The sequence below is a fragment of the Papaver somniferum genome, chromosome 9, assembly GCF_003573695.1.
Source record: "Papaver somniferum cultivar HN1 chromosome 9, ASM357369v1, whole genome shotgun sequence".
Classification (NCBI taxonomy): domain Eukaryota; kingdom Viridiplantae; phylum Streptophyta; class Magnoliopsida; order Ranunculales; family Papaveraceae; genus Papaver; species Papaver somniferum.
The window spans coordinates 188,343,381-188,415,469 of NC_039366.1; the positions used below are offsets into that span (position 1 = coordinate 188,343,381).

A 72,089-nucleotide genomic window follows, 5' to 3' on the forward strand; every position below is an offset into this window, starting at 1 on the left:
ACAACTCTTTTTATTTGCCTTTTTAAATTTAAATCTAAAAACTGTTTTCTTCACAAGTCTGATACGAATCCGTTTTACCACTTCAACTACAATCACTATTTGAAATCCATCATTGCGTCGCCAAGCTTGTTTTTTCCTTGAAAATTTATGCTTTTATCATTGTGTTGACGTTGTTTGGTTTTAGGATTTCTATCTTGTTGTTTGTGTTTCGTATCTGCATTTTATGTCATACTTATTAGTATTAATGTCTTTTCTGTCGAACACGCTCAACAAGGAGGGTCATCGGTCCCGATGCCATGTCCCAGCCGAGGTATCTCATCACTATCTTTTAGATTCAGTGGAAGGGTTTTAGTCGTCCTAGTTCTAGGCCCGGTAATCCCGAGTGGTTATCGACCAACCAACTCGGGCAAGTGGTCACGGCCACCTGCGATGGGGGTAATCCCGAGTGGTTATCGACCAACCAACTCGGGCAAGTGGTCACAACCTTTGGCAACTGGCTTCCAACCACCAGTACCCTTAGGCTACCTCGGCACTTGCACACTGCCACTGCCCCGAGTATCGAGTACAGTCTACTGTAAGTCACCTCGGCACTTCCACACTGGCTTTGCCCCGAGTACGAATGACCATTCGAGTATAAGTCACCTCGGCACTTCCTCAATGGCTTTGCCCCGAGTACGAATGACCATTCGAGTGTAAGTCACCTCGGCACTTCCTCATTGGCTTTTCCCCGAGTAAGAATGACCATTGGTCGCTCATGTCATATTTCCTACCCCTCGCGGTTTTAAAGAAATGAATGAAAAGTATGTTTACCTGTTTCCCTCGAACCCCTTATGGGTAATAGAGTTTCAGATGTTGAGAGTTCCACGGTTTTAACTTGGGTTTTCCGTCTGGCTTGAGTAATCGATAAGCTCCCTCGCCTGTTTTAGACACGATTGTTATGGTCCTCCCCACTTTGCCGCTAATTTACCTCCCTTTTTGTCACGTTACCAAACGGCTAGATATTTCAACACTAACTGCCTCGGTTGAAAGTCTCTTGGTCGAACTCGTTTGTTGTATTCTCGTTGTAGTCTCCTTTGGTAATTCTCCATTTTTTGCAATGCCATCTCCCTTGTTTCCTCCAAGTCATCGAGCTTGGCCAATATTAGATCTGCCGATATGTTTCGTCTCCGGGCTTCAGTTCTTGTGGTGGGTATCATCGCTTCAGTTGGTAGTATCGCTTCAGTTCCATAGGTCAGCATGAAAGGTGATAGCCCAGTTGCTTCCCTTCGAGTAGTTCGATGGGCCCATAAAACATTGTAGAGTTCTTCGCACCAATCACCATATTCTCCATCTAATTTTTTCTTCATATTTATCGGCGATAGTTTTGTTTGTGATCTCGGCATGCCCATTACTTTGAGGATATATGGGGGTAGCCTTGGTTTTTCTGATGTTGTAGGTGTTAAATAGTAGGTCGATGTTCTCTCCCTGGAGTTGTTTTCCATTATCCGAGACGATGGTCGCCGTTACTCCGAAACGACATATAATGTGCTCCCAAATTAACCTGAAGACGTCCTTGTCACGGATATGCCTCAATAGTGTCGTCTCCACCCATTTAGTGAAGTAATCCGTTGCCACTATCAAGTATTTTCTCTACCCCGATCCCACATGTAGTGGTCCCACTATATCGATCCCCCACTTGGCGAAGGGCCAAGGGCTTACCACTAAGTTTAGAGTCACTGATGGCGCATGTATCTTCTTACCAAACCGCTGGCATTCTTCGCAAGCTTGCGCCATTTGTTTTGCATCACCATTCATGTATGGCCAGAAATATCCCATTGTTTTAGCTCTTGCTGACAGACTTCATCCTGAGCTGTGATTTCCGGCTGCTCCATAGTGTAATTCATTCAAGATTGTCTGGCCTTATTCCTTGCTTAAGCATCTTAAGAGTGGTCCCAGGTACGATTTTCTGTATAGGATTCCATCTCTCAGTTCATAAGCGGCCGATTTGCTTTGGTTTTGTTGATCTCGGGTCGTCCCTTGGGTAACTCGCCTGTCTCCAAGTACGAATGAATCGACTTTCTCCAATCTCCGTCTGGATATCTATCGGTCGTGTGGATAGCCACGTCAACGTGCACCTCGGGAGTCTCTGGTATGGATGGGGGATGAGTCTCATGGCACGAATACCCTCAACACTTGGGTCTATGAGCTGGGATGCAATGTACGCCAATGCGTCCGAGTGTCTATTGTCTTTTATGCATATGTGGCGAAATTTGATGATGGGGATCTAGTCGATGTATAATTGGGTGAGCTCCCAGTACTTCTGCAAAATCGGACCGTGGATGGCGTATTTGCCCGTGATTTGTCGGATCACCAACTGCGAGTCACTAGTTAATCTTACATCTTATAGGCCCATCTCAACGATTAACCTCAGGGCGTGAATCGCTGCTTCATACTCGGTGACGTTGTTTGTTGCCTTAAATTCCAATCTAAACGAATGGACTATTTTTCGCCCCTTTGGCGTGGTAAAGACTATCCCAAGTCCCGATCCATCTTTGTTCGACGCTCCATCGACGAATACTTCCCAACGTGTTGGGCTACTTGCTTCGAGTAAGTCTTCCGGATCTTCTCGATCTTCCTCCATTCCGGGTATGTCCTCGACCTCATCTTCGTCGCTTAATGGAAAATCCGCCAAGAAATCTGCCATTACTTGTGCCTTCACTGATGTCCTCATTTCGTAAAAAACGTTGAACTATTTGATTTCCCCCCCCACACTTGGAGATCCTTCCAGATCGGCCTGCATTGTCTAATACCGCCTCAATAGGTGATTTTGTGAGAACGCGGATCCGGTAGGATTGGAAATATGTTCTTAGCTTCAGAGTGGCGAAAGCTAGTGCTAAAATCATCTTTTCCATCCTTGTATAATTTTTCTCGGCCGGACTTAATGTTTTGCTAATGAAGTAAACCGGCTTTTCCTCGCTCCCTTCATTTCGGACTAAGACTGCACTGATAGCATATGAAGTTGCGCCGAGGTATAACGTGAGGACCTCCGATGGCTCGGGTCTTTTTAATACTGGTAGACTTGCGAGATGTAGCTTAATATTCTGGAACGCCTCCTCACAGGCGTCCGTCCATTTGAATTTTTCTCCCTTTTTAAGAGTGTTAAACAAGTTCTTGCATTTGTCCGACGACCGGGATATAAATCGCCCCAATGCTGCTATACTTCCGTTCAGCTTTTGTACGTCTTTTATTGTGGTCGGTGACGGCATCTCGAGTATGGCTCTGACTTTTTCGGGATCTGCCTCTATCCCCTTTGGAGTGATGATGTATCCCAAAAATTTGCCCGATGTGACCCAAAAATCGCATTTGGTCGGGTTAACTTTCATTTTATATTCTCTCATCGTCCGGAAAACTTCATGCAGGTCTCGAATGTGATTCTTGGATAGGTGACTTTTTACTAGCATATCGTCTACATAGACTTCGATGGTGTTATGGATCTGGTCTTCAAACATGTCGCCCATCAACCTTTGATATGTGGCGCCTGCATTCTTCAGACCAAACGACATCTTGGTGTAGAAGTATAGGCCCCTCGACGTGAAGAAGGAGGTGTGTTCTTGATCCTCATGGGAAAATGGGATCTGGTTATACCCCACGTATCCGTCCATCAATGTTAGTGCTTCGTACAACACTATAGATTCCACCAGTTGATCGATGCTCGGGAGAGGGAAACTGTCCTTTGGACAGGCTTTTTTCAGGTCGTTGAAATCAATGAAGATTCTAACTCCTCCATTTTTCTTTGGTACCACGACCATGTTAGATATCCACTGTGGTTAGTGCGATTTCCTGATTATTCTCGATTCCTGTAACTTCTTTAACTCCTTCTCGACGGCCGTCTGTAATTCCGGCGCGACTCGCCTCATCTTTTGCCGGACTGGTTTGAAGCTTGGGTCGATCTTTAAATGGTGACAGAATACCTCTGGGTCTATGCCCTCCATATTGTGCACGTTTCTCGCGAACGCGTTCATGTTTTCCTTCAGTACCTCCGCGAGCTGGTTTACTTGCTCGTCTGATAGTAACGACCCGATCCTCACTATCCTTGGTTCTTCTACAGTTCCCAAATTAATCTCCCGAGTAGGTTCTAAGGCCTAGAAGTTTGGTTTTGGTTCCTTCATCGGTGTCGTCTCCTTTAATTGCTATGAAGGTTCGCTTCCTTGTGTTTCGTATGCCATGATGGTAGGACTAGAAATGATCCTAAAAATTCTAACTGCAAGTGCACAGTGTCGGCAAGCAACACAGGGCAAGCACAGGTCAGTTCCACAGGGACAAGGGGGTGCAAGTGCTATTTTTCTGGTTTCTTGCTTCCTTTGCTAACTTGTTCCTAGGGGCAGTGAACAGTGAGGTGGAAATGGTGAAATAAGAAGATTGTGGCAGTGTGTGAAATAAGTAAAGATTGTGATGTTAAGACACCACAGTGAGCAGTGAAGGTAAAACAAGTGAGCAGTGAAGGTAAAACAAGTGAAAGAAAACAAGAAAACAAAACTAAACAGTTGAAGATGGAAGTGTGGATGACAGGGAAGGTTGATGGCAAACTAGGGTTTAGATTCCACCTCTTAACCTAGACTAAGTCGGATATTCCAATTGCAACTAAATTATCCTCCCAAAGTACTAGCTATCTGATTAGAGCATAACTAGTCTAAGGTTTGGACCATAATCAATTAACATGGGCTGCTGCACTTTCAATCACAGGGGTATCCTAACTACAATGTATGCCTGACATACAATGTGAGAGCAAAGTGATGAGAGGCCAGAATTGTAGTCTCCTACACAGTGGAATTAAGGTTTCATCTTCACCCTAGTGGTGAATTAGAACATGAACAGAAATTGAAATTGAACTTGAAATTGCTTTGAAATGGAAATTGAAATGAAATTAACCCCATTAGGGGGTATCTCGGATGACCCAAGAACCCCTTTTACATCTCATACACATCCCCTTTTATAGTTTTACAAATCCCTAAAATTTCTACAAACCCTAATTTTGAAAACCCTAAATTGATTTTGGGGAAAATCAAATTTGACATACCAATTGGATGATTTCGACCCAACCCATGCTTTGTACTGGCTTTACGCTGCTCGAAATCCCCTCTTCTTCGTCTTCTTTGCACTGCAAACCCTATCTTGGAGCGAAACCCTAAGCCTGCCTCTCTTAATCTTAGCACCTATGTGAGAAGAAGCTATGAGGGAGAGAGATAGACTAGGGGGTTCGATAGGTCTCTTGGTCGGCTGGTTGTGGAGGTGGTGATGGAAGTGACAGCGGCAGAGAGGGGAGGTGGTGGAGTTGCAGAGCTCTGCAACTGTCGGGTGAAGGAGATGAAGTTTTGGGGCGATGGGTTGTTTGGGTGGATAATAGGATTCGGTGCTAGGGTGTGAAGCGGGAGCATCTGGTTCGATGTTTGGCGAGCTGAGCCGCTGGATATGGAGATGGTAGGTAGATCGGACGGCTAAGAGAGAAGCAGTTTGTAGCGACCGTTGGATGTGGAACACAACGAAGTCAACGGTGCTAGATTAGGTTAGGTGCTGTAGTGTTGGGCGGAATCATCGGGATTTGATGCACAGTGATGAGGTGACCGTTGGATGACAAGATGGATCCAATCTGACGGCTCTCATGGAAATGGGTATGGATAAAGGAAATGGATTTGGGTAAGGGTTTTGGGCCTTGGGTATGCCAAGCCCATATCTTCTTTAAGAACAATTCTTCCTTCTTGAGCCCATTCCTAGCTTTTTGGTCTTGTGCGCAACATTCTTCGCGGCTTCCTTGCGTAATTCCTCCCGGCTTTTCACTACTTTTCTGCTCTTTTTGCTCCGCACTTCATCCAGATTTTATTTGTTACCTAAAAATGCAAAATTAAGTAAGAAAAATATTTATTCTTGAAAACAATGAAAATACAGAATATGGGATAAAATGTAGAATTAATGCACAAAAGATGAGTTAAATGCCAACAAAAATATAATAAATATGCACTATTTAGCACTCATCAAATACCCCCAAACCTGAATTTTACTTGTCCTCAAGTAAAACAAAACTAAGGAAATCCTAACTATACCACTGTCGCTGGTCTCTCGAATGCATTTAGCGTATGCACTAAGCCTTTTAAACCACTAAGTGTCCCTAGTGGACGAGTTGAAGTCTCGTGAAGGTTTAGAGGACCTACAAAACTAGGTCAAAATATAAGCTCAGATTCCATCAAATGTGACATGTGCAAACAGTAGAGCTCACAGCAAAATGGAGATGTCAATCTAGCTATCAAGGCACAATCCTAGCACTGATAACAAAAAAAGACATGTGATAAGAGTGTAAAGTGTATCTACACATGTGTAAAGAAAGATCTGAAGTTATGACTACTAATCACCAAGAGATAGTTTCTCAGGCTAAGAACTGAGGTCGAAATCTAGCTAGCTGTCCGGACTTTACGAGAATTGTGAATGAGTTGGAGGTATTTCACAATTACTCGCGTTGTACATCAATGGCATACACCCTCCTTGCTTATTACAATGAAACAACAAAAGATGACTATTTACATGACTCTTATTTACATTGACTATTCTCTTTTTATTTTTGGAACAAGAGATGATGGAATTGATAAATACTTGATTTTTTGTATTTTTCTGATATTTTTTCTGAATAATACATCGTTTTTTTTTTTTTTTTTTTTTTTTTTTTTTGATTGATTTTTACATAGGAAACACTTTTGATACATAACAAAAGAAACAAAAAATTACATGACACTTTGCAAGAGGTAGCCCTTTTTGATGCACCCAGTTAAATTCGATGGTTGTTTTTCTTAATGTAACCTCCACCTTCTATCCCAACCAACCAAAGAACAAGCTAGTCAAGTTTCGTTCAGTATTCTAAAGTGATTGGCAATCGTAACTTCCTATCAACACCTTGAAGATCGAGGCCATACATGTATTGGTAGATCGTGCTGCGTGCAAATTTCTTATCACTATGTGAATTGTGCTAGAATCAGGGTGCCTAAATATCTAGACTAAGACTCCTAATAAAAAAATATTTGCACAAGAGTCAACATTTCAAGGTAAATGAGCTCCATTTTTATGATTTTTTTCATTTTTTTTATTTTTTTTTTTTTTTTTTGAATTTTGATTTTTTAATTTTTTTGGAATTTTTCAATTTTTCAAAAAGAAGAAGGAGTTCGTTTTCAATTATGGCAAATTATCGTGGTATCTACTCTATACCCCCAAACCTAAACTAAACATTGTCCTCAATGTTTCAAAATATGGAAAGATTAAAATGCAACATATGGAAAGGGACATGCTGAGTAGAGTAAAAGGAGAGAGAATACCCGATTTCGGCGAAAGCAGAATTAAAACTCCGTTATTCAAGGCAAAAATCCAACATATTTCAGCCGAGATCATATTGGATTAGCAAAATATATACAAAAGGAACAAAAGGGTTTTTTTAAGAAATTTTATCTACTGGATTATATACAAAAAAATTCACCATACACTAACAATCTAAAGAGTTGAGGATCAACCCAAAAGACAAAGTGTAGAGGTTTCAACAGCTTCAAATAATAATAGGAAAGAAACGCAAGTGAAACTGTGAAACAAAATGAGCTACCCCCAAACCTGGATTTTACAGAAGATATAATTTTGAAAACAAAATCGCGCAGTTTCGGGGGTTCATCATGCGAAAGGTCTAGCTCGAAATGAACTGTGCTAGGGACGGGCAAACATGCTAATTCCAACTGTGGTTCCTCAAATGTATTATATTTGGATGAAAAATAGTCCAAGAGGACTTGGGAAGCACACAGTTCCAAACCTAGATTAGGAATTTTCAGAAAAATTGGTTTTACAATATTGGTACAAACCAAATCTAGGTTGGGTGGAAGGCCAACAGATTGTGACTCATGTAGGAGAATAGGTGCGTCATTATTAATCAAATCAAAATCTCTAAGTCATCCACATGTCACATCATGCTCACAATCATCAATCAGTTTAGCAAGTTCACACTCAGAATCATCAACATCATCAACAAATTCTTTCTCATGCATTGGCAAATCAGGAGAAATATCACAATGTGACCTAGGTAGAGAATCAGACACATCAAATATATTTTCATGCATATTAGTGTCTACAGAAGATTCAACTATTCCTATGTCATGTTCATCTTCACAGAATAATTGTACGAATCCCATGTCAATATCAAAATCATATGAATTACAATGAGTATTAGAAAGAACAACATTCATGCAGGTCGAGGGCGAGAAGCCATATGTTATTGAACCAACAGGTTCCACAATATTTTCATGTTCTTCTAACATATCATCATAATCATCATCATGGTAGCATGCATATTGGTCCTCATTAAAAGTGGTGGTGTCATTAGTCGATTCATGTTCTCTAAATTAGGTTCATATTCAACATCATTTACATGAATGGGACTAGACACTTCATTAGGGACAACATACATTTCCTCATGAATTTCCTCCTTTTGTAGGTGAAGCAAAATCTGATCTAAATATGCCTGAATTCGTGATGTAGATCTATCGAAGTTTTGCTCACTGAGTCTGAAAGCTTCTGTGGTGGAGTCTAAATTCATGGGAGTACAAAATTCTTCATGTTCAAATTGTGGTGATTGGTACATGTGTGCATGGTCATTAGGGTTTATAAAAGATTGATCGCAACCCTCAAAGGATTGATTATGGTCCCAATGACTACCATTCTCACAATTTATGGGCATTTCATACCTTGGATTTTCTCTAGATTGCCTAAAATTATGCAAAATATGACAATTCTCAACAGGGTGGTCTAAACTACCACATGCGGGACATGCATAGGTTTCAGGTTGCCTAAGAAAATTAGATGTGACAGATTCCTCATGTGATTGCATTTCTAAAGCTGCGATTCGAGCTTCTATTTGATCCATAAGAGATGATTGTGTGAGTGAGGCATTAGCAAAATGTTCATTTTCACGTTGTGGCGAATGATGCATGTGTGAATAGTCATTAGGGTTCATGTATTGAGGCTCGGGACTTTGAAAATGTCCATAATAATTCCTATGACTATTGACATCATGGTCCGTGGAAGGTTCATAACGTGGCATATGCCCATAAGCAAGTTCTCTAAGAGTTTTATTTCCATCCCCAGGAGCAGACCAAAATCCAGACATGATTGGCTCAAAAGCTAAGTAACTATGTTACAAAGCTCAGAATTTGGTTTTTAAAGGGTTTGGATTTTTGGGAAAAATTTGGTTTTGGTGGGAGACATTTTTTTTTGGCAAGTTTGGTTTTAATGGGATATTTTAGAAAAAATTTGGTTGTCAAAATGGGAGCAAGTAAAATTTGGTTTTTGAATGGGAGAAAAGTTTTGGTTTTTGAAATTAGGAGCAATTTTTTTTTTTTTTTTTTTTTTTTTTTTTTTAACTTAGCCTAGCATAAATTATCACACCCCACAAAAGAAAATAAAAACAACAATAAATAATTACAAGCCCATAAAAGAAATAAAAAGAAGAAAAAGAAAAATTATTACAAGCCCAAATAAAAAATAAAGAAAAACAAAAATTATTACAAGCCCACAAATTAAAAATGGAAGCCCACAGGTTGGGTTCTCTTAATAAGCACAGCCCAGCTGCTCAGTTAGGTTGCAAAAGCCCAGTTGGGCTTTGGATCATCCTAAGCTTTGGCTTTTCTGAGGCCCAGTTGGGCTTTGGTTCACCTTCTGCAGCTTACAGCCCAGTTAGGCTTTGGTTCAGCAAAGCTGCAAGTGCACAGGGTCAGTTGGCCTGGCACCAGGTGCAGCAGCTTTGGTTCAGCAACAGGTGCAACAGCTCACAGGGTTCTTGGCCTGGCACCAGCAGCAGCTCCACACCAGCAGCAGCAGCAGCAGCAGCAACAACAGCAGCACCAGTAGCAACTGCAGCTTCACAGCAACTTCAGCAACACAGCAGATTTCAGGCAGCAGTAGCAGTTCAGTGGCAGACTTAGCAACAACTCAACAGGAGTTACAGCAAGCAAAATCAGCAAGCAAGCATAGGAGTTACAGCAAACAGAGTTCAGTAACAACCCAAAAGAAAGAAAGAGCAATTGCGCCGCAACCGAGTCCCCGGCAGCGGCGCCAAAAACTTGGTAGGACTAGAAATGATCCTAAAAATTCTAACTGCAAGTGCACAGTGTCGGCAAGCAACACAGGGAAAGCACAGGTCAGTTCCACAGGGACAAGGGGGTGCAAGTGCTATTTTTCTGGTTTCTTGCTTCCTTTGCTAACTTGTTCCTAGGGGCAGTGAACAGTGAGGTGGAAATGGTGAAATAAGAAGATTGTGGCAGTGTGTGAAACAAGTAAAGATTGTGATGTTAAGACACCACAGTGAGCAGTGAAGGTAAAACAAGTGAGCAGTGAAGGTAAAACAAGTGAAAGAAAACAAGAAAACAAAACTAAACAGTTGAAGATGGAAGTGTGGATGACAGGGAAGGTTGATGGCAAACTAGGGTTTAGATTCCACCTCTTAACCTAGACTAAGTCGGATATTCCAATTGCAACTAAATTATCCTCCCAAAGTACTAGCTATCTGATTAGAGCATAACTAGTCTAAGGTTTGGACCATAATCAATTAACATGGGCTGCTGCACTTTCAATCACAGGGGTATCCTAACTACAATGTATGCCTGACATACAATGTGAGAGCAAAGTGATGAGAGGCCAGAATTGTAGTCTCCTACACAGTGGAATTAAGGTTTCATCTTCACCCTAGTGGTGAATTAGAACATGAACAGAAATTGAAATTGAACTTGAAATTGCTTTGAAATGGAAATTGAAATGAAATTAACCCCATTAGGGGGTATCTCGGATGACCCAAGAACCCCTTTTACATCTCATACACATCCCCTTTTATAGTTTTACAAATCCCTAAAATTTCTACAAACCCTAATTTTGAAAACCCTAAATTGATTTTGGGGAAAATCAAATTTGACATACCAATTGGATGATTTTGACCCAACCCATGCTTTGTACTGGCTTTACGCTGCTCGAAATCCCCTCTTCTTCGTCTTCTTTGCACTGCAAACCCTATCTTGGAGCGAAACCCTAAGCCTGCCTCTCTTAATCTTAGCACCTATGTGAGAAGAAGCTATGAGGGAGAGAGATAGACTAGGGGGTTCGATAGGTCTCTTGGTCGGCTGGTTGTGGAGGTGGTGATGGAAGTGACAGCGGCAGAGAGGGGAGGTGGTGGAGTTGCAGAGCTCTGCAACTGTCGGGTGAAGGAGATGAAGTTTTGGGGCGATGGGTTGTTTGGGTGGATAATAGGATTCGGTGCTAGGGTGTGAAGCGGGAGCATCTGGTTCGATGTTTGGCGAGCTGAGCCGCTGGATATGGAGATGGTAGGTAGATCGGACGGCTAAGAGAGAAGCAGTTTGTAGCGACCGTTGGATGTGGAACACAACGAAGTCAACGGTGCTAGATTAGGTTAGGTGCTGTAGTGTTGGGCGGAATCATCGGGATTTGATGCACAGTGATGAGGTGACCGTTGGATGACAAGATGGATCCAATCTGACGGCTCTCATGGAAATGGGTATGGATAAAGGAAACGGATTTGGGTAAGGGTTTTGGGCCTTGGGTATGCCAAGCCCATATCTTCTTTAAGAACAATTCTTCCTTCTTGAGCCCATTCCCAGCTTTTTGGTCTTGTGCGCAACATTCTTCGCGGCTTCCTTGCGTAATTCCTCCCGGCTTTTCACTACTTTTCTGCTCTTTTTGCTCCGCACTTCATCCAGATTTTATTTGTTACCTAAAAATGCAAAATTAAGTAAGAAAAATATTTATTCTTGAAAACAATGAAAATACAGAATATGGGATAAAATGTAGAATTAATGCACAAAAGATGAGTTAAATGCCAACAAAAATATATATAAATATGCACTATTTAGCACTCATCACATGATCGCCTGCGAAATAACTCTTTCCAGGTCTTCTGCATCTTTGGCTTCTTTAGCCTTGTCCTTCTCTCTCCGAAATAGGACAATCTCTGGTGGGTTCCCCGGTTCCTAGGGTTAAGGTATTCCCTATGATGAGCCTACTCAGATCAGAACTAGTTGATTATCTTTCGCCGGCCAACCTTCGCCTGTTGAGATCCCAAGTCTCTAAGTGGGCCCTCTTGGCCACCCATGACCTAACCCACCAGCAGATCCAAGGTCACCAACTGAGTAGCAAAATAAAGAGTTTCAAGATTCATATAAGGTCCAGCATTTCCCGGCTAAGCTAACTAGGATCCTCTACTTTCAAAGCCAGTTCCCAAAGGCCTGAATTCGATCTACTAGCTGGACGATCTGACGGAACTGATGGGCCAGACAGACCGGATGCACCTGATCTAAGATCACTAACTAAGTTAGCAAAACCAAGAGTTTCAACATACTAATAAGGTCTAGCATTCCCAGGAATAGTACACAATAAAACAACTTTTCCACGAGGACCTGCCATTCTGTCCTTTAAGGACTCGCTTTATAGATGATCCCTCTAGAAGTGGGTAATTCTAACAAATACTTCTAGTTATTTCTACCCGCATGCACTGCCGCAGGTCCTCATTTATTTTGGTATCGACCTGCATGCACTGTCGGGGTGCCTGTGAATCTCCTACGACCTCGGATATTCCCTTGTACATTAGGAATCGTAGCCTTTGATGATAAGCCGATGCCACTCCTTTGATTCTCACGATCCACGATCTATCGATAATAGCTTCATAGGGCGAGGCGACATCGACCACACAGAATGTAGTTAACGTGTCTAGGTAACAACCTCCGTCCGATACCCTTAGGTTTAGTTCGCCCTTTGGGATGGTTACGGTCCCATTAAAGCCGTAGATACGATATGTCGATGGGACGAGTATATCGTCTGATAACTCCATCCTCTTGAACGTGTCGTAGAAGAGTACTTCGATTGAGCTCCCACTGTCTACTAATATCCTTCTCACCCCCCATCCCTCAATCATCAGGGTGATGACCAAGGGATCACTGTGAGCTTGGCCGTTCATCGGGACGTCCTGAGCCGAGAAAAAGATAGGTTGCACCATCCAAGGTTCCATCGGCAAAGCTTTTGCTATACTGAAAATTTCCTTCCCGTTATGATCCCTCTTGTGGATTCTAGATATGATCCCAGGGTTCAGATTGTACTCTTGAGGGGATGAATATGAAATCGTGTTGACAAACTGAGTGGATCTGTCGATTCGGACCTGGTGGACAGGTGCATTGGGCGTGGCGACTGCCTGGGATGGGTGTCGGACGAATTGTCTCAGGTAACCATCTCGAATAAGGTGTTGCACGATGTCTTTTACTTCTCGACAGTTATTTGTAGAGTGGCATCGATACTGATGATAATGGCAAAACCCCGGGTGATCCTTGGTCTCCTCGAACTGTATCCCTCTTGAAGCTGGATATATGATGTCATTCCTTTTTTCGGCTTCTTTGAAGATTTCTTCCAGTGGAGCGTTCAAAGGGGTGTACGTTCTCTCCTCGTGCCTCGGCCTCTTTCCTTTAACTACCCATTCATTCTTCCCATTTACTCGTGTAGGTGGGCTCGGTCTCTTCTCAGGCCTCCTTTGAACACCGTCCGATGTCGAATCGGGTGCTGCGCTGGCCTCTTGTACTCCCATATCCATTGATTCTTTCTGAATTTCTTCTAGGGCGATGAAATTCTCTTGCATTTTTCTCATTTCTTTCAATGTCTGTGGTTTTTTAGTAAACATATCTATCCAGATGGGGTCCGACCTCCCTAGTGCGTTTTCGAACCCGAATATCTGCTGGTCGACTGGTACTTTCCCAATTTATGTGCACAAGTTTCTCCATCGGTCGGTCAATGATCTGAGGGGTTCTCTAAACCGTTGGGACAAGGTGAATAACCGGTTGACCCTGGGCCGAGGTCTGCTGTTATGCATGTACGTTTCGAGAAAGGCCTCGACTAGAGTCTCATAACTTTCGATTTTTCCTGGTGAGAGATTGTAGAACCACTTCCTTGCCTCGCCCTCCAGGCTTGCCGGGAAGAATTTTCACATTACCACCTCATGGTTCTTCTATTGGATTGGGACATAGTGTACATCTTCAAATGCTCGACTGCGTCTCCCGTACCGTCGAATCTAGATGGAAATGTGGGGAGCGTGCACTTAGGCGAGAAGGCCCTTAATTCTAGATCTTGGGGTGAAAGGGGTCCTCTCGGCCTCGTTTATGACCTCAGCTAGCTTATCTTCTTCGCCGCTTCCTGACAACTTCCTTATCTTTTCCTCCAACTCTCTTAGCTTGGCTTCGGTTGCATTGTCAGCCCTTGTGTCTCTCTCTGCGGATGATTCCTCTCGCATCCTTCGTCTTCTGTTGATGAATCCTCGGGTGGACCGCACCCTCGGATAGGTGGTGTCGGGGGTGGTCCTGATCGGCCAGAATTTCTCGGTCCTACCGCTGGCGGTGCTCGCCCAACTCGGCCTTGGTGACCCGATGTCCCTCGGCTGGAAGACCCTCTCGACCTCAAATTCCGTAGTTGATAGTTCTCAAACTCTAAAGCTAGGTTCCTCTGTTGAAGATCCCTCAAAGCCGTCTCTTGCATTCTTTGACTTTCTAGAATTGCGAGTAATGTTGGGTCCGTACTCTCATGGCTAGAGTGACCATTTGGATGGCCTAAATGAGCAGGTGGTGGCGTCGTCATCATTGGTGGTGGAGGTGGTGTTGTAGGGGGTATCTGAGTCGATGCGGCAGGATCGACTCGGATAGTTGTTTCTCATCCCAATTGTACTCGCCTAAGTCGTTCTTGCTCTCGTCCGAGGGATTATTCATACTCAGCTTGTCGTCTGGTGTTTCGTCTTTGTGCATGCAGGATCAGCACCTCTTCATCGTCTTCTGTGTCTGACGCGGTAAGTCCATCTATTTGATCATCCGTCCTCGGAGGTGAGTCGATTCGCTCCAGAGGCGAGGGATCATCGTCTCGTCCCAGGTCGATCTCTTCGTTCACAGTTGGCATACCCCTTGCAGCTGCTCGTGATTCCTCAGGTGGTGGGTGCCCATCACTTCCCCGCCTCGGCCCAGTTACTCCTCCGTGCATGGTACTTCCGATGATCGTTCGGTTCCTCAGAGTTCTCCCCATCCCTGACGTGCTAGCCATCGGACATAGTGTGTTGTATGTCCGAGAGTCGTCCCTACCTACGTCAGCAGAAACAGACAACGCCTTACTTCGACCTATTTTTGAAAAGTTTCTCTAGTACGTACGGTTTTACAGGAGAAAGGTGACTGACACCAAAACTGAGTTTCAAAAGTACGATTCCCTCTACTCTATCATGCTGACCTCGCCTGTTTTGACTCTAAGTGCTTCTTTTAGACGGGTATCATGCTACGTCGCTTTCAAGGTTGCACGATGTCGCTTTCAGTACCACGACTCTGCATTAACTACAATTTGTCCTACATTCCCTAGACTCCAAATCATTAACTCCTAGTTCTTTGCGAGTAAAAGATCCAAATTCGTACTTTTTATGAGGTCAGCACATCATGCCAAAATTCGGACCAAAACTTATGAACTTCCTTGGAACTACACAGGGATGTCTTCCCTGAATTCCTTGGGTTCTTTTTCCGGCGACTGATAATCTCTCCATGCTATTGTTTTGGCACTTTATCGAGCCAACTTGGAACCTCGAGCAACTTCAACCATACATCGAAGATGTTATTTGGGAGTTTTAGAAGTATTCCGTTGTTGAACTCGTATGACGAAAACTAAGATTGAAATACGAAGAAGAATGCGAAAATTAATACGAAAACGAATATTGAAACATGAAAATAGACTCTCCTATAAGCATGGCTAGTCGATCTGTTATCACGATCCTTCCCTGGTCTCGGCCAAACGCTAACAACGTTATTTGGGAGCACTTGAAGGATATCCTAACAACTTGACTGCTCGGAATCGACCCAACTGAAAATACTTTCCATCGACACGACTTCGACAATGAAAACTCGACCAACAAAGTTCAAAACTAAACAAGCATAAGCAGATCTCGCCCAGCAGAGTTCATCCCATAGCATCAACTAACACACAAAGAGTTTTTAGGAGATTTTGTATCGTCTCTGTTGGCACACGCAGCCAAGGTATCCAGAGAACTTAGACGTTCCCCTTAGTAGGCGCCATAATGTAGTGGCATAAAACCACGCACTACATCCCATGGTGTAGAAGATGAATTAACACTAAGTAAAGATGCACAAACAAACATAGACACAAAGATGTACGTGGTTCGGTATGATTACCTACGTCCACGGGGTGAAAGGATGAATGTTATTACTTCTTTTCCTTGGTTACAAGGTGTTCTCTCCTTCCCAAATGATGTAACTCTCAAACTCAAATGGTATAACTCTCAAACTCTCCAAAATGTCTCCCCTTCTCTCCCTCGACCAGCCTTTGTATTTTTAGGCCAAGATCAAAATACAACAAAATTACAGTGTTTGTCACATTACATCAGTTTAGTTGTTCCCTATCGGACCTATGTTAGCACTCGCCCATCTTTCTGGTATGGCCGATAGAGTCTTGGTCTTTGATAGTTCTTCACCCGAGATCGAGTCCTGATCGTCTGGTCGACACGATGTCGCCCTTCTTTCTTCTCGTTCCTTTGTTTGACCATCTTCTTTTGTCTGACCGAGTCCTTTCTGATCTTCCGCCCGACCTGTCAGAGGATAAGGGTCACGTCATATCCGACAACTGTTGGGCCGTCATGTCTGACCCACGTGATACCTCGCTCTTTGCGCTGTTCGGTTCTATCTTGTGCTTCGCTCTTTCTTCTTCGGTATCATATCTTAGGATCTTGCCACCTAACCCTGTGGATTATTTACACCTACAGCGGATATCTAACTTTCATCAATATTGTGGAATTATTTCCTGAGTTGAAGATTTTTTTACTATTTACAGATCATGTCTAATTGGAATTTTTTTCTTAGATGCCCTCTATAAAAAGCGCGGCAGCAGGGGTAGGATCTTATTGTTTTCCTGTTTTTTTTTTTATACAGTTAGGATTTATTATTTTGATAGTAAGATTTAGCTCTTTATACCTAATAATCTGTTATTAACGGTGGTTTTTGGTTCACATGTGCTAACGGTGCTTCTAGGATTCTAATCGCAGCAAATTAACATCCGGTGAAATCAGAAATATGGTAGGTGATATATTTGAAATCTCTATTTTGCACGGGTTTGTTTCTCTTAATCACGAAAAATTGGCATATTTGTGTATTATGTGTGGTTTTGCAGCATTAGCGTTAGAAATTACCGCAACTCCTGCTTTTTTTTATCGCCAAAATTCCTTATTATCTTATTGAAGTTCTTGCACGTTTTCCTTTCTAATTGAGTGTGTTTATGGTGTTCATAGCTATATGGAAATTCTCTCATGCTTTATTTGATCTGACATAGAGTAGGATAAACTAGGGCTGTCAATGGGTACCCATTACCCGGATCCGGAACCGGACCCGGTATATTAGGGTCCGGTACCGGATCCTAAAGTTGGACCCATTAGCTACTTAGGACCCGGCGGGTAATTACCCGATTAGACCCGAATTTAAACGGGTCCAAACGGGTAATACCCATTGGGTACCTGCGGGTATCGGGTACCCGTTTATTCATTCTTTTATTCATGTTTTTAGCAAAATCATAAGTATTTTTTCTAGTTTTAGCTTTGATATTTTACTCATTTAAATTTTTTCTCTTACATATAATCTTTATTTAGTACATTCATAAGAAATAATAATAATTTTTTATAAAAATTACTTAAATCCAAGCTAAAAAGAGAAATATATTAAGTTTTTGAGATTTTTTAAATAGTTTTCTTTAGATCCAATGGGTACCTGGAACCGACGGGTACCCGGGTATTTAAACGGGTCCGGTTTTGGGTCCACAAGTTTAGGAACCGGACCCGATCTTTATAAGTAGGGTCCGGGTCTAGTGATACCCGGGAGGACCCGGACCCGTTGACACCCCTAGGATAAACTTATTTCTTTGATCTGGCGTATCATATCTTTTGATATCAGTTATTTTGTTCCTTGATCTGACGGGTCTTAACTAGGGCTGTCAATGGGTACTCATTACCCGGATCCGGAACCGGACCCGGTATATTAGGGTCCGGTACCGGGTCCTAAAGTTGGACCCATTAGCTACTTAGGACCCGGCGGGTAATTACCCGATTAGACCCGAATTTAAACGGGTCCAAACGGGTAATACCCATTGGGTACCCGCGGGTATCGGGTGCCCGTTTATTCATTCTTTTATTCATGTTTTTAGCAAAATTATAAGTATTTTTTCTAGTTTTAGCTTTGATATTTTACTCATTTAAATTTTTCTCTTACATAATCTTTATTTAGTACATTCATAAGAAATAATAATAATTTTTTATAAAAATTACTTAAATCCAAGCTAAAAAGAGAAATATATTAAGTTTTTGAGATTTTTTAAATAGTTTTCTTTAGACCCAATGGGTACCCGGAACCGACGGGTACCCGGGTATTTAAACGGGTCCGGTTCTGGGTCCACAAGTTTAGGAACCGGACCCGACCTTTATAAGTAGGGTCCGGGTCCGGGTCTAGTGATACCCGGGAGGACCCGGACCCGTTGACACCCCTAGGATAAACTTCTTTCTTTGATCTGGCGTATCATATCTTAACTGCTTTCTTTGATATCAGTTATTTTGTTCCTTGATCTGTCGAGTCTTAACTAGGGCTGTCAATGGGTACTCATTACCCGGATCCGGAACCGGACCCGGTATATTAGGGTCCGGTACCGGGTCCTAAAGTTGGACCCATTAGCTACTTAGGACCCGGCGGGTAATTACCCGATTAGACCCGAATTTAAACGGGTCCAAACGGGTAATACCCATTGGGTACCCGCGGGTATCGGGTACCCGTTTATTCATTCTTTTATTCATGTTTTTAGAAAAATTATAAGTATTTTTTCTAGTTTTAGCTTTGATATTTTACTCATTTAAATTTTTTCTCTTACATATAATCTTTATTTAGTACATTCATAAGAAATAATAATAATTTTTTATAAAAATTACTTAAATCCAAGCTAAAAAGAGAAATATATTAAGTTTTTGAGATTTTTTAAATAGTTTTCTTTAGACCCAATGGGTACCCGGAACCGACGGGTACCCGGGTATTTAAACGGGTCCGGTTCTGGGTCCACAAGTTTAGGAACCGGACCCGACCTTTATAAGTAGGTTCCGGGTCCGGGTCTAGTGATACCCGGGAGGACCCGGACCCGTTGACACCCCTAGGATAAACTTCTTTCTTTGATCTGGCGTATCATATCTTAACTGCTTTCTTTGATATCAGTTATTTTGTTCCTTGATCTGTCGAGTCTTAACTAGGGCTGTCAATGGGTACTCATTACCCGGATCCGGAACCGGACCCGGTATATTAGGGTCCGGTACCGGGTCCTAAAGTTGGACCCATTAGCTACTTAGGACCCGGCGGGTAATTACCCGATTAGACCCGAATTTAAACGGGTCCAAACGGGTAATACCCATTGGGTACCCGCGGGTATCGGGTACCCGTTTATTCATTCTTTTATTCATGTTTTTAGCAAAATTATAAGTATTTTTTCTAGTTTTAGCTTTGATATTTTACTCATTTAAATTTTTTCTCTTACATATAATCTTTATTTAGTACATTCATAAGAAATAATAATAATTTTTTATAAAAATTACTTAAATCCAAGCTAAAAAGAGAAATATATTAAGTTTTTGAGATTTTTTAAATAGTTTTCTTTAGACCCAATGGGTACCCGGAACCGACGGGTACCCGGGTATTTAAACGGGTCCGGTTCTGGGTCCACAAGTTTAGGAACCGGACCCGACCTTTATAAGTAGGGTCCGGGTCTAGTGATACCCGGAAGGACCCGGACCTGTTGACACCCCTAGTCTTAACCTTATCTCTTTCTTTGATCAGACAGGTTTAGGGCTGCACAACGGGTAGGGTGGGTAGGATATGGCCTATACCCGCCACCCTACCCGTTTACTGGCGGTTAAGAAAATCTTTACCCGCCAACCTACCCGCCAAATAATGGATAGGGTAGGATACGGTCAAAAAACTGGCGGGTAGGGTAGGATTGGCGGGTATGAGTAGGGTATGTGCACCCCTAGGTAGGGTGGGTAGGATATGGCCTACACCCGCCACCCTACCCGTTTACTGGCAGTTAAGAAAATCTTTACCCGCCACCCTACCCGCCAAATAGTGGATAGGTAGGATACGGTTAAAAAACTGGCGGGTAGGGTAAGATTGGTGGGTATGGGTAGGATATGTGCACCCCTAGACAGGTTACATCTTTACTGCTTTTTTCAAGCCGATGTTTATTGTCCTTACTGCTGTCCTAGATCTGATGGGTAATACCCTTACTGGATTTTAGATCAATCTCTATACAGGAAAGTTAGGAACAGACAGAACAACGATATGATCTTACTGTTAATCGTCTTTGGTACTTCAGAATTTAAAAGTGCAGTAAAAAACATTGAATGCCGATTAAAACAACATGAATGTTATGAGCCCTGGCAGTAGTATTCTAAATTGTTTTGGTGGCTCGTTAGGTTTCAAAAGATTTATTTTTCTATATTATTCATTCTGAAAAAAGAAAAAAAAAATTTCCTTGAATATTACTCGAGATTTACGTCTATTATTGTTGTGCAGTTTTGGTAAAAAGTGCACTCGAGTATTACTCCTATAAGGTATCACGGTTAGTTGTTATTGAGGAATTTAAATAAACAGATAAAATCTCTACTAATTAGTACTGATTTAGATCCTTTTCTATTGGTTTTGGTATGTTAACAAATCCAGCAGTCTCTTGGATACGGATACACTTTGGCACTTGGGTCCTATAAGGTGTCACGGTTAGTGTTCATGTTCTAAAAAGAATTAATGAATTTTTTTTTCAAGGCTAATGGAATTTATTTACGTCTGTATCAGTCGAGTATTGGATATGCAGTAGTCTCACTGGTTTCGTCTTTTTACATGTAACATTACTATATTTCGTAAATTATTTATTTGTCAATACTGATGCTTTCATATGCCTTTCAAATACCATTATGTATTTGAACCTTCAGGCCCATATCGGTTCAAATTTAATCAAACAGTAAGTTGCAGAATGTCAATGCGCTTGGGATAATATAATGATATAGAAAAGTATAATTATTTCTACCTTGAAGACACGCGCATTAACACCAAAAAGAAAAACATGCAGAGAAAAGAAGAAACATGATTAATTTTCGACTTAGGAAAGTTTATAAAAAGCAACCTTGAATCGGTTGAAAGCAACCTTGCTTTTTATCAATCCTTATTACATCCTCATACTTTCCACCGTATTCGGGTTTGTTACTAGGCGAATTGACAGTCCATACTTCATAAAAAAGATATCCAAATCTTAACTGGACTGAAAAGGCCTCATAAGATAAATGTGAGAAATACTTAGAACCCTCCTATTATATGGGTTCAACATATACAAGCCCCACAAAGTGGATCCTCCACTATCAACTCCATATTTTCCATTTTTGATATTGCTAGGCCTATAACTTTTATTTTTGGGGCCTGATTTTGAATCATCACGGATTGCTGACGTTAGCACTTTCTTTAATAAAAGTGAAAATACCCAAAATAACCTCCAGTATTTATAGTCGTTTTATAACAGAAACAGAAATCCAATTCATGTTTCAGCTCTCTCTTTTCTTCTCTCGATTATTTTTCTTCAGTAGCAGAATTAGGTTGATTTCTTCTACACGATTCGTTCCATTGAAGAACAAGGATTTGTTAGTTTGCTGTTGTGTTGAAGACGAGAGGAAGAACAAGGATTTGTGTTTGTTTTTCTCAATTTGTTGATGTTATTAACTGGATTTTAGATCTGACGAGTTTGAGACAATCCATTGATGAACAACAATTAGGTTTGTATCAATTTATCTTTTCTGTTTGTATCAAATACGTTTGATTCATTAGTTTTTCTGATTGATTATTTGATTTCTATCTTCTACTGATTTGGATTTTTGTTCTGTTTCGAATTTGTTGACCACTGAGAAGAGGAAGAAGACAGTTGGGAATACAGAAATCAACGTAGGTATGAATTGTGATTTCGATCTAGTTTTCAATTCAATTGTTTTTTATTGTTACTATTGCGATCTAGTTTTTTCACTTTTTTTATTTGCTTTTGATTCTGATTATGTTTTTGTTGAATGCTTACACAGGTTTGTTTGATACTGAAAAGAGGAACAGAAGAAACATTGTTTGAGAAGAAAGAAAAACAAATCTAGGTAAGAATTTTATTTTGTTTTGATTTCAGATCTGTTTTCAAAAAAGAATTTAATTATTTGTTGTTCTTGCATGTCCGGTCTGTTAATTTGTTGTTTTACTTTTTGTTGATACTGGGAGGAGTATGAAGAAACAATTTTGTTTCAGTAGAACAACTTCAAATTGATTTCTTAGACATGTTGTTTTTTTGTTACAATATGTGTAACTTTAGGTTACACATATATATCCTGTTGAATTTTTAAGCATGTGTAATTTTAGTTTACACATATATATCATGTTTGTATTTTAAGCATGAGTGAGGAAGATGCAGATGTTTTTTAGTTGTAGCATGTGTAATTTTAGTTTACACATATATATCATGTTGTATTTTAAGCATGTGTAAGTTGAAGTTACATATATATGTCCTGTAACGTGTTTATTTGTAAATAGTTGTATCGTCTGTATCTTTTACTCATATTTAGCTTGCCGCATAGAATATACTTCTCACGAGGGGGAAACGCCCCCGAGTGAATTGCGTTCGTTTTAAAATTTTGATATTGTTATTGTGTGTTTGATATTTTTCAGGTTGTCATGGCTGTTGTTAGTTGCATTGTTGTTGTTCGCTACTTTTCAGATTTCATTACCATGCGTGTTAATACTAATATCAAACTTGATGACTTTAAGGAACAAGTTTGCAGGGAATGGAAGCATTTTACTCCACTTGGTATTTCTTTCTTCTTCCGAGAAGGTGGGAAAGATTTTCCCCTTGACTGTGATTATTCGCTTCAGGCTCTTATATCAATCACAAACTGTAAAAAGAAGACTAGTGCTGATATTTTCTTGCAAAATGTTACTCATGTGGCCTCTTCCTCTAGGGCAGATTCTTCTATTTCTAATGGTTCTAGTACGTCTTCATCAAGAAACAATCGTACTGTTGCAATGTATTTGGAAGATAAAAGCAAGCCTGCTAAACCTTTGTTTATCGGATGGTTGGCCCAAGGTTCTTGGTGAGATTGGTCATGTGTTTGTTGAAGGAGTTAAGCAAGTCAGGGTTGCTTTCACCAAGTATCGTCTTCGCACTGGTTTCCAAATGATTGTAACTGACAATGAGCGATTTAGGTTCACGGCTAAGTGTGCAGATGAAAAATGCGGCTGGTTCCATGCAGCTTCTATCGATGAAAGGAACGAAATGTTTCAGGTAGGTTTTCCGTGTTCTGTCATCTAATGCTTAACATATGTTATGTTTTGTTACAGTATGTGTAACTTTGGTTAACACATGATGTTTTTTGCACCATATTGTTTTTTGGTTGAATTGTTTATATTTTGTATGAACCTCTTCAGGTCAGGTCTTATAACCCTGAGCACATTTGTGGTGCTGGTGGGCGCAACTTGAACCAAACTTACTCCACCAGCTTCTCGTCTAGTTTTATTGAGGAAGAAGTTCGGAAAAATCCTCACAAGAAGCCCAATCAAATTGCTGCTGATTTCCAGACCAACTATGGGATTAACATGGAGTGCTATCAGGCCTATAATGCTAGGGAAAAGGTTTATGAGACGATTTATGGCGACGATGTGAAGTCCTACTCGCACTTGGTGTGGTATATTAATGTTATAAGTGAAACCAACCCTGATAGTGTGATAAATTTTGAACGTGAAAATAAACAGTTCCAACGGATCTTCATCGCATTTGCTGCATGCATCAAAGGATACCGGTTTTGTCGTCCAATGGTATACTTGGATACTACTTTCCTTACTGGTACATTCAAAGGTTGCTTGATGGCAGCTACTGGGATCAATGGTGGTAAAGGTATGCTTTTTTTATGTTTTTTTTTGAACAACTTCAGTTGACAAATAACTGAGAGTTACACATGTATAACTCTCAGTTACACATTACTTTACTCAGTGTGTAACTAAGAAAATAACATCTGTAACCTTAATTTACATATTTTATTTTAGCATGTGTAACTTATATTTACACATTGTTTTCTGTTTGTGTGAAACTTATTATTATTTCGATTCTGCACAATTTTTTTTGTAGGATTTTCCCCCCTTGCTTTTGCACTAGTCGAGAATGTCGACAACTGGGAGTGGTTTCTAAGGAATTTGACTGAAGTTGTTGGTGATGGGAGGCCAATCACCTTCCTTTCAGATCGCCATGAAGGACTCTTGTAGGGTGTTCCACTTGTCTATCCAGATGGGTTCCACAGCTTCTGCTACTATCATTTGACGAAAAATACACCCATCACTGCAACAGATCCTAGGTACACGCTTGTGATGGACCATTTCCGAGAGGCGACATATGCACTCTCACCTGAAAAACATGTGAAAGCCATACAGAAGATTAGAGACTTGAAATGCGATTGGGTGGCTGATTACATCGAGACCATCCCACCTAAAGCATATGTGAATGCCTATTTCAAAGGTTGTCGGTATAGACGAACATCTATTACTCTAGCAGAATCAGTCAATAGCTGGGTTCTGGTTCACAAGAAGATGCCTGCATCTGCTCTTCTTGATCAGGTTAATTGAGTGTGTGTGTTTTTTATTGTTTGTTGTCTTTTATTTCATGTTTTGTCACTTTATGTATTCATGAATTTTTTCTTCCTTTTCAGATTAGGAGGAAAATAATTTGTTTGATGGCAGAGCGTCGTGAAATTGGTGCTAATATGATGACTCCATTAACCCCTGAGTATGAATAAAAGCTTGCGACTCTTCAGGATGAAGGCTTGGCTTGGGAAGTATTGGTTGCTAGTCCTACCGTGTTTGAAGTTGTTAGCGAAAGGTATCACATGGTGGATCTCGAACACGAGACTTGCACCTGTCAAAGGTTTGGTTTCTTATGTTTTTTCTTCTCTCTGTATGTTCTTTTTTTTTAGAATGTGTATATCCACTTTTACATTAGATATAGGCATGTGTAAATACTAGTTTCACATCTATTTTGCAAGTGTAAATTAAAGATACACATCATGTATATGCACCTGTAGCTAGCTGAGTGTTTTATGATTTTGTATGTGCAACTAACTGATTTTTTATTGTTTTTGTTTTCTTCAAGGTAGCGCGTATATGGTTTTCCTTGTGCTCATGCTCTTGCAGCCATACAAAAGATTAAACGTGAGGCTATTGACTTCATTTAACCGTATTTTACAAGTAACTATTTTAGGAATACTTATATGCATGCCATCCAGCCGATTCCCAGCTACAACAGGCCTGCTGAATATCATCCAGACGACACCGTCAACCCGCCTACCGTGAAGAAGAAACCAGGTAGACCACCAGGGAAAAGAATTATAAGCAAACGTGAGAAGAAGGTAAAGAGGAAAGTTCATTGCAGCAATTGCAAGGAAACAGGTCACAACAAGGCAGGTTGCAGGAATCCTCGGAAGTTCACACCCCACTAGCTTGAGCCTACCAAAGTTCATTTCTGCAAGTAATGATTTTATGTGTGGATCCTTATTTGTCTTTGATTATTTTTTTTTAATTTACTTCATGTTGGTTTTCATGGACCAAACGTTTTTATTTTTCTGCAACGTTGATTATGTGCAAGTATCTTTTATTCAGATTTTATAATATTAAGTTTTTATATTTTTGTGAGTTCACAGGTTAAGTAACTATTAGGTTAAGTAACCCTGAACACAGAAGGAAATGCATGTGTAACTGTGGTTTACACTTATAAAATATGGATGTGTAACTATTGCTTACACATTGTTATTTTTACATTTTTTTGATTCAACTTGTTTTAATTGCATGTGTAACTATGAGTTACTTAACCTATGTTTCAGCATTTGACCTTGTTATACATTCCATTATATTTTGTCTTTACCTGTACGTTTGATCAATGGATTGTGTAACTTCTGCTTACACACAAAAAATGGATGTGTAACCAGAAGTTACACTGCTATGAATGCATGTGGAACATTAGGTTACACATGATAAATGCATATTTAAACTCTTCTTACACCTTCTGCATCAAGTTAAATAAGTGTAACTTTAAATTACTTAACATGTTGCATGTTTTATGAAAGCTGTACACACAACAGTAAAAGTTCTAACAAGATAAAAGTTTTTAATTCAATGAATTTAAACCTGTTGCAAAATCAAGAACATATCTTAAAGTTAAAATCTACTAACTAAAGAAATTTAAAAGTTTTAACAACATATTTTGCAAGTCTAACAACGACTTGTAGTTAACAACAAATTTGCAAGTAGTAGAATCTTTTCCTAATCCTAATGACTGCTTTACACATCTGCGGATGGATCCGACAGAACATTATAAAGCATGCTTCCTCTCATCTTGTTCACCTTGTCAGTCCACCATAACACCATAGTTGATGAGTATTTTTTATCCATCTGTTTACTCTTCATCCTCATCTTCATGTAATTGCATACAAATAGAAGACAGTCAGGAATTGAACCTTGTGGGGGCGAAGGGAGGTAATTGACTTTTTCATTCATTCCAAGAGAAAGATGACAACGGAGTGACAGTTCTCTAGTTATTGCAAATGCATATTTCCTGGCTTCCATTAAGTGTTGACCCCTGAGTTCCTTAACACTTGATGAGTTCATGTAGGACCAAGCACTAACGCTCCTCAAGTCATACTCAAGTAGTGTGTAGTGTGAGTTGTTGTTGCACATTGGGGCGAAAAGTCTGACTGCACCTCCCTTCTACTTTTGAAACTCCTTAGAAAGCTTTGGAATCCAAAAATTCTTGAATTCATCGTTACTCTCCGAGTAAGTTTTCTGCAAAAACCAATTTGAATGTCAAACTCATATTTTAAATCAAAATTTACAAATGCACAAGTGATTATGTAAGTAGAATTTAAATATAAGGTCTTGGATTTTACAATAGAAAAACAAGAATGTGTAACTTCAGGTTACACATTATAACTGCATCTGTAATTTCAGATTACAAATTATAACTGCATTTGTAACCTCAGATTACACATGAAAAAACACTGAGCGTGTTATCATAATCTTACAACACCCACTAGACATTATTAATGCAATAAAATTTTAAATATTTCGAAGTACTTACGTGTGCTTTTGCCGAGAGGAATATCTCTTTCTCATATTGTTGTTTGAGTTCATCTTTCTTCTCAACCTGCTTACATAGAAATTAATGAATTCTGCCTCCAAGTATGTTTCTTTGTTGGAAAGTTGGAGCATTAATTCTCCACTTATACCACAAAACGGGCGGCCATCGTCGTTGTACTCTTTCCAAGCAATGTGTCTACATTAGAAAGAAGGAAACAATTAAACAACATAACAGAATCAAGTAGTAAGATACAACGTTCTATATTAGAATCTACATTTAAACACCATAACAAAATCTTTGGTTATAGGTATTTACGATTGGGGATGAGTGTTGAAATATTCAAGCACTTTGTTCTTTTTCTCGCCTTACAGCCTTTTGATAACTTCTGAACCTTTCACATACTTTCTCATTGTTCCGTCATCTTCTTCAGCAACCTCAGCCATTCTTTCTTCTTCTACTTCTGGAACTGCGTCCACTCTTTCTTTTTCTACTTCTGGAACTGCGGCCATTCTTTCTTCATTAACAATCTTCTTAATCTTCTTTGGCTTCTTTTCATACTGCTTCAGATCTTGTGTTGGAATTTTTCTATTCCTCAGCACACGTTGTTGTATGAATGCTTGTTGGTTTTCTCTTACTGTATTCCCAACTTCCTTCAGTAAGTCTCCTACAGGTTTTGGAGTTTTATCTAATCCAAAGCTAAAAAAGTTTTCCTGTGTTGTAGCTGCGCAAAAAAATATAGGCAGAATCTAAAAAATTAGCACATGTATGTAACTTAAATTTACACAAGCCAAAATATAGTGTATTGTATGTAACCTCAAGCTACACATGCCTTTTACAATGTGTAACTTGAAGTTACACTTCCATCACAAACAAAACATAAAGGAAAAATAAAACGGAATAACGGCTACAGAAGGAAGAGTGGTTACCACTTGAGCTAGGTTCTGCTTTCTCCATCACTGCAGGTCCATGTTCACTTTTGTTAATGTCGCCGATAATCTCATCTAGCATTTCACTCACTGCAACATCCATCATATCAGTAGTGTTAGCTTCTAGTTGCACCAAGCTGAGTATTTTCAGGCTGTGTTTGCTGTGTTGTAGCAGTTATCACCATGGAGTCCTCAAACTGTGTTGAAGCAAAACTGTCCTCAAAAGTTACAAGTGTTGGCTGAGTTGGAGCAGTCGGAACCAAACCTTCACCAATAGTTGCAGGTGTCTCTTCAATGACATTTGCATCATCAACTGCGGCTTTCTCATGCGGCTCAACCACACCACCACCTTCTGCATCTTTCTTTTGCGCCTCATCAGCAGCATGTGTCTCTTCATCAGCTTTCTTCTGTGCCTCATCAACAACATCTGCAATAGTGCGCTTTTTCTTACGAGTGGGCTTCTTCTTTGGAGGAGCCTTGCGCCCCTATGCAACAGTTTGAGCTTGCAGAATTGTTGGCGTATTTCCAGCTTCAAGGCTCATACATGGAATGACACAAGGATTGAAATGAGAATTAGGATGATGATGATGATGTTAAATTTTTTTAATAAAATTTCAAGAAGAATATATCATGTGTAATCGACTGGCTTGGATAACTAGCATGTGTAACTTCATGTTACACATGAATATGGCATGGATACCTAGTGTAACATGGAGTTACACATGCATCTAACTAGTGTAAACAGAAGTTACACATGCATATAGCATGTGCAACTAGGGGTTACACATCCATATGATTAGTTTACTCAACAATTATTAAGTCTAATCAAGTTATACAAGCATATTAAAAATGAACAACTAAAATATAAAACTAAAAAGGTTCAAAGACCTTAGTGTCAACTAATTGGGTACCTCTATCAAGTTAAAGAATCATATTAAAAATGAACAACTACTTACATTCTTCATGGAAGGATTTTTCCGTGTCATCTTTATCTTTCTCTTGCTCAGTCTCTTTCTCGGACTCTTCTTCTTCATGCTCACTAGCTATATGCTCAGTACCTCCATCTCCTTGTTGCTCAGCACCTCCATGCAGTAACTCTTCTTCTTCATGCTCAGTATCCCCATGCTCAGTACCTCCATGTCCACCATCTTCAGGTTGCATAAACTCTTCCTGGGTCACTTTGTAAGGATCAATACCCATTGCTTCCATAATTTTGCAACTAAAATTGTGAATCTTGAATTCTGCTGTTCTTGAAAGGTCCCCTTCTGATATCCCTTAATCTGGCAATTGCATACATTGCTTCAAACATTGCTTGCAGTTGCACTTTCAGATGTCCATTCTCAATGGTTTGCGCTTTCAGCCAACTTTGCAGGTCGTCCTTGTTGGGTTCCACGGTTGATAACCCTAGCTGCTTCTCAAGCTGTGAAAACTCAGCCACAATGCTAGGAGTTGGATGCAATTAACATATGAAGAGGTTAAAAAGAGATAGCAAAAACAGTTGAACATTCTAAATATACAAATTTGTAACTTAAAGTTATGCAACCTGAATATGGTGTAACTTAAAGTTACATAAGCACATTTTATATGTGTAACTTAAAGTTACATACACACATGTAACTTAAAATGCATTCACTTGTGTTATCTTTGCATGTGTAACTATAAGTTACACAAGCACATTTAAATGTGTAACTTATAGCTACACATGACAATTTTAATTACATCCAAGTTTTATCTAAATTATATTACCATAAATTTACAAAACCTAAACCAACTAACATATAACACTTACCGAAAACTATGTCATGTCTGTTCTATAAATGTAATCAGAAGTCTGGTATATATCCTACCTCCGAACCCTCGGGATATCTTCTTCATGGTTCTCAACTTTCGGGATTAATCCTTGTGGTGCGTGTTCAGCAAACAATAACTGCAACATATAAATTATTTAATTAGTCGATTGAACCAAAATATCCACAACGTAACACTAAAACTGCTGGAATAGAAATTACACACAAGCTTTTACCAGTAGGTATTGCACACAAGCCTTCATATTTGACAAAAAACCAAGATTATTATGAATCTCTTCAAAAAAAGTGCTCGTGTATTAAATCAGGCCAAGACACCTTGAGCACCGTATCATAAGTTTCAACGATACTAAGATATTTCGCGTTCACTCCATTGGCATTTTTGTCGCCAAAAAACAATACACAGCAAATATAAAGACCTATCAAACAAACTAGATCCTTCTCATAAATTTTCTTTCTCTTCCCACTTTTGGTCCTTTTGGTCATAACTTGTTTAATCTTCTCTAAAATGTTTGTCTTAGTCACTGTCGTCTGATGCTTTGTAGATTTGATATCAGTGAAGAACTTGTTGTATAAAACATTGTCAATCAAATCACTAGGACAATAGTACTTTAACAGCTTCTGACCCTTTCTGCTTCCAATCCTCTGCATGCAAAATATACCAGCCAGCTTTGCCGGTGTAGACTCTATAAACTTATCATCACCAAACTTGAACGAACACGGTGTCTCACAATCCATGTCAAAGCAGTTCAAAAGCTTCAAGACGCCGTGTTTGTTGGTACTTATTTGTCTTGTTGTACTTCGTACAGCTGTATCATAGTCATCGTAATACATCATTACGAGTTCACCGTAAGCAGCTTTCCTTAGATATCTCTGATCCCTATCAGTCAGTCCTATAGGTTTTATCACCTTTACCAAATCCTTTATTGCATTCAAAGACTGTCTTAGGTTTCATGTACACATCACACACAAAAATAGCATGAGTCAGTATGTTGTGTACTTATCAAATACAGTCATTTTTAACTGCAAAATGAAAATCATGTTACACACTATGTGTATTTTCCAAGTACACAAACTGAATCATTCTATTCTGTGTTGTGTAACCTTAACTTAAACATGCATATGAAGGTTTACAGACGTCATTTTTTGATGTGTAACTATTGTTTACAAACACAATACAGTCGTATGTTATATTTTGCATGTGTAACTTTTAGTTACGTAGGCAATTGGAAAATCAGTGATGTTATTATGCATGTGTAACTTCTAGTTACACAGTCAATTGGAAAGTTAGTGGTTAGATTTTCAATGTGTAACTTATAGTTACACATGCACATGCATTACAAACATGAGATTCTAAATGTGTAACTTATAGTTACACAGCCAATTTGCAAGTCATTAGTGACATCTTGAATGTGTAACTTATAGTTAAAAAGGCTCATTTGTATGTGTAACTACAAGTTACACACTCAGTATACAAACCACAACACAGTTGGTGGTGAGATTTTGAATGTGTAACTTATAGTTATACATTCAAAACTATTTACATTAGATCATCACAACCAACATCGCATGTATAGTTTTTACTAGCATTATATCATAACAACACATATCATCAAATAATTTCAACTCTTAATACATGTTATTCCAGTATCTGTTTCAGCAGTATTGCTTCTTCCTCGCACCATTTTACTTCACAAAATGTAAATTGAATCTGAATCTGCAGTTTAAAAAGTAAGAAAACATCAATCCAGTAGTACTAAAATCATAAACGTAAGATTGAGATGATACTTGAACATAAATCATCAAGTAAACCTAACCCCTAAAATCAGAGAGGAAAGGAGAAGATCGAAAACATATGCAAACCTCAGTTCGTCTTCTTCTTCTTTCATCGTCTTCTTCTTTGATCAAAAAAGGACTGAATCAAACAACGAATGAAGCAAAAAACAGATCAAATACAGATCGAAAAACAGATCAAATTTACTGAGATTAAATAGATCGAAAAATAAATCGAAAACAGTTCCAAAAACAGATCGAAAAACATGTTAAACACGAAGAAGAAGAAAAGATTAAACATGAAGAAGAAGATTTGATCGAAATCTACCTGTTTTAGTTTTTCGTTTCTTCGATCTGCAAAAAAAATTCTCTGAAGGTTTTCGACCGGCAGTTTTCTCAGGTGAGATTCAGTCTCTCTCTCTTGAAATGAAAATGAATGTGTCAGTTTGATAGAAAACCTAGGTTAGATACTTATATAGTGAAGGTTATTCTGGTCATTTCAACCGAATTAAAATTTATTTTTAATTCAAGGCCTAGAAATAAAACTTTTTTAACTAATGGCCTCATATTATGGGTTATCCATGGGTTGGGTCTTAGCCTAATTTCCCCAAGATAAATATCAAAACCCTTTTTGCACGCCTGATATTTTGCGTGAAATGATATCTTCTTAACGATATTTTCCTTCCTTATAACAGGTCTTGAATTTTAACCAGAATATCTACAGAATCCAACCAAAATTAAAAAAGAAAATATAGAAAGAAAAATATGGAATTAATACGTATGATTTTGTGCATGATTTTTAACCAGAATATCTTCAGGATCTAGCCAAAATTAAAAAAGAAATATAAAAATAAAAATATGGAATAATATGTATTATTTAGTGCATGATTTTTAACCAGAATATCTTCAGTATCTAACCAAAATTAAAAAATATATATATATATAACGAATAATATGGAATAATACGTGTGATTTTGTGCATGGACATGAAAACCTAAAACAAATATAAGAAAAGAAGAAATTTGGGACCCAAAAAAATCCACATGATGAAACTGGAAGAACTATGTAGCAGATACAGATACGAGTATCACTACCTGCACACGAGAACCAAAGCTAACAACAAGAAATGAAAAAAACAAACAGATCCACAAAATGAAAAACAGAGTATGCTTAAAGATCAATATGAGAGGGAAACGTATACTTATATCTACCTTGAAGAACTGCGCATCAACAAAAAAATAGAGGACATACAAAAAAATAAGAAGGAAATCCTAGAAGACACAGGTGTTAATATGGTTCTATTTAACCAACCAAAAGATATATTTAGTTTTCTTTCTAGTGAAAATACTTTGCTTTCTCTAGACTTGGGATGTTGTTTTCCGTACTGATGCATGGAAGAAATCATGTTGAACGCAACATACATTTTTGCTCTAATGCAGGTATATTTGGTGTGCACGTTTTCATTGAACTGGCCGATATCTTTCCGTGCTTTGATTTTTTTAGAGATCACTGGGATTTTTTTTTTACAATATAGTAATTGATGCAACAGGAAAATCACAAGTACATTGACTGCAAATGTTAAGCCAATAGAGCCAGTTACTCTGGAAGAAGCAAGAGTAATCGTTTGCGACGTATAAGTGTGATGTTGGAGAAGAGAAACAAAGCCAAAACGAGGCGTGCATCTCAGCTCGGATGCAGGTGAATATATATGTGTATTTACAGCACGCATGGAATACAAATTTTTGGCTCAGATTTTATTGCAAATGCATTTATGTTGAATCTTGGTTCATGCAACAGGAAATTATTCAAGCAATACGACTAAACATGGTAAAACAGTAGAGTTAGTAAATTCGGAAGAAGCAAAAGAAAATCGTTTGCGGCACATGGGTGTGATATGCTGGGGAAAATGACAACAATTGAAAAAATACTGTGAAGAATACTTAGCTCGAACCAACGGCAGTAGCAAATTGTTGCTGAATAATAGAGGCACGTATGAATACGTTGTCCTAAAGACAATATTCGCCGGCTACTTCTCCTATAGAGAGATGCTATAGCCCTATTGACGAGATGTCTCCAGGATACAACTATCGTTAGCGTTCCTCATTGTAGCATACAAGAGAACACCCTTAGAACTTGGCAACAGTGATTAACAAACTTAAAAACAGAGAAAAACTGGATAGCAAAATTGTTTACAGAAAACAGAGGAGCAGAAGAAGAGCAGAAGAAGAGAAGAACAGAAGAAGAGATGTTTCTCTGTTGTGTCAAATGAGCTGAAAACTCCTCTCTTATATAGTGTTTTGGACGTTATAAATAATGCAAAGATTCTCATGCATATCACAAAAGACAGAAAAACTGTCACTAAGAAAAATGTGTAAAGAAAAGGCTGCAAAGCTGACAAGTTAGGGGACAGTGAAAGGTAAAGTCTTTTTTTTGTCCCAGAGAAGAATGTGTAATTTGTCTGTCCCAGAGAAGCATGCGAAAACAGTGTGTCAGTCAACAAAGAATCACGCGTGCCAGATATATAAAACAAGGAGAAAGATTCTGCGCGCGTGCGACAAACATGTGCAGACAAAACGTTAAGAGATTCTTCTACATGTGTGGAAAGCACGTATGAAAATTTTCATCAAAAAGATAGGATCTTATTGAACCCACACCCGCACCCGAACCCGACCGGACAGACGGTGGCGTGCGTGCGTGCTTCGGTGCGAAGCATCGCGCGTACGGGAAAGGCAAACTTGCCCTAATATAGGTCTTCTCCCTCACACAAAAGTGTGTTGACCCAAAGGGCCATGCCCTTTAGCCAATTCTATGGTATTTATGTCTAAAACTCTTTAGATTTTAGTCTATGTGGGACTATTGTTTTATCTATTCACATGAAAAAAAAACAATTAGTGGGCAATAGGTCTAGGGATCAAATCATAGTCCATGCATATTTGGTTTTTTAAAAAACAAAAAAAACACGTTTTTTTTCCAACAATCCCCCACATGAATGATAAAACATGTCGACAAAAATACGAGAAAACAGAATACATCAGAAATAGGCTAAGGTGTCCCAGAGATTCAACCTTAACTTAGTGAGAGGTTACCGGAACTGCTTGTTGAAACGGTAAACACAATGTCTTGAACCGCCAACAGTGAATGCAATTCAGAAATAACAACCACGTCTGATGTCTCAAATAAAAGTTGCCAAGCTCTTGTCGTTGTGCCCGTTTTGTCCGTGGGCTAAATCCCGGACTTAATGAATGTCTCTAGAGAATCAGCTCAAATTCTCATAGGAAGCGGCCCCACTTCCAACATCCAAATGGTGAGTCCATTAAGAGTGTCCTGCTACACCCCGCTTTAAGCAAATCCATGGTACTCATTAAGATCTCAACGGATCATCCGAAATCATGCAGGTAGCACTATCACACAGTTACACCATAGGGAGGGACTAAGATAGTGTTGTCCCGACATCACCAAAAATTAGTTGTCTCATTGAACCTTGATCTTGGAGCTCCATTCATAAGGTTGAGTATCCTTCATGGCGATTTATTCTATGAGCTTAAGTCCCATCCCCCTCTATGTGGATCTAACTACCTCTCTAGATAATCCTTTCGTCAAAGGATCTGCAATATTCTCTTTAGACCTCACAAAGTCTATAGAGATGATACCAGTAGAGAGTAGTTGTTTCACTGTCTTGTGTCTTCTTTGTAGATGTATAGACTTTCCGTTGTATACACTATTCTTTCCGCAACCAATAGCAGCTTGACTGTCACAGTGGATTGCGATCGAAGACACAGGCTTGGGCCAGAGTGGAATTCCTCCCAGGAAACCTCTTATCCATTCAGCTTCCTCTCCAGCTTTCTCCAGGCTATAAACTCAGACTCCATGGTGGATCTAGCTATACATGTCTGTTTGGAAGACTTCCATGACACAGACGCACCTCCAAGTGTGAAGATGTACCCACTAGTGGTTTTGCACTCATCTGAGTCTGATATCCAGTTAGCATCATAATACCCTTCTAGCACGTCAGGATACTTCCCAAAACTTAAGCAGTATTTTGAAGTTCCTCTCAGGCACCGTAGAAATCTGTAGAGAGTATTCCAATGATCCTGCCCAGGGTTGCAAGTGTACCTGCTCAATATACTCACACTGTAGGCAATATCAGGTCTTGTACAGTTCATCAAATACATAAGACTGCCAATAACTAGAGAATACTCAAGTTGTGAAATTCCCTCACCCTTGTTCTTTTTCAAGTTACAAGTGGGATCATAAGGAGTAGATGCAGGTTTGGCATTTTCATGATTAAATCTCTTAAGTACAGTTTCATCATAATGAGATTGACTAAGACTATATCCTTCATATGTCTTTCTGATTTTCATCCCTAAGATTACATCAGCAGGGCCTAAGTCTTTCATGTCAAAGTTTTCATTAAGCATGCTTTTAGTGGTATTAATGATATCAAGGTTACTGCCTAATATGAGCATATCATCAACATACAGGCACACAATAACATGAAAATCATCCACAGATTTAATGTAAACACATTTATCAGATTCATTAACCTTGAAGCCATTAGATATCATTACATGATCAAATTTTTCATGCCACTGTTTAGGTGCTTGTTTTAAACCATACAGAGATTTTTTCAATTTGCATACTTTGTCCTCACAACCTTTCACAACAAAACCTTCAGGTTGGTCCATATAAATTTTTTCATTCAATTCACCATATAAAAAGGCAGTTTTAACATCCATCTGATGTATATGCAAATCATAAATAGAAGCAATAGCAATCAGCATCCTAATAGAATTGATTCTTGTGACCGGTGAATAAGTATCAAAGAAATCTAATCCTTCCTGTTGTCTATAGCCTTTAGCTACCAACCTAGCTTTGTGTTTTTCTATAGTTCCATCTGTTCTAAGTTTCCTTTTGAAGACCCATTTGCAACCTATGGCTTTACTACCAGGAGGTAAGTCTACAAGCTCCCAAGTTTCGTTTTGCTGAATGGAGTCCCACTCATTAATTGAAGCTTCTTCCCATAAGGGAGCTTCCGGAGAATTCATAGCTTCCTTATAGGTTTGGGGTTCAGACTCTACCATAAGAGTCACAAAATCTGGACCGAAACTTTTCTCGGTTCTAACCCTCTTACTTCTTCTAGGTTCGGTCTCAAGCTCTAGAGACGGGGTTTGACTAGTTGAAGGAACATCTGATAGGTCATCGTGGACCCTTTTTTGAGGTCCAGACCCTAAAGGAAAAATGTGTTCAAAAACACTGCATCTCTAGATTCCATTATGGTGTTCTGACCAATGACCATAAACCTATAAATATTAGCATGCTCAGGATAGCCTAGGAAAACACAATCCACAGTTTTAGGTCCTATTTTGTTTTTCTTGGAACGGGGAATGGCCACCTTGGCCAAACACCCCCACACCTTAAAGTATGCATAAGAAGGTTTTATACCTTTCCATAACACATATGGAGTTTTGTCAGATTTCTTAAATGGAACTCGGTTCAAGATATAGCAAGCAGAGAGAATTGCTTCCCCCCACAAGCTCGAAGGTAACCCTGAACTAGCTAACATAGCGTTCACCATATCTATGAGTGTTCGGTTTTTCCTTTCAGCTACTCCATTCGACTCATGAGAATAAGGTGCAGCGGTTTCATGAATGATGCCATTAAGCTTACAGAAATCTCCTATAGGTATCACATACTCACCGCCACGGTCTGATCTAAGAGTTTTAATTGTAACGCCTTTTTGGTTTTCTACTTCAAGTTTATATAATTAGAAAGCGTCTAAAGCTTCATCTTTACTTTTAAGAAGATAAACCTGACAGTATCGTGAGTAATCATCAATAAAAGTGATGTACCATTTTTTACCACCTCTAGTTGGTGTTAATTTCAAATCTCCTAAATCCGAGTGTATTAGTTCTAAGGGAGCTGTACAACCTTCACCCTTTTTGTTAAAGGGTTTTCTTGCATATTTAGATTCAACACGAATTTCACATTTATGACCTCTGTCAATGTTTATTTTAGGAATGCAACCTAAATTAGCAAGTCTTTCAATGGATTTGAAATTAACATGTCCTAGTTTATCATGCCAAACATGTGAGGAGTCACAAACATAAGAAAAAAAAGATGCATTAACATTCATGTTCAAAGAAAGTACACTAAGCTTAATCATGTTTTCAGTGACATAACCTTTTCCTACGAAGTCACCACTTTTAGAGATTACAACCTTGTTAGACTCAGCTACAAATTTAAAACTTTTCTCAAGTAAGATGGTTTCTGAGATAAGATTCTTGCATATGTTCGGGACGGGATACACGTCATTCAATGCGAGAGTTTTTCCTGAAGTGAGCTTCAATTCAACCTTGCCTTTTCCTACCACTTTAGCGGTGGAAGAGTTTCCCATAAACAATTTCTCATCGTCTCCTACTGTGTTATAGGAGGAGAAAGCATTTCTGAACTTGCAGACATGCCTGGTGGCTCCAGAATCTAACCACTAGTCTCTCACATTGGTCACATTTGAGACAAGGTTGACTTCAGACACCATGCCAGTAAAATATCCAGAATCATCTACTATGTTTGCCTTATTTTTCTGTTTAGGATCATTTTTGGTTTTTTTAGGCGCCCTACAGTCTTTGGCCATATGACCAATTTTTCCACGGTTATAAGATGGTTACCTTTGGAGTTACGACGTTTGTTACGTTTGTTACCATTTTTGCTGGATTCAGATTTTCCTCCATGCCATTTCTTTGACGTAGCATTATCGTCTAGGACATGAGATTTGTTGGACATGTCTTTGCTCAGCATCAGGCTTTTGTCCTTGCAGCACATAAGTTCCTCAACCTGGATCTTTTTCCCCAGCTCTATCATAGTGATTTCACGAGTCTTGTGTCGCAGCCTACTCTTGTACTCGTTCCATGAAGGTGGAAGTTTTTCGATTACTGCAGATACTTGTAGAGCTTCATCAATAAACATGCCTTCAGCAAGAATTTCGTTGATGATTAGCTGAAGTTCCAAGAATTTTTCAACTACAGGATTTTCATCATTCATCTTATAGTCAAGGAACTTAGCCACCAAGAACTTCTTGCTTCCAGCAGCCTCAGTGAGATATTTCTCCTCCAAGGCTTCCCATAAATCGAAAGCAGTAAAATTTTCTTTTGCATGATAAAAATCATATAAAGAGTCATCCAAGCAGTTAAGAATATGATTTTTGCACATGTAATTTTTCCAAGTCCACCTATCCAGTCTATCTTCATAGCCACGGTCATGAAGCCTTCTTGAGGGTTTATGCAAAGCTACTTCATCTAACCTTTGGTATTTCAGGAAAAACAACATTTTTGATTGCCATCGTTTAAAGTCTTTTCCACTAAACTTTTCTGGCTTGTCTACAGTACTTTTTCCCATGTTGTTATAGAAAATATAGTAATGAACGAATGTTGTCTTTAGATTGTTAGGGAAAATGACAACAATTGAAAAAATACTGTGAAGAATACTTAGCTCAAACCAATGGTTGATTTCGGATGCAGCAACAAATTGTTGCTGAATAATAGAGGTACGTATGAATACGCTATCCTAAAGACAATATTCTCCGGCTACTTCTCCTGTAGAGAGATGTTATAGCCCTATTGACGAGATGCCTCCAGGATACAACTATCGTTAGCGTTCCTCATTGTAGCATACAAGAGAACACCCTTAGAACTTGGCAGCAGTGATTAACAAACTTAAAAACAGAGAAAAACTGGATAGCAAAACTGTTTACAGAAAACAGAGGAGCAGAAGAAGAGCAGAACAGAAGAAGAGATGTTTCTCTGTTGTGTCAAATGAGCTGAAAAATCCTCTCTTATATAGTGTTTTGGACGTTAGAAATAATGCAAAGATTCTCATGCGTATCACAAAAGACAGAAAAACTGTCACTAAGAAAACTGTGTAAAGAAAAGGCTGCAAAGCTGACAAGCTAGGAGACAATGAAAGGTAAAGGCTTTTGTCTGTCCCAGAGAAGACTGTATAATTTGTCTGTCCCAGAGAAGCATGTGAAAACAGTGTGTCAGTCAACAAAGAATCACGTGTGCCAGATATATAAAACAAGGAGAAAGATTCTGCGCGCGTGCGACAAACATGTGCAGACAAAACGTTAAGAGATTCTTCTACATGTGTGGAAAGCACGTACGAAAATTTTCAGTAAAAAGATAGGATCTTATTGTGCTTCGGTGTGAAGCACCGCGCATACGGGAAAGGCAACCTTGCCTTAATATAGGTCTTCTCTCTCACACAAAAGTGTATTTACCCAAAGGACCATGCCCTTTAGCCAATTCTATGGTATTTATGTCTAAAACTCTTTAGATTTTAGTCTATGTGGGACTATTGTTTTATCTATTCACATGAAAAAAAAAATCAGCGGGCAATAGGTTTAGGGATCAAATCATAGTCCATGCACATTTGTTTTTTTAAAAAACAAAAACACGTTTTTTTTTTCCAACATGATATTGGAGAGGAAAAACAAACGAAAACGAGACGTACATCTCAGCTCAGATGCAGCTGGATTTAAGTTAAAAATTTATATCAAATGCATTTATGTTAAGATGGGAGCTAGGAGGTGTATGAATAGCATTTTCCAGGAAAAATTTTAGGGTTATTTTGTTTTTGGTACTCATGTTTTGTCCAATTTTTGAGTTTGGTCTAACATTTGTCCAGCTTGGTGTTTGGTACTTGGAAAAGACGTTGACCCTGATTGACTTCATTACATATTGACTTCAGTTTAGTAATTATAAAAACATTAAATAGAATTTAATAATGAAATAGATTTACCATTGTACCCTTAATTTTACTAATATTTACATAATAATAATTTCACTTCACCGTCTTCTTCTCTATATCCACCGATTAGAGAACCTGACTTCGCTTCACTATCTTATCAAGCGTCCAAGTTCCCTCCCTCTGTTCATCTTTTATAAAACGAAATCCCCATAATCTGTTCAGCTAATATTTTACGAAACAAAATCTCCATTATTGAAATACCACACATGAACTCTTCAATTGTGACGATCAGACCACCATTAACATACATCAAATCTTTCTTTCGTAAACTCATTCTACATGTTCCTTGTTCTTTTTGATTCAAAACTTGCTAAAACAGACACAAACTCAACCCACGTTACCTGATTAACCAGCGGCAAACTCATTGGACCAATGGATAATAATTTGATGCAGCAGTAAAGTAATCTGGGGAAGAAATGGTCGTTCAGGCCCTTTATCAAACACTGTGTGTGCATGAAACTGATATAACAGAGAGTTACCCCATTCTGTTTGTATGATCTTTCCAATCTCTGCTATTTCAAATTAGAGACAAACCCATTGTCCAAAGCTTTCACAAAAACTCAAAATACATTCTCAATCATGCATCATTCGTTGTCAATCATATGGCAACAAACTGTTTCTTTCCTCACTGGTACTACACCCAAAACTGTATTCAGCTCAAACCAATAATTTTGTGTCCATCTCAGCTTCAATTTCATGACAACAAGGCTGGACTGGCAACAACAATATTACTTCTCAATTGATTTCTCATTCAATTCTTTAACCCAAACTTCTTCACCGTCATTCAATTTTTCCATCATTCACACATCGAAAACCCTAAAACCATAAGAGCATCTCCACTTCGTTGTTGTAAAATCAGAATCAATTGACAAAAACACCAATGTAAACCCTAATTTTAATCCACCGCTAGAAAGCCCCAAAATCCAGACCATATCAACAAATTAATTCCAATTACATCTCGATGAAGACAACTCACAGTAAGCACAACCATTAACCATCCATTCACTATCTCACGAACTGTTAATCAAACCTAATATGAACTTCATACAAAAACCAATTTCATACAGACCCAATTAAATTCAAACTTAAATTCGGAAAAAAAATCTTTTGATTCAGACTTTCAATTGATGTATTCAAAGTTGTTTGTTTGAGACTGCTTACGGGTTTTAAGAGGATAGGTTGATAAAATTTGAAGTTTATAGAACATGATCGAGAGATTTTATAGGATGGGTGGTTGTTTAAGGCTTATTGAGGGACATGAAAAGTGATGGTGTTGGTTCGGTGTTAAGGACGACGTGAGGCGGAGATGATGAATCATGGAAGATATATCAAAAGTTTTTCCCAATATTAATATAAGTAAGGATACAATAGTAAATTCAGTTAATAATTATTTTTTATTTTAATTTATTAATAATTATGTAACAAAAGTCAAGATATAACGCAGTCAACGCGGGTCAACGTTTTTTCCAAGTACCAAACGCAAAGCTGGACAAATATTAGACCAAACTTAAAAGTTGAACAAATCCTGAGTACAAAAAACAAAATAACCCCAAATTTTAACCCAGAGTAGAGGGAAACAGAAATTTTAATGCCCTTATGCATGTATATATGTATATATATTACATGCATATATGTATATATATTAAGGAAAGTGATATATTAGGAAATGTCGTAATATTTTCCAAGACCGTAGTGGTCAGTCTATGGAAAGTATTGTTCATGTAAGTCACTAATTTGAGACCGATAAGGTAAGTGATATATTAGGAAAGTGTGGTAATATATTAGGAAAGGATTGTCCATGTAAGTCATGAATTTGAGATTTATAAGGAAAGTCTCAAATCCGTGTCTTAGGAATGTTTTAAGTCTCAAGTTATCGGTCATGTATAAATCTCTATGGAACACTATGAATAAAGATAAGAAAAGAATTTACCAAAGTTTTAACATGGCATCACGAGCCAGTTGAAAACCGAAAAAAAAAATCATCATTGAGAATGGGTGGTGATGGAGAATCAAGCAAAGACAAGAATATAGATTATGATACGCAAAAGAAGAATCCAGTATATCACCTAGGATCAAGTGATGGTACATGTATAATTATCACACCGGTTGTTCTAAAAGGACATAACTATGATGAATGGGCTAGAGCCATAAGAAGATCATTAATAGCTAAGAGGAAGTTTGGTTTCATTGATGGAACAATCCAAGAACCTAAAGAAAGTGAACAGTTGGAAGAATGGGTGGAAATTCAGTCAATGCTTGTCTCTTGGATCAGCAACACATTGGAGCCATCACTCAGATCAAGTTTGGGAGACTATGATAATGCCAACTTATCATGGAACCACTTGAAGAGACGGTTTTGTGTTGTAAGTGGAACACGGACATGCCAGCTAAAGACATCTTTAAGTGAGTGTAAACAAAAGCAAACAGAAAGTGTGGCTACTTATTTTGGAAGATTGAATAAGATATGGGATGAGATGATCACATATATGAAGGTACCAACGTGTAAGTGTGGCAAGTGCGAGTGTGATATTGCAACACAGGTTAGTACTTTGAGAGAAGAAGATTTACTACATTATTTCTTAATTGGACTAGATGCTGTCTATGGTTCCTTGCGTGAACAATTGTTGGCAAGAGATCCACTGCCTTCAATAGATGTAGCATATCAAACAATGATAAACTCGGAGCGTCTCAGAAGAGGGGATGTAGCTGCCACACCGGAAGTTCATGACAATGTGATGGCGTTCAAGGTACAATCTGATCAACGTACTTTCAATAACACTTATGATCCTAATAAATATTGCAAGCACTGTAGCAGACAAGGACACTCGGATGAAGGTTGTTTTCAGCTTATTGGATACCCTGAATGGTGGGGAGATAAACCTAGAAGTGGAAGAGGATATGGTCGAGGTGGAAGAACCGGTGGTAGAGGTCGTGGTGGATTTGCGAATGGCAGAGGAGGTAGAGGACAAGGAACGATCAATCAAGTTCGAGCACATAATCTAAATATATCAGAGACAAAGCAGTCAAATGGTGCATATTCATCAGACGGCTCAGATTTGATGGGAGTAACCGCAACACAACTCAGACAGGTGCTTGAGTTTTTGAATGCAAAGAAAAATACGTCCCAACTTCAAGGTAAGCAAACTAAACCAAATTGGATTATTGACACGGGAGCTACAAATCATGTCACGTGTAGAAGCGATGACATGATTGATGTGAAAGATATAGTGAAGTGTATTGTTGGACTCCCAGATGGAAAATATGCACAATCTGAGAAAATAGGGACTATTATTCTGCAGGGCGGTTTGAGACTTGATAATGTGCTTTATGTGCCTCAAATAACTTGTAACCTAATTTCAGTCACACAACTTATTGATGAATTAGTATGTACGGTACAATGTACTAACAGTTTATGTCTTATACAGGACCGGTTGACGAGGAAGGTGATTGGAATGGGTGAACGACAAGGTGGACTGTATATTTTCTGTGGTGTGCCTCAAGTTGAAGTTATGGCAGTCAGTGGAGAATCATACGAGCTGTGGCATCGAAGAATGGGACATCCATCAGAAAAAGTATTGCAAAGGTTGCCGGGTGTGAGTAGATTGAAGAAGCATAATGAAGTTTGTGACATTTGCCCAAGAGCGAAACAACATAGGAGTAGTTTTGCTAGTAGTCTAAGTAAATCCAGTTGTATTTTTGAGTTGATTCATATAGATTTATAGGGTCCTTATAGGGCTACATCGTCTTGTGGAGCACAATATTTTTTAACAATAGTAGATGATTTTTCAAGAGGTGTGTGGATTCATTTACTTCAAAATAAAACGGCAGTTGAACGAACGTTTCTTGATTTCATTGCTCTTGTGAAACGACAATTTGATAAAGATATCAAAATTGTTAGAAGTGATAATGGTACCGAGTTTAATTCATTGCGTGGATATTTTAAGACTAATGGGATAGTTTTTGAAACATCGTGTGTAGGCACTCCACAACAAAATGGAAGAGTGGAGAGAAAGCATCAACATATATTGAATGTAGCAAGGGCTTTGAGATTTCAAGCCAACTTGCCAATACGGTTTTGGGGAGAATGCGCATTGACAGCTGCGTATTTGATTAATCGTACTCCTACACCTATTCTGGAAAATAAAACGCCGTATGAAATATTGTTTGGAAAGAAACCTCCGTATAGTCAGTTGAAAGTGTTTGGATGCCTGTGTTATGTGCATGATCAAAGTAATAAAGGGGATAAATTTGCAAGTAGAGGAAGGAGGTGTGTTTTTCTTGGATATCCGTTTGGTAAAAAGGCATGGCAAGTATATGACTTGGATGAAAGAAAATTTCTATTGTCAAGAGACGTCCAGTTTTGTGAGAATAATTTCCCATATAAGAATGAAACATCTGTGTTGCAGCAGCCAACAGTTTCGACTCGCACAGAGAGTGATCAGCCTGGTCATGAATTTGAGACCGAGGTGACTGGTGTATCAGCTGAGACTGATCAGTTGAATCCAGAGTTTGAATGGAGTGATGATGAAGATGTAACAGCGACAACAGGAGAAAGTGTGGCAGTACCAGGCGTAACAGCAACAGCAGGAGACGTTGTAGGCATACCAGGCGTAACTGCGACAACAGGAGAAGGTGTAGCAGTTCAAGATGTGACTGCGACAACAGGAGAAGGTGTAGCAGTTCAAGATGTGACTGCGACTGAAGGAGAACGTGTAGCAGTTCACGAGAGATCTGCTGAACTTATGAGTCCGGGCATTGATGTTGCGGTAGAAGGTGATATGGGTAAAGGAAAGCGTACGAAAATTCCATCAAGTAGGCTTAAGGGATTTGTGACGCACACCATTAGAGAAAATAGTCTATCTCATCTTCATCCATCACAATCATTCTCCTCAGGTACGCCGTATCCTTTGACATATTATGTTAGTTGTGATAAATTTTCTACACCGTATAAGAAATTTCTTGCAGCTATAACTGCGGGTTCTGCACCTCGCAACTTTAAAGAAGCAATGAAACATCCAGGATGGCGGAAATCCATGGAAGAAGAAATACGAGCACTAGAAGAACAAGATACCTGGGCTTTGCAAGAATTGCCGGAGGGCAAGAGAGCACTAGGAAGTAAATGGATATATACAGAGAAGTATGATGAAAATGGGAATTTGGTTCGTTTGAAATCAAGATTGGTGATCTTTGGAAATCATCAGGTGGAAGGCTTAGATTACAAAGAGACCTTTGCACCTGTAGCAAAAATGACAACAGTGCGCACTTTTCTAGCTGTTGCAGCTGTTAAAAATTGGGAAGTACATCAGATGGATTTACACAATGCGTTTCTACATGGAGATTTGGAGGAAGAGGTGTATATGAAAATACCACATGGATTTGTGAAAGGTAATCCTAATATGGTATGTAGAATGAAGAAATCGTTGTATGATTTGAAACAGGCTCCACGTTGTTCTTTTGCAAAACTATCAACAACTTTGAAGAATTATGGTTTTCGGCAATCTTATTCAGATTATTCTCTCTTCACTATGATCAAAGGAAAGATGCAACTAAATGTTTTGGTGTATGTGGATGATTTGATTGTTGCAGGAAATAATGTAGTGGAGCTAAATAAATTTATAACATATTTGGGACAGTGTTTCAAGATGAAAGATTTGGGAAAATTGAAATATTTTCTAGGCTTGGAGATAGCTCGCAGTAAGCAAGGCATTTATGTTTGTCAACGGAAATATGCATTGGACATTATTATGGAGACGGGGTTATTAGGAGCAAAACCAGAAGAGTTTCCAATGGAAACTAATCATCGTCTAGCTTTGGCAACAGGGACGTTACTGAGTGATGCAGAAAGGTATCGACGACTGATCGGAAGATTGATTTATCTGGCTGTGACTAGACCGGATCTAGCTTATTTTGTGCATATTTTGTCACAGTTTATGCAGCATCCAAGACAAGAACATTGGGAAGCTGCACTTCGGGTAGTTAGATATTTGAAAAAGAATCCTGGGCAAGGAATTTTGTTGCGCTCTGATAGTAGTCTAAGTTTAAAAGGCTGGTGTGATTCAGATTGGGCAAGCTGTCCTTTGACTAGACGATCGTTGACAGGATGGTTTGTGCTTCTTGGAGATTCACCAGTGTCTTGGAAGACCAAAAAGCAGTACACAGTTTCTCGGAGTTCAGCTGAAGCAGAATACAGATCTATGGCTGCAGTTACTTGTGAATTGAAGTGGTTGAAGCAATTACTAAGTGATTTGGGAGTTTGTCATACACAGGGAATAAGTATTCTTTGTGATAGTCAGTCGGCATTGTATATTGCTCAGAATCCCGTTTTTCATGAAAGAACTAAACATATAGAAGTGGATTGTCATCTCATCAGGGATGCGATAGTACAGAAAATTATTTCTCCCTCTTATACACCTACGGGGTTGCAGTTGGCGGATATCTTCACCAAATCATTAGGCCGAGTTCAGTTTCAAGGTCTTTTGTCCAAGATGGGCATTTGTGACCTGCATGCTCCGTCTTGAGGGGGGTATTAAGGAAAGTGATATATTAGGAAATGTCGTAATACTTTCCAAGACCGTAGTGGTCAGTCTATGGAAAGTATTGTCCATGTAAGTCACTAATTTGAGACCGATAAGGTAAGTGATATATTAGGAAAGTGTGGTAATATATTAGGAAAAGTCATGAATTTGAGACTTATAAGGAAAGTCTCAAATCCGTGTCTTAGGAATGTTTTAAGTCTCAAGTTATCGGCCATGTATAAATCTCTATGGAACACTATGAATAAAGATAAGAAAAAAATTTACCAAAGTTTTAACAATATATTATATGCAATCTAGGGTGACGCTGAAAAAAACACGACTGGATCCAGAACTAGCAGCAATACTACCAGAAATGTAAAATGCGATTGCGTGTGAAAGAAACAAAAGCCCTGGTTTATTTGCATTGTTGATTTACACGTATATTTTATGAATTAGTTTAAAAAAATTTACTTACTTGAGCGTAGTTGTTGTTGAGGGTGACTAGGTAATCAGTTGTGTATCCGGTTCATATTAATTGTTTCTTACTCTAGGCGTGCGTAAGAGAAGAAGGACAGTAAGCGAGATGGGTAATGGCACGAATGGTGGTTCAAGCTCTACTAGGACTATAGATTAGAATTTAATATCTCATTCATTTTTTTTCCGCTTTTGTGTATTTGATAGAATTATATGTATATGGTGGGTTCACGGATGATCTAATTATTCTCTATTAACCAGGATTATAGATGCCTTTTGTCACATTCAAACACCTAATTTTAATTATCTCTTTTTTATCGCTGCCTCGCCTCTATCTGTTTTCGTTCTTTCTTCTCCATTCCGTTTTATTCTTCTCCGGTCTGTTTTTTCCTAATCGTTTTCTTAACTTGTTCACAGATACGATTTCATGAGATACAAATTTTCAGCTGTAGCAACTTCGGTTTCATCGATACGAATTTTGTTCACAGATATGATACAATTTAAATATTGACAAAAATCACTTTGTTTTTCACTTTCAAAGTACACATTTAGAAGACATTGACCACCTCCGCCAATAGCTTCGTCCTTCGTGTTAATCTTCTGCCTACCTTATTAATTTATAGCTGAACCCCAGTGACTCCCCAAAAGGAAGGACATCACATTTTATCAATTTATCCAGCTTATTATTATTATGTATGTGCATGTATTTGGAGCACCAAATTTTTTGGGCGGCAAGCTTCATATCCACTATGGAAGTATGGCGTCAGCTGTGTAAGTAATCTTATCTTCCGGTGGATCGATCATTATGAACTTTGAAGATGACTCCTCCGGAGAAAGTGCAAATGGATAAAGAAGTACCTATACTTCGTAAAAGAATCACAAACTCATACACCGTAATTTCTTCACCAACACAAACGACAAACATTTAAATGACAAGGGAATTAATTTTACTAAATAAACAGTGATTATCAGATTTTACCAAGCCAAGTCACCGTGTTTTTTTTTTTTTGGACGTCGAGATTTTATCTTTCCTTATTTGGAAGTCCGAAAATTATTTATACCTGATGGGCCGGGGTTTGGCCGGTTTGGTCCCATAACGCCGGTATGGCGAAACAGAAGTGTCTTTAGATATCCTGAGCTTCTCCATTTGGTTGTCTCTTCGGGGACATCCGAGAAAAGCAAACAGCCTTTACGCAAGGCTTGATTTCAAGGAGGATGATGCCATGCCCATGGGCCATGGCCCTCAACGTCATACACATAAGACCCATGGCCTAGGTCACGGATTACCATGGGCTAGGCATCGGAATGGGAATGAGGCGACGACCCAATGTTTTTTATTCTCTGAAGGTACTGAAAAAAACTCGTTTTGCCATATGGAGGCAGACACCTTGAGCTACGACATCTCGTGGGGGTGATTTTCTACTCGCTGAACAAATTGGGAATAGGTGCTCTAAGTATTAGATTTGTTTTATTTTTTTGTGTTTACAATTGTAGAAATTAACGTTTACTCCCATTTTTATTGGGCTTTAGACATTCTAGTCCTGTCATCCGAAGCCTAGTACTAGCAGGTCCAAATTCACATAATTTGAAACGAGTTGATCCTTTTGATGACGATTCAGTCCAAATCTGATTTTTCTAAAGACAAAAATACTCATCATGGATATCTACAAGTTTTACCGGATTAATCCGGTTTCAGTTTCTCCATTGCGATGTCGAGACAACTCTCAAACGAAGAAAATAAATCCTAAAACTTAATATGAGAATTTAATACCGGAAACATAGATATGCGAATCAAATAAACACATCAAGCAAGTAGTAGGTTCAGTTGAAATCAATGGAGCAAACCAAATTCGTGAAGAACAATTCACAAAGGTTGAGGAGAATCAATGGAGCAGACCAAATTGAAGATTTCATCAGATATTGGAAGGTTAGTTCAAATTAAGCTATTGTTATCATTTAATTTGATTGGTTAAATTATTAATTTCAATTTTTTTTACGGTTTCAAAAACCTAATTTATTAGATTTCATCTGAATTATATATGTTTTTGATCGATTGTTTCAGATCCAACCAAAAATTACTTTAGATGTTTTGAGTTTTGTATCAGAAAAATGAGATTTCAATTCAAGACCGATATAGTTATCTTCATAGGTTGAAGACAATGTCACTAGATTATCTAGTTTCATTTTGGTTTTTTCGATTATTTGGGAGAAAACTGTGTTGCAATCCTTTTCTTCCTTGCAGGTGTTTGTACTAAATTTTAAGATTACGTTCGTAATGTATCCATATTTGTGTATAAATTTGATTGTGAATTCCTGATATTGAACAATAAATTTGATTGTTAATTTTTAAGTTTTATCAACTTTATTAGATTGTCTTGTTAACTGAATTTAGGTTGAGTTGTTATTTGAATCTAGGTTTTAATGAAATGTTGATCTTCCTTGAAGAATTCAAGTTGTCTTCCAGGCTTAAATCTTAATATAAACTGAAACATTTATTCTGGCGTAGTGAAATAAAATGCTACTTAGATTTTAAGTTTAAATCAAAGTATTGGAATGTAATGCATTCGACTTTTGCCGCGTGTAGATTCATATTGACAGGATTAGTTGACGTGACATTAGATACAACGCAAGATCTCCTCGGAGCTGCAGATCAGTATCTTCTGATGGGGCTTAAGCGTCTTTGTGAATATTCAATTGCATATGTGAGTCGGGTAGTCTAGTTTGAGAAATGGTATACATGAAGTGTGCTTTTCAGAAGATTAATTTCGATGATTTTTGCCGATATTTGTTTATCAGGATGTATCTTTGGAAATGTCTCAACCATGTACGGGCTATCGGAGAACTTCCATGTAACGTCATTAAGGGACATATGCATCCTTTTCATTCGAGAGCACTTCGAAAAATTGAGTGAGAGGCCAGGGTATGCTCTCTCTCTCTATTCCTCTCTCACACACACAAACACACACACAGACACTATGTCAATTCAGCGATAGAAACTCTAGGATTAAACTAGCTAGAGCACTCTAACGGTACAACTACTGCAGTGTAAGAAATGCTTACCTAGACGCGAAAGTCGTCAAATTTTATATGTTTTTCTAAAGGTTTATCACAATAATATTCAATGATGGTGTCTATCTAGAGAATAATAGTGTTATTAAGTATACAAACAATATGATAACTCTTATATTTTGTTGGTATTGTTTATTTGTTTTAAATAACAAAGACCAGAGTGTCAATTATAACTATAACTAGACGCGTTACAACATTTCCTTTTCCTACTTTCTCTTCCATGTTAGCGTCTTCAATAGCTTTTGGTTCCTAATAGATGTGCTAAATTAAACTCTCATCTGTTTGTACGTGCATGCATGCTCATCTCATCCTATCTATAATCCTAGAGATCCGCAACTACTTTACTAGGGCACTAGCTTACTCAGGTTCTATTGAATTCCTGAAACGTCAATTCTAGTGTAGTATGTTTCAGAAAATGCATGTATGTTATTCCTTTTTTTTTTTTTGCACAATGATAATATGGTATCTAATTATTTTTATCGGTTATATACCGGGAAAACTTGATTGATGTTGTTTCACTATTGTGGATGTAAACTCCACCTGGAGTGGAGCAAGCCATGGATCATAAGGGAATACGTCCCCTTAGAGCCTCTATTGGTGTTTGCAAAACCGCCATTCCTTATCATTGGTACGTATACATGTGAGGCAATAAATCTAAAGATGCTGGTAGTAATGTTAGTTTTGATTCTTGTCTGCTATTGAGCATTTATTTCATTATCTATATTCGGATTTTGGGTTCAGCTTGTATGAGTTTTTGGTAGGGTAATTGGTTGTATTTTTTTTCTTTGTTTTTTATGCACATTTTACTGCACTAGATAGTCATTATTTTCCTATTCTGGTAGGTTTACTTTCCACTTCAGATGTAATTTATGTTCTAGTGCGATTTTTTTCCTCTAATTGTTTGATTTCGTTACGGGTTTATCATATTAACAATTAACAATGACACAAAGCTTAATCAACTAAACAATAATAAATATGTGCAACAATTGAGCTCGGTAGAAGGTGGAGGAAGAAGCTCAGGACCTTAGTGGGCAGGCTTTTTCTCATTTCATGGATTAGTTTAGCAGTAGCATGGTAGGGAGGCATAATGTGTACATAATTGTACACCTGTTAATTCTTAATGTATACATAGTTGTACACAAGTTAATTTTTGATGTGTACATAGTTGTACACTTGTTAATGATTAATGTGCACATAGTTACACACCTCTTAATCGTTAATGCACACATAATTTAATTATACACCTGTTGATTGTTAATAAGTGTACACGTTGAAAGATAGAGGAAGAAGCTCAAGACCTTAGTGGGGAGGCTTTTCTCATTTCATGGATCACCGTAGAAATAAGGAGGTTTAATGTGTACATAATTGTATACCTGTAGATTCTTAATGTGTACATAATTGTACACCTGTAGATTCTTACTTGCAATATGTATAGGAGACTAGGTTGGGAGCCATGTCAAGGTGAGATCCACTTGGATGATACACTGAGAGGAGAGATTTTGACTGCTCTCTCCATTTTTGGACATGATCTGCCTCTAAGAAAAGCATTTTGACGTTTCCGTACATTTTTATACGATAGAAACACACCACTTCTCCCTCCCGAGTCAAGAAAGGTTAGTGAATCAGAAGAGTATCTTTACTTCTGCTCTTTGTGTTCCTCCTGTCAAGCACGTAACTATTTGTTGTTACCGATTATTTTGTAGGCAGCGTCAGTTGTAGTTGTGCAGACCGTTACAACATCAAATAGATGGGGTTATGATTCACCTCTGAAAATTTATAGACTAACTGATCTAAGCCAAGAGAAAAGATGCATTTTAGGAGATTAATCTTTTTTGTCGTAAATTCATGTATAATATCGCTGGCCATATTGTGGCTAAATTTATTTTTTTCAATAAAGGCTCACTTGCCCCCTTTTTTTATAATTACAAAAGAGAATTATATACTGCTAGACAAGTGCATCGGTAAAATTAGACGTTAATGACGTGATTTACAAATCAGAAGAATTGATCATTTCCCTTACCATAAAGTTGAAATGCGTGTATCTAGTAACTGTGAGAAACCATTAAATTTTTTACTTATAAATGTACATTGGTTTAAGTAGGCAGTTAATTGTTCTAGCGACATTTGTTCTTATATGTACATTGGTCTCCTAGGCTCCTAACCTTTTAATTTTTTGGCAGAAAAGGTATTATTTAAGCTTTCAGTGATCATGTTCTTTAAGTTGGTTCTTGTTCTCATTAGTTTTCCTTTGCAGTGTCATCTTATTTTCAATAACAATCACTTGGTGATTTATTCATTTCGTGGATGGATTTTTCTCTCCAGTCTATGCTCGTCTGTCAATTTATTTGGGTTATTTTACTTTTGTCAGTTTTGAATTTTTCACATGGGTTTTCATGTGTACATAATTATCCACATGTTTATAGTTAATGTTTACATAGTTGTACACCTTAAATGAATTTTGTAATTCAACTTCAATAGAATAATCAGTCTGGACTGAAATGAATTTTATAGCTGCACCTAGTAAATTTCAGATGGACATGTGTTTGGCTCAGATTTTTCAGGTTGTTCTCTAATTGTTAAACCAACTGATATTTTGTCGTACATTCTAGGTTGCTTGCTGGGAAATACAAATGAATATTGGTTGCCAGGGTAAGCAAGCTAATGAATTGAGATGAATATCCACAATGGTCTCCGCATAAGCTGTCATCTGATCCTAGCCTCTATGAAGCTTCTCAAGGTATGCTTTTGGTGAGTTGAATTCAAATTGTTATTTCCCATTGTGACAAATATGACATGACATTCTAATCATGTACCTAAGATTTGTATGTGTTAACAACAAAATAAAAGGCCACTTGAATTGGTTTAGCAAATCATGTACACCAGGATTAGTGCTCAACTGCTATTTAAGAGTTGATGACTGTTTGTTGTCACAGAAATTACATGTGTACATATTTTGGTACACCTATAATATAAGTGTACATTGTTGTACACATGTGACAGAAATAACATGTGTAGATAATATCCCACTCCAGGACTCTTAATCAATTTTAGTGTACAATCTCATTTCTTGGATGTCGAATCAATGGTACTATGAGTCTCTGATTGTTGGTTATGGCAGGAATTACATGTAGTACACTATAATATAAGTCTACATTGTTGTACACATGTGACAGAAATTGCATGTGTACATAATAGTGCACCTTAATGAACATAATGTTACTCATATTTCTTGTATTGTAAATCTAAGAACACAATGTGTTTGTTAAAATTTTTGAGGGCTGTAAACTGCTGGGAGAGACATGCAGTCCAGAGGTGGTGATGAAAGACCCAGTAGTTGTTGAGAAGGTATTCTCTCTCTCACGGACACAATCTAGCTTATAAGGATGTTATAAGGATTAGAAGCATTTTAAACGTGAAAATGCATACAACCAAACATCATGCTTATAAAAGTGTTAACCATACTTGTATCATTTTAGAATTTCTCATATGTGATTGGTTTCGTATCACTTGTGCATTTTTATTCACTAATTTTTCTGTCTCGAAGCCAAAATATTGAAGCAATGTATCTTGCCAAGGCTCAGTAGTGTTTGCATGGATGTACTTTCAGAACATTATGTGTCTCTAGCACTAATGCATGTTGTTTTATTATTACCGTTACGGACCCCGTTGCTTGTTTTTCTTTGAATTTGTGTCCGATGAACTCTTTTGTTACTCACAGACTGTGTGCATAGAAAGACCATAGAATATCAGGATGTTTGTTTTAAGTAAAAGGAGGAAGATTTTGAGATGTTGGCGTCCAAGGTAATGAAGAAGAAAACATACAAGAACAGGTCAGTATTACATAATGCTCAGAAGAATTATACTGTGTAAGCCTAGTGATCTTCTTAAATGCAATAATGGATGCAAGCAGTGCATCGTTTGCAGAGTTGTCGATTTAGCTTCACATTGTCTCTTGGCATTCAGGTTACCATCATTCTATAAGTGTATGTACTGGTGCACCTGTAACAAGATGAGTGTAGGTGGATTTCACTGCCATTCCCATCCTAGAAACAAGCCTTTTTTAGGAACTGTGATGGTGGATTTCACTGTCATTCCCATCCTAGAAACAAGCCTATGTTATTTTTCCTTGACCAAACCCAAAATAAATATACCTATCATTTTTACTAAACTCTAAATAGCAAATATCCTATCTTTGTGAAACAGTTGAGTGCCTAGTTCTATAAGATCCTGCAACTAGTATTCTGAAGGTGCCTTTGTATGGTGAATTGTTAAAATAGGTTTGGGTTTCTTTTGCATTTTTTTGTTCTGTGACTAATCTGATTACCTTTATTTGTTATGAAGAGGGAAGAAATATCATAACTGGTTCAATGGGCTAAGATGTAAGAACTCATTTGGAACAACTGCAAGCACATCGAATTTTTCCATGATTAGACTGAGTAATTCATGCGAAGGTGGCAGCAGAGTTGGAGCTGCAATTGTTTTTGGGGATGGACATGCTAAATTGTCAGGTGCACTTGAGACACTAGCAGCAGATACAACTGAGGATAAGATTTTGCTTAGGTGGACGATTTAAGTTGCATGTGGTGTACAAACCAGCGCATTTTGTCTTGTCTTTGGATTTTCTGGATTTTTGTAGATATGTACATATTTGTACACTAGTATAAACTAAGATTTTTGAAAAATGAAAATTATATAGTTAGATGGGTACTCTTTCTATAGATCTCGCAAAGAGCTTTCGGAATATATAAAGTTTGTGAATTTTGGATAAGCGATTCAAAAGATAAATTGATTTTTAATTATTTTATACTATTTAAAGTTGCTGACATCATCATGAGTCACTTTGGACTAAACTGTAAATATTTGGACTAAATTGTAAATCATGATGGATATTTGTGTATTTTTCTTATTTTAAATAACTTTTGGACTAATATGTACCTAGTTGACTCGGTCTGGACTAAACTGTATTTTTTGACGCGTTTTTGGACTAAACCGTATTTTTCCCTTTACAAGTTGATGATTTTCATTTGTGAAGTTGTTTTTCGGATCTTTGATATCTGATATTGTCGGCTGTCACTGTGCAAATGGTATTTGGTGTGGCTCCATATGTTCTCTTTTCATGTGGGCGTTTTAATACTGTTTAATAAGCCACTGCATAATCCTAGATTTTAGTGAACAACCTTTCTTGTAAGAAACTTAGCTTTGTCTTTTTTTATTAATTCAAGTATGTTTTTAGTTTTACTTCGAAGTACAATCAAGATTTTGTATACTTTCACATGGCTCAACACCAGGCTGAAATTCAGCAAGCTCAGGCCAATGCAGTCCTAATTGCCATGCAGCAAGAAGTTGTGAACCAGCAAGAGCCGATGTTTTTTGTTAGGTGACAAGAGACGCACACAGTTTGTGCAGTGTCCGAATAATGTCAATGGAATGATTGATGCTGCAAAGTATGCCGATGTTGTGATGTTCCTCATCGATGCCGGTTATGGGTTTGAAATGGTATGTCACTTGCTTGAGTTGCTTCTGCAGTTGTCCCTTTACTTTGTTTTTTTTTTGTACGCTTTTGTGCTGCACAAGTGTAGGACAGTCGATTAAGTATGTTCAGTATATTTACCAAGAAGCTAGCTAATTAATAATATGATTTTATTGATTTCAGGAAACGTTTGAGTTCCTCGAACTCTTAAAAGTTCACGGCATGCCCAAGATTATGGGGGTGCTTACATACCTTGATAGCTTCAAAGATGATCAGGTACGAAAATATACTCTCCCACCACCTCATCGACCATTTTCAGACTGAAATACACAATGGAGCAAAAACATTCTGCTTATCTAGTCTTGACAATGCTATGTAAGTTTTTGAGATGAATATTGCAAAGTAGATTTGTGTAATTCTTCCGCCTATCTTATTAAAATATACAGTGTATTCAAGGAGTGTCAATCAAAACGTCTTAATCATCTCAGCTGGTTGTGGTAAACAGGTATTTGGATCACGAAATTAGGGAACTGGCAAGCGTCATATCCACAATGGAATTCCATCCTTTTTATGGAAGCTGCTAATTGATATGCTTTTGTTGATTTCAGGAAACATTCGAGTTCCTTGAACTCTTAAAAGTTCACGGCATGCCCAAGGTTATCGGGTGCTTACATATCTTGATAGCTTCAAAACTGATGATGTACGTAAATATACTTGGCAACACCTCATGGACACTTTTCAGACTTAAATACACAATGGAGCAAAAACATTCTGCTTATCTGGTCTTGACAATACTATGTAAGTTCTTGAGATGAATATTGCAAAGTAGATTTGTGTAATTCTTCAGCCTATCTTATTAAAATATACTCCTTTCGTTCCTTTTTAATAGGTTGGTTTTATTTTTAGAGAAAATTAAGGAAATTAAGAGAACTAATCATTGAAAGTGGTCCTCATGACACTTGTCAATAAAAGAAGTGAAGTGAAATGGCCCCCATGACACTTGTCAGTAAAAGAGGTATAGTGAAATGGTCCACATGACACTTGTCATCAAAAGAAGTTAAGAGAAAAGTGGTCACAGAAAACTAAAGTACATTTGACTTTCCCAATTAGGAAACCAGCCTGAGACATTTATTTTAGGAAACCATCCTATTAAAAAGGAACGGAGGGAGCACAGTGTATTCAAGAAATGTCAGTCTAACCGTCTTAATCAGCTGATTGCGGTTAGAAGGTATTTGGAGCATGAAATTAGGGAACTGGCAAGTGTCATATCCACAATGGAATTCCATCCTTTGTCATGGCGAGATGCACGTCCTTATATCCCAATTTTCCCTAGATCATTTTGAAGATGTCACTCCTCTATAGAAAGTGCAAATGGATCAAGAATGCCCTAGAGACATTATATTGGAAGGATAATGGATCTGAGAAACTTGTTCAACTTGGTTAATTGGTGATGGATTTTCTTTTTATTCCATCAATTTTTGAAACTAGAAACGGTTTCTGTGAATATCACATTTTGGTTTGTTATAGCGTATCTATTTACTAGCCTGCACTTATTTATTTTTCTCTTACAATGTAAGCACTGACTTAACGGGTATTCCGCCAGGTGCATATTGCTGGTGTCGGTGATTTTCCTTTAGCTAGCATTACAAGCTTAGATGATCCCTTCCACGTACGGTCTGTTAATACCAATAATCTCAAGGTACCCATTGTTTATGTTTTACTTTTTAACCTTTGCTTGTGATGATTCTTCATACTTTTACAAACTTAGATGATTCTTCATACTTTTACAAACTTAGATGATTCTTCATACCTATTCTGTGGTATCTAGAAAGGCAACGGATGATAGTCATATTGTTTTGGTGGTATTAAAACTGCATCATGTTGAAAAAGAAGATTGTCTGGCATTGGACGCCTGTTGGGTTAATCCCTCATGTCTTCGTGATTCATTGGTAGATTTCTATTAAATCATTCTTAGCCATCTCTTGCGCGTGGAAATGGTTCTCACATATCTAATAGAAATAATACTGAAATATGTGGAAAAACAAGATTGCCTGAAATAGGAGGCTGATATGGCTTCTTTGTGGATCTTCATTATTAACCTTTTTGTGATTCATATCATTACAATAATCTCATCAATTCACTTTCCTTCATTGGTATACTCCTTAATTTGGCCAGTGTTATCAGAGAATAATGCCGAAGGTATTTATTTATGTTCATTTAGACATTCGCCTCCTATGGCGCGCAATTAAGTATTTGTATTTGCTAAGCTACCAGTATTTGGTTCTCTAGTTATTACTCATTTCTTTTTCCTTGATTAACTACTTTTATTTGGAATCAGACGAACACAGAAGAGGTCAGAAATCTTGATGAGTTAACCTGCATGGAGATCGAGTCCTTCAAAGCAGGAACTTACGTAAGGTTTGAGTTCCAAGACATTCCATTTGAGATGGTTAAAAATCATCATCCTTGTCAGCCTATTCTAGTTGGAGGTATCAGTCTTGAAGAAGCAAAAGTTGGATATATGCAGCTCATCAATCTTCATCATTACTACATCACCTAAATCAGGAAAAAACACTAGTCTCTCTGAATTCCCGTCTTCGTAATCGAAAACTACACCTTCCCACCATGCATCAACACAGAGTCCATAATTTAAACTAAATTTCCTGATGAATTTAATTTCGTTAGGAATCAGCCTAATTAAACCACGGTAATTCACCTCATCATAATAATAATCTGTGAATTTAATTGTTTCCTTGAGAAGATTTTGAGTACCTTCATTTTCTAATAGATTATCATATTCAACTTGACAACATAGACAACCGCATGCAATAACTGTTCCAGAATGCCATGAACCACTAAAGAACACTTCTGACCTCAACTTTGTCTCCAAACATAAACTTTCTTCTCTGATTATCATCGTGTTGTTGTCTTTTCCGCTTTGTATCCCCATCGTATTCATCCATTCTAGTTTTCGCCATTGAAAGACAGAGATGATGAACATGAGCATAGAGATTCTAATGTAGTTGTGAGAATAATTCTCTGTATCTTCATTGATAGACAAAAGTCTGATTTATACATGTTTACACAACTAGATAAGGCAAATAAAAGATACACCTAACATCTAGATAAGGCAAATAAAAGATACACCTAACAATATCTAGGATATATACAGAAAGAATATATATGCAGTTACAACCAAATAACAAACACAATAATGTCAAGATATATCATATCTTGACCATATCTTAACAACCCCCCCTCAGACTCAAGGTGGTGGAGTACACATCTTGAGTCTGGAAATTAAGAATCGAAGACGAGCTGCAGAGTGAGTCTTGGTGAAAAGATCAGCCACTTGAAATTAAGAATCGAAGACGAGGGAATATTTAACATGTGGAAGAGTGATTGTGCCTTTCTTGAAATGATGACGAGTAAAATGACAATCTATCTCTATATGTTTTGTACGCTCATGAAAGACATCATTGTGTGTAATTTGAATAGCAGCCTTGTTATCACAATACAGTGGTGTAGGAGCAGAAATTAGAACTCCCATATCACGAAGTAGCCACCGTAACCAAATGAGTTCAGATGTGGTGTGAGCAAGTGCTCCATACTCTGCTTCAGCACTTGAACGAGAAACCACACTTTGTTTCTTACTTCTCCATGAAATCAACGAGTCTCCCAAGAACACACAATAGCCTATAATAGATTTTATATCTGTAATATCCCCAGCCCAATCGGAATCTGAGTAAGATTGAAGAGTGAGATCAGACTTTGATGAGAAACACAGACCTTGATGAAGTGACCCCTTGATATATCTTAGAATTCTGAGAACAGCTGCATAATGAGTAGATCTTGGAGCAGACATAAACTGACTGACTATGTGAACTGCATGACTTATGTCTGGTATCGTAATGGTCAAGTAATTTAGACTCCCTACTAGTTGACGATACAGTGTTGGATTAGAAAATAGAGTCCCATCTGTAGGACTGTATTTTACATTCAATTCAAGAGGTGTGTCAGTTACCTTATTCTCAGATAGCCTTGCACGCTGTAGAATCTCAGATGCATATTGGACTTGTGATATGAAATAACCAGTTGGTGACATGCCAACTTCAATACCAAGAAAGTAACTTAAAGATCCAAGATCTTTCATCTTAAAACAATCACTGAGATATGATTTGAGTTCAGTAATACCTTGTAGATCACTGCCAGTAATAACCATGTCGTCAACATACAAGATAAGAATGACAATTCCTTTTTCTGACGATCTGACTAACATAGCTGAATCACAGAAGCTTTGTGTAAAGCCATACTGGAGAATTGCATTGAGAAACTTCTCAAACCAAGCACGAGGTGCTTGTTTGAGTCCATATAATGCCCGTCGAAGCTTACATACTTGATTAGGTTCATGAGGCAAACCAGGAGGAGGTTGCATGTAAACCTCTTCTTGTAACTCACCATGAAGAAACGCGTTTTTCACGTCCATTTGATGAAGCCCCCATTGTCGTGATGCAACAACATCAAGTAATGTACGAACTGTAACCATTCTGGACACTAGTGCAAATGTTTCTTCATAGTCAACACCATACTCTTGTGTATAACCTTTTGCAACAACTCGTGATTTACATCGTTCAAACTCACCATCTGACTTGGTCTTAACTTTATAGACCCATCTGCTTCCAACAACTGATTTTCCAGGAGGAAGGTCCACCATTTCCCATGTGACTGCCTCTGCATGTGCTTCCAATTCATCATCCATTGAATCTTGCCATTCTGGAAAGGCTGCAGCTTCTCTGTATGTTTTTGGTTCATAAAATGACAAAATAGAAGACAAGGAACAACGATAGTCTGCATACTTAGCTGGTGGTCTTCGATTGCGAGGTGGAAAAGAATTTTCTTCAGAATCAGGATCTCGTTCCTGAGTTGCACTGTTAGGTTGAGTCGTAGAGTGGTCTTGGTCATCCATATTTGGTGGATCAACAACTAGAGGAGATGGACTTTCAGGAGTAGATATAGGAAAAGTGCTAGGATTGGATTCACTAGGAAATGGATCAGAATAAGTGAAAGACTCAAAAGATGATGATTTGCTGCTTGGAAGTGACCAGAATGGAACTTTCTCCTAGAATGTGACATGACGAGAGACACGAAGCTTTCTATTAACTGGATCATAACAACGGTACCCTTTTTGTTCAATACCATAACCAAGGAAGACACACAAGACATTCTTTTTACCAAATCTATGATGTTCACGTTATGGAAGGAGTACAAAACAAGTTGAACCCAAGACTCGAAGCTCAGAATAGTTTGGTTTCTTACCATGAAGACGCTCATAAGGTGACATTCCTCCTATGAAAGTTGTTGGGACTCTATTGATGGTGTAGACTGCAGTAAGGACTGATTCTCCCTAGAAATTTGAAGGAACTGAGCCAGAAATTAACTTAGTTCTAGCTGTCTCTATAATATGATGGTGTTTACGTTCTGCAACTTCATTTTGTTCTGGAGTTTCAGTACATGACAGTTGAAGAATGGTGCCTTGGGTTTTAAGAAATTTTTTGAATGGATTAGAAATATATTCCCCTCCTTTACAGCACGAAAAACTTTGATCACTTTACCAAACTGAGTTTTTATCATGGTTGAGAAATCAACATATAACTTAAGAAAATCTGCTCTAGAGCTGAATAGATATACCCATGTATAACGCGAATAATCATCAATAAAAGTGACATAATACAAAGCACCTCCTTTTGACATAATTGGAGATTTACCCCAGACATCAGAATGTATAAGATCAAAAGGTTCAGTTGAGACAGAAGTGTTAAGATTAAAAGAAAGAGCTGGTTGTTTTTCCAGTTTACAAGAGATGCAATTTGGTTCTTTATCTAACCGTGTATCTCCTAGTAAACCCTTATTGATCATATATGAAAGACGAGAAAAGGAAGCATGACCTAACCTAGAATTCCAAGACATGAAGGGAGATATTTACACAGGTGGAGTGGGAGTAGCAGCTACGACATGACTTTTAGATTCCGCTGAGAGAGCAAGAGATTGAAGGAAATACAACCGACCAACTCTACGGCCTATCCCAACTAGCTTCCCGGTTTTGAGATCCTCTATAACACAACCAAAAGGAAAACAATATGTGCTATAACCTTGATCACACAGTTGACCAACTGAAATAAGATGCATTGTAATATTTGGAACAAGAAGCACATCTGGTACATAGAAGTTATTTGAATTGTTGACCAAGCCTATATGACTTGCAGTTACTGTTGATCCATCAGCAGTATGAATCTTAGGGGTGATGACAGGATGAAGACTTTCAAAAAACTTTTGATTAAAAGTCATATGGTTTGATGCTCCTGAGTCGAGAAACCATTCTGTTGAATAAATACCTGAGGAGATAGAGAAGGCAGATGCATCTGTAGGGTTGTTACCAATTGAGAGTGCTTGTTTAATCATATCTTGAATATCAGCAAGGTTTGGTGCTGAACCACCACCAGGTACAACTAATGCAGATGAGGTTGTTGATGTTGCATATGGATCTGTTGCAGATGAAACTGGAGATGTCGTAAATCTGGTAGGTGTATTGAATTTGTTTCCTCCATTAGCATTGATCCTTCTCATGTTTCTTGAGGTTGGTGAGGTGCAGAATCTAGATGAGTGACCAAATTCCTTACAGTACCCACACTGTGTTGTGGGTGTGTCAGGTATTGTGGCAGCAGGTGATGTATTGGCCGATGAGAGATTGCAGTTCCTTGCCAAGTGTCCAAAGGTCTTGCAGTTATGACACTGTACTTGAGACATATCACGTTGCACTTGAGCATTTGAGTTTCTTGGAAAATTGTTAGGGTTGGATCGTGAGGGCACGACAAATACTCCTGATATCTCCGGTGTGATTCTTTTCCTTGTTTCTTCTATAATAAGTTCATACAAAGCAACTTCCACCGTGGGAAGAGGTGAACGATGAAGGACTGATGCCCTAACAGACTCAAACTCATCACGCAAAGCTATTAGAAACTGAACTAAACGTGTTTCCTCTCTATACTTATGCCACAATTCCAAATCTATGGTCCATATTGGTTCCATGAGTGCTAATTGATTCCAGATTAAAGACATCTCAGAATGAAAAACAGAAATAGACTGATCATGTGATTGTTTCATAGATCTAATATCTTGTTCGAGTTTATACCTCTGAGCAAAGTTGATTTGGGTGTACCTTTTCGAAAGAAAATCCCATGCATCTTTGGCTACCTCAAAATTTGTGAGTTGCATGCTTATGGAAGGAATGACTGTGTTTCCAATCCAAGTGAGAATCTTGTGATTGTTAATCTCCCATTCTTCTTTTGGATCATTTTTCTGTGTTTCATTTTCTTTCCCTTTTTCCACAAAACTCCTTGTTGTAGGTTTCTTTTCTATACCATCGACATACTTCCACATACTCTTTCCTTTAAGAAAACTCCTCATGAGGAATGACCAGTGATTGTAATTGGTTCCATCAAAACAGACAGTGATAGGTTGAGAATCTTCTCTTGACATGATTACTATGTTTTCTCTAGGTTGTATTTTCTCTGGATTGTATTGCAGCGGAAACTGGTTCTCAGATATATCATATCTTGACCATATCTTAACAAGAGAGAATAACAAAGAACGCAATAAAGAAATGAAATAGGTTTATTATATATATATATATATAAGGAGAGACATGTAGTATGACTGGATTATAGAAACAGAATCACATTAGGAAAAGAGAATCGCATCTCAGTCCTTTCCAAAAACGAGAACAACAAGAACCCAAAGCCTCAATAAGGACGGAGGGGTATGGAGGGATGTTTTCTTCTTTATGTTTGCCCTCAAATTCGCCACGTCTGACTTAAGCTTATTAAGTTTCGCACAAAAAAAAAAAAGGTGATCCAATATTTTGGGAGGAAGAGAGAATTTATTTTAAAGTTGTTAAATAGTAGGGTTACATGATAATAATAATAGTGATAATCAGTCCCTATGTGGTTCGGCTTCCTTGGTTGATTCCTTACGAAGCTCACTAGTAGACTAGCAGGGCTGTTTGTACCGGCACAGTATCCGTATAAATATTTTATAAATAAAATGAACTATGGTTAATAAAAGTGGGGATTATATTTAAAATAAGCCCAGAAAAATATAATGGTCCATAACCAGACAAATTATACTAAAACCTGAAAAATAAAGAGATCCTGCTTCCTCAAATCCATAATTATACTAGAACCCCAGAAATAAAGAAAACTTTCCCCAATCTGCACGAGATGATCGCCCAATATTAATGGGTGGATGATGCATACGAACATACTCCTCAACAGGTTTGTGGGTTCCGAAATTCGGAAGTTGTCCATGATTTTCTTCGAAATCGATAGGTTTTCCATTGTTTAGGTACTTGCCGGTATAGCCATAATTAATGGGTGGATGATTCATTTGAACATACTGCTCAACAGGTTTGTGGGTTCCGAAATTCGGAAGTTGTCCATGATTGTTCTCGAAATCGATAGATTCTCCATCGTTTAGGTACTTGCCGGTATAGCCGTATCCGTAAAACTCTTCTTCGCCTTCCTTGTTGTTGATTTTTGTGTGCTTTAATCCCTTGTAATTCTTGAAATCTAGTTTCTTCCCTGGAATCAACCAAAAATAAATAAGATTATAAAATCATGATGAGATCTTAAGCTTGTTGCATGATCACTGATTATGATGTAATCGTAATATGGTGCATGTATATTTTGTTAAAATGATTGATCTATAAAAAAACAGAATCAATAAAGAAATTTAGTTAAAATGATTGGTTCATAAAAAGAGAAAATAATAATAATAATAATAATAATAAAGACAATTAGAACTAGTTAGTTATTGAATGTACCCTTCCCAAACATGATTGTTCTCTCCTTCGGTTTCTTCTTTTATTTCGAATACTACAAAGTTTTTTTTTTCTTTTTTGAAGCTAGCTATAAAGTTGATTGTAAGCTGCAACGGTATTTATATAGTGTGATTTTAGTGTAAGAAATTTCTATAAATAGATTATTCTTGACAATAAAATTACTACATTCTATTATTAGGATTTCCATTCCATGTATTTTCATAAAAAGTATTCATATTTCCATAAATAAAATATATTTGTATGGGAAGATACACATAAGGGAAGTTGGGGTAAAAAGAAAAAAAGGCGAAGGAATATGCGCATCCTGGATGATTACTAAGGGCCAACCCATAACCATACTCAACAATGACGTTATGGGGATATGCTTTCATCATTAAAATTACTATACCTCAATATTTCATCGTAAGGTATTTTTGAGACACTTTGTCTGTTTACTGTAAGCCTACTGAATTATGATTCCTCTTGTAGGCGAGACTTGAGCGGCATAGTTGGCATAAGAAGTTACTGAAGACAAAGGACTCTATCATTCTTTCAGTTGGTTGGAGGCGGTACCAGGCAAGACCTATCTATATATACCCTGAAAGACGGCACTGGCAGAACTCGAGTGCTCAAATACACTCCGAAAAACAAACACTGTCTTGCAGCGTTTTGGGGACCTCTTGCACCTCCCAGCACTGGATTTGCTGTTGTCCAAAGTCTGGCAGACAACAAGGTCTGATGTCTTTTATTTATGTTAAGGTGAATAATGCATTCATGGTTGTTAAATTGTTGATTTCCTGGATTTTTATTTAATTTGCTGAGTAGATTGTAATTGAATTTTTCTAGGCAGCATTTCGGATTTTAGCAAAGGCTTCTGTGCTGGAATTTAAGCATGACACAGAGACAGTAAAGAAGCGCAAGCGGATAGGAACTCCATATAAGATATTCAGGAAAACTGCTCTTATAAAAGATATGTTCACATCGGATCTCGAAATTGCTAATTTCAAGGATGCAAAAATTCAGACTGCAAGTGGAATTTCTGGGAAGATTAATAAGGTTAGTGTGCTAATTTCATGAATCTGAATTTTGTTTACTGTTAAGCTAGCGAAGTGCATCTAAATTGTGTTTACTGTTAAGCTAGCAAAACTTATGAACCGGCGAAATTTCCTTGACTATTTCTCTGTGGTCTATAGTAGTGTGTTCACATAGTTGTGTTTTAGAGTTCGAGACCTTCGTTAATGTGCTAAAGAGTAACCGCCAAATAATTGTTTGTCTGAGTGAATGTCTAAAACTCCAAATTGTTAGCACTTATTTTGAATTCTTCTGCTGTATCATGTTCCATGCAGCAATCGTATTGCTTTCTTTTTGTGTTTCTGATTGTACTCTTTAATGGGCAGCCTGCTGAGAAAGATCTTATTCATGGACTAGATGGGATTGCTGAATGCACATTTCAGCGCAAAATTCGCAAGCATGATACCGTTTTCATGCATGTGTATCAAAAGGCTGAGGTTCCTCGCTTCTTCAACCCAGTAATGATAGGTCCAGAACCACCTGACCGTATTTGGCATGGTGAAGAACTTGTTTGTTTGCAGCTGAATCGTCGTCTGAATCTGAGTCAACTCCTGACTCGGACCGAGTCATCAGTCAGACCGTTTGTTTTCCATTTTGAGTCAGATCTGACTCGACCTCTGACTCAGACATAACCCCTGACTCGGACTCATTTGAGTCAGGTAACAAAATACCCCTGACTCATGGGACCAAACCACTGACTCACTTATTTCCGAGTCAGATGAGTCAGATCTGACTCAAAACAAACATATCGACTCAGATCCAGATGAGTCAGGTGATTTCACTCAGATCCAGATGATTCAGATCCAGACGACTCAGATGAGTCAGGAGTAAACAAACATGGTGGAAGTGGGTTCTTGTGAGCTTACTCGAGCTAGTGATCTCTATGTGCCTGCTAACTTGGAATCTTACTACAAGGTTTTTGTTTACTGCGGATTCAGTGATGAATCAAGTTAACTACTCTAAACATTTAATCGTGATTCGGTTTATAATATATTATTCTTTTTGAAGAGGTATATCCCCACTGATGAAGTCTTTTGCAAGAAGAATCGGGATGAGCCATGTCATTATCATCCTGAAACAATTCCTCTAACAAAAAGGTGGACCCGTCTCTCACAGAAAGCAGGGTCCATTTTTGGGTTGTCTACTGAGAATTTTGTATTAGAGAATATATTATACTGCTTTATTTATTTTTATTAAGGAGAATATCTCCTGTCATAATTATTGTAGTGAGGAGATTATCTTCGCCATAACTTTTGTATTCCCAAAAGGGATACTATTGTTTTATATAATAAGAATCCTGGTGAATAGAAATCACTAAGGAAGTTATCATCAAATCCAAGATGGTATCATCCCCCTACGATCCTATTTTCTTTAAACCATTAAAAATCAATGGCGAGGGAACAACTGAAGCTCACAGACATTGCTGAGGCATATAATTCTATCCATCTACAGCAACCCGACGATGCTTTCTACATGGATAACGATGCTACGTCGCACCTCACTGCTGATCCAGGTAATCTACACAACGTTTTCAATTATAACAATGTACGATCTATCTTAGTTGGCAATGGAAATAGTATTCCAGTTACTGCCAGTGGTACCAAGTTCAAAACCCTTCCCTCTCGTACTCTTTAACTTAAAAATACCCTTGTTGTTCCCGATATTATCAAAAACTTAGTTTCCGTTCGTAAGTTCACCACTGATAATCGTGTGTCTGTTGAGTTTGATCCTTCTGGTTTTTCTGTGAAAGATCTGAGTTCGAGGAAAATTATCCTTCGATGTAATAGTTCCGGGGAGCTCTACCCGATCACCAACTCTGTCGTGCCACCACAAATATCATCCCAGTCTTCCCCCATTTCTATTGCTGTCTTTTCACCAGATATTTGGCATATCCTCCTTGGTCATCCCGGCAAGGCTGTTTTAGATGTTCTTCGTACAAATAATTCTATTCATTGTTATAAGAATCAACATTCTAAACTTTGTCATTCATGTCAAGTTAGTAAACATGTTATATTACCATTTTATGAATCAAATTCCATTACTTTTGCATCATTTGATATCATTCACAGTGATTTATGGACCTCTCCTTCACACATAGAGACCGATTTCCGTTATTATCTTATATTACTGGATGATTTTACCAATTATCTTTGGGTTTATCCACTAAAGTTTAAATCCCAAGTTTATGAAAAGTTCTTGGAATTTCGTTCATTTGTTCAAACTCAATTTGAACGTCAAATTAAATGTTTTCAATGCGACATGGGCCGCGAATTTGACAATTCTTCCTTCCATACTTTTGCTCATAACAGTGGTCTTGTTTTTCGTTTCTCTGGCCCCCAAACTTCCTCCCAAAATGGCAAGGCTGAACGCATGATTCGCCGTGTCAACGACATCACTCGCACTCTTATGTCTCACGCTTTCGTTCCCCCTAAATATTGGGTTTATTCTCTTCATATGGCTGTCTATCTCCATAATATTCTACCCACCAAAATCCTTCATAATCAATCACCTGTGTCTATTCTTTATCAACGCCAACCAACGTATGATCATCTTCGTACATTCGGTTGCCTTTGCTATCCAAATCTCTCCTCCACAACTCCCCACAAACCCGCCCCTCGTTCCACTAGGTGTATCTTTCTTGGTTTTCCTCCTAACCACCGTGGATACCGCTGCTTAGATCTCACCACACACAAAATAATCATGTCCCGTCATGTGACATTTGACGAGAGTGTTTTCCCATTTTCTACCCCTCCTCAAAACAACCCCCTTGATGACGACGATGTGTTTCCTTCTTTTTTTAACTCCTCCCACAATAATCACCTCTCTTACCCATCCTCTAGTACTGCTCCTACTGTACACCAATCATCTCCTATTCAACCTACTCCACCTGACATCTACATCCCACCTCATCGTCGCAACACATTATCTACTCCTCCCATCCAAAGGTCTTTCTTCCCTCCTGCCACTTCCGTCCCCACTAAGTCAGCAGGCCCCATTACCATTTCTTCTTTTCCCACTGCGTCAGATCCCACTCCAACCATTTCTGCACCATCCAATCATTGCGTACAGCCTACTGACGTTAACCCCTCATCCCCACCAACCACTTCTTCCCCTAAAGCAACCACTGTCCCTACACCTTCTTGCATACCTCCAATCACTACTGTTCCTCCAGCTCCTTCTCGCCCCACCACTCGCGCCTCCCGTGGCATCTTCCGCCCTGTCCATCGCCTTAATCTTCATGTCCAAATCCTTCGTCATATCTCTCCTCTCCCTCGTTCTCACTTGTATGCTCTTAGAGACATAAACTGGAATGCTGCCATGAAAGATGAGTACAATGCTATGTTGAAAACTAATACTTGGGAACTGGTACCACGACTACGTGACGCTCATGTTATTCGTTCCATGTGGCTCTTTAGTCACAAATATCATGTTGATGGCTCCTTGCAGCGATACAAGGCTCGTCTAGTTGCTAATGGTAAATCTCAGCAGGTTGGGGTTGACTGTTTTGAAACGTTTAGTCTGGTTGTCAAACCAGCTACTATTCGTACCGTTCTTACTATTGCTACTTCGCGTTCTTGGCCCATACATCAGCTAGATGTCAAGAATGTGTTTCTTCATGGTGACTTGACCGAGGCAGTATATATGCATCAGCCTCCGGGGTTTGTTGATCCTGATCACCCTGATTACGTATGTCGACTACGTAGGTCTCTCTATGGTCTTAAGCAGGATCCACGGGCATGGTTTCAGAGGTTTGCCAAGTTTATCACTAATTGTGGTTTTCGTGCTAGTGTGTGTGATCCCTCCCTCTTCGTTTATCAATCAGGTTCCGAGACGGCATACCTATTATTATATGTTGATGATATTATTTTAACTTCCTCTACTGATGCTCTCCTATGCCGCTTCATTGATTTGATGAAAAGGGAATTTGCTATGTCTGACCTTGGCCCGTTACATCATTTTTTGGGTATTACTGTTACTCGTTCATCCTCAGGGCTATTTTTGTATCAGTCGTTATATGCTCAGGACATCATTGCACATGCGTCCGTGACAAAATGCAATCCAGTGGCTACTCCGGTCGACACCAATGCCAAGCTCAGTGCTACCTATGGCCCTGCTCTCACGGACCCCACTTTGTATAGAAGCCTAGCCGGTGCTTTGCAGTACCTCACTTTCACACGGCCAGATATATCATATGCAGTCCAGCAGGTATGTTAATTCATGCATGATCCCCGAGAGCCTCACATGCATGCCCTTAAGAGGATTATTCGCTATCTTCAGGGCACAATTGATCACGGATTATTTCTCTCGGTCTCCGCTATCTCTGGCTTAACAGCGTACTCTGATGCTGATTGGGCGGGTTGTCCTGATTCACGTCGTTCGACTTCTGGCTTTTGTGTATTTCTTGGAGACAACCTCATCTCCTGGTCATCAAAACGTCAAGCAATAGTTTCTCGATCCAGTGCTGAAGCAGAATACCGGGGGGTAGCAAACGCTGTTGCTTAAACAACATGGATTCACAACCTTCTTCTAGAGCTCCATCTACCTTTACGACGTGCTACTATCGTGTATTGTGATAATGTAAGTGCGATATATATGTCTGGAGATCCTGTTCAACATCAGCGCACTAAACATGTGGAGATTGACATACACTTTGTTCGTGAACGCGTTCGTATTGGTGGTATTCATGTCTTGCACGTCCCGTCTGAAAACCAGTATGCTGGCATCTTCACCAAGGTCCTTCCACGACAACTATTTGTTCGTTTTCGTTCTAGTCTCAGCGTTTGCTCCTCTCCCGCTCAAACTAAGGGGGTGTATTAGAGAATATATTATACTGCTTTACTTATTTTTATTAAGAAGAATATCTCCTGTCATAATTATTGTAATGAGGAGATTATCTCCGTCATTAATTTTGTATTCCCAAAAGGGATACTATTGTTTTATATAATAAGAATCATGGTGAATAGAAATCACTAAGGAAATTATCATCAAATCCAAGATTTTGAATTGCTAATACCCATCAGAACTCCCTTTCTCTCTTTTTTCTTCAGTCCTCGTCTTTCCTCGGCTTGTACACTGCCACACCGCGCCCTTAGTGGATTCTTCATCATCTCGTGATTTGTTTCATACGTAAAGATCTGCGATATGAAGAGTTGTGATGAGGTACGCTCCATCTCTCTCTTTTTCGTTTTTTTTTGCGCAGTTTTCTGTCACTTGTGTTACTTGTAAGGTTTTACTGGTCATGCATCACCAGAACGATCCTCATCCACCTTCTGTTGATCCTACCATTGAAGAAGAACGACCTCCATATGTTATCGTTGTTCACGGACCTCCCAAGGTAAATTACTAAGTCGAAGACAATTAGGGTGTATTTACAACTTTTGGTTTGATGTGCATGTAACTTGTTGTTCGCTTTCATATTTGTGTTGAATTTACAAGCTATAGGCTTATCTAATTAATTTATGTACATATGATATCATCTTCAGCTCTCTCCTCTCTGTAATATTTTCTTGCTAGTTTCTAATAATACACATTCCGTTTACTGAAAACAAATTTTTGTTGTATGCCTGTTGTAGGTCAGTAAAACTCTCTTAATAAAGTGTTTGGTGGATTTTCATAAATGAACCACAATTAAAAAAACAACACTTAAATGACATCTCCATTAGTAATAGGCATTAACATTCGCCAAAGCCCTTGCGGAGGATGGAAATCACCACTTAATTTTTGGAGAACACATAGGCTCAAGGAGGTGACCTACGTAACGGAAATTCACTGTGTAAAAATTGATCGGTATGTTAACACACAAACTAGTGGCTCTCAAATGTAAACAGTCACTAGCTAAACACGTAAAAGATGCGATTCACCAAACTATCATCCCAAAATTTAAACAAAATAGCCTTATACTACTCAACCTATTGTAGTTGCAGGAAATCCTACAACCACATCCATTCAAGACTAAGTAACACTCTAATAAATTATGGTAAAAATCATTTGTTTATTCATCAAGATCTTAGGTTGAATACAAGATAATAC

At 38.4% G+C, this 72,089-nt stretch overlaps 1 protein-coding gene and 1 long non-coding RNA gene across 2 annotated transcripts; both read right to left on the bottom strand.

The window, feature by feature from the left end:
• Positions 1 to 12,243: 12,243 nt before the first annotated feature.
• Positions 12,244 to 13,690, bottom strand: LOC113312993. The gene is made up of 2 exons (XM_026561725.1): positions 12,526 to 13,690; positions 12,244 to 12,365 (listed from the first exon to the last, which is right to left on the bottom strand). The coding sequence occupies exons 1-2, from the start codon at positions 13,688 to 13,690 to the stop codon at positions 12,244 to 12,246; spliced, it is 1,287 nt and encodes a 428-aa protein (XP_026417510.1).
• A 17,999-nt stretch (positions 13,691 to 31,689) lies between these two features.
• Positions 31,690 to 32,194, bottom strand: LOC113314213. Its single transcript, XR_003342326.1, has 3 exons — positions 32,112 to 32,194; positions 31,874 to 31,925; positions 31,690 to 31,727 (listed from the first exon to the last, which is right to left on the bottom strand). It is a non-coding gene; the product is annotated as an uncharacterized LOC113314213 (long non-coding RNA).
• Between the last annotated feature and the right edge of the window lie 39,895 nt (positions 32,195 to 72,089).

Excerpts from the sequence above, each read along its gene's own strand:
- LOC113312993 (XM_026561725.1), bottom strand. The coding sequence starts at position 13,690 with ATGAGAAAAATGCAAGAGAATTTCATCGCCCTAGAAGAAATTCAGAAA. Across the intron at positions 12,366-12,525 it reads GCGGGTAGAAATAACTAGAA|TTAGTGATCTTAGATCAGGT; the intron begins GTATTTGTTAGA and ends TTGCTAACTTAG.